Genomic DNA, 72089 nt, shown 5'->3' with positions numbered 1-72089 from the left:
TCAATGTAGTTATTAACAATGTAATATTTTAATATTCACTATTTTTATTTCGATCACCAAAATTAAAGTGCTCATTAATATATATTTAAATATTAAATTTGTTTTGATATCTTATTATTTTAGTATTTACCACATTTTATAAAAAGATTATATGTTTTTAAAGTTAAATGATGTTTAATAAAAAAAAAAAACTTTTACCACTGCACTCTGAAGCAAAGACCAAAACTTTGATTACGATAAAAGGTACAATTTTACTATCACGTGTACCTAATACTTCTATGACACATGTGGTGCGAGAATCATTACAAAATTGAATTTAAAAAAACTTTACTTCTTTTTCTTCTCTTTTTTTTTTTTTGTTTTTGTTTTTGTTTTGCGCCAGTACGAAAAAAAGCTAGATTATATTCATTCTTTAGGAGATAACATTACATCTTCAATCGGTTATGATAACCTGTTAGAGGAACCAGATATGACAAGGAAGCCAATAATGAGATATCACTAAGACGGAGCCCATAAAGAAAAAACAATACCTCATTTAATATGTTCATGATATAAGTATAGGCATTTTATGGAACAACAAAAATAATGAGGATGAGAATACTTCCAGTGCTATGCAGAAAAGACAAATAAACAGGGTACTTGATACATACCAGAAATAGCAATGAGATGAAAGTGGATTAAGTACCCAACAGTTTGAAATCCTGAATATGGTGCAAAACATCCCCCACTGATATGCTCATCTTCCAGAATTCATTTTGTGAAGAAAGACCTTTTTTTGACAGAGAATCAACTACTTTGTTTTTTGCTCTATCAATATGGTGAATAGAATAGTCCTTTCGAGATTTCCAGATAGAGTCTATTCTGTTCAGCCACCCCGAAAGATTGAGATTTTTTATGGAGTGAGTAGACTTTACATGATCAATTATGACCTTTGAATCACCGAATATTTGCAAATCTTGGATGTTTAGATAGTCACAAAACTTTAGGAGACCAGCCAATGCCATTGCCTCTGCTTTGTTGTTGGACCCTTTCCCTCCATGCCAAAAAATGTCAATATGTTGGTTCTCCATAGGGATAATAAAGACACCACATGCACAAAAACCATTTTGAGCCGCCCCATCAAAATAAGCACGAGGAACACCCGTGGGATCCAGGTTTTTTGCCTGCAGCTTTCCAACTCTCAAATGGGAAATGGAGAATTGGCAGGCATAGTACTGGGAGAGAATGTATTCAAAAACAGAGTTATAATTTTCCTTGTTGTTTTGGAAGAGGGCCCTATTCCTCCATTTCCATATAGCCCATAAGGTTAGTAGCGGAATAGGCCTCCAGTCCGATTTCAGATTGCTCCACCATTCAAAAGCTTCCTTAAGAGAGAGAAAAAAAATCCCACTGAAACCGAAATGGTCTGCTAGGTTCTTCCATATCCCCTGTGTATGAAGACAGTGTAGGAATATGTGAATGTTACTTTCTTCGTTTGATTTACAAATAGGACAGATAGCAGGCCCGCTCCAGTGCCTTTTTTGAAGGTTATCCCACGTCAAGTTCTTATTGTGGAATACAAGCCAAGCAAAGATGGTAATCTTGTGGGGGCAACCTGATTTCCAGAAAATAATAGGGAAAATGTGATCTTGTTGTAACAAATGAGCACTACAACAAAGAGATTGCAGTTGTTTAAGCATTTAAAAATTGTGATATATTAATGTAATTATATTGTAGCATATATTTTTTTTGGAATATTTTCATTGTTCAAAATCACTAAGATTGAGATAGAGTTGGATTTATATTAAGATTGGGATGGATTTGGATTTGCATTAGAGGTTATTTTAGAAGTGACAAATACCACATTTGTTTAAAGGATGGGAATTTATTTTTATTGATGTATATTTGTTTAAACAAATAATTAAATGAGGGTGTAGCTTCAAGGGTTAGTTTAATTAGTTGAATTTTACACTTTAGGCATGTTGCTAGTAAGAGTGCTATAAATTACAATTTTAAATTTAGTTGAATCTCTCAAGGTTATTGGTTGTTATTATCGTTGGCAATTGGGTTGCTTTCCATTCAAATATTCTTAAGAAAAGGGCACGTTGTTGCAAAGTTTTCTTTGGAAAAATAAAAACAAGAGCGGAGAACATTAAAATTATATGACAACCTCTTTTTAATTATTGATAGAATTTTTTGGATGAAGCATAGTAGTCAGAATGGTTGGGAGGTAGGTTTCATACTCTTCCCACCTAGATTTGATTCTCACCAAATCCATTTAACTATAGTTGTGATGAGGCTAGAATGGTAGGCATCCCCCAGGTTTGGAATCGTCAAGCATATGTCTTTGGATATCCTCGCCATTTCTAAATCATAAGTTCCCTAGCCAGTGCTAGCTTGCAAGTTGTTGACGTCAGGGGTTTATAGTGGGAGCCACTTAAGTGATTCACACTGCAAACCATTTTACTGTTAAAAATAATTATCGATAAAATTTTTGCAAGAAAATTGGTAAATTGTTTACAAAGGGTCATTAATAGTTATAATTTGTTTAACCATTGAGAGGATATAGAATCAAGAAAAAGATTCCTCTTGACTATTTCTTTCAATATTTTTTCTTTAACATTGCATATCGCCCTGCCTCCCCCGACACACACACACACATATTTCTATTTTTTCCCCTTTTTTAGTTTATTGGTATTATGGACACACACATGTGTCACATCTCTTATACTTGACTTCAAGGGCACCTTGCTTTTCTCACTGTAACAATCATCAAATTACAGGCAATTTTGATAATATTATTCTAAAACATCTATATAGTTTTATGCACTTATTATGCTTAATAGCCTCCCATTTGTGAAGCATTTCTAGTTTTGAAAGAGGACACACCACTGCCCTCTAATGTAGGTAAATGGATAGGTTTAAAGGAGTTCAAACCATATGTAGTTTAATACTTGTCATACAAGTAATTTATACTCAAAGTTGTGGTGACAAATTTATCATTATTTAGTTTGCATATATGTATGACGATTATGATTTGATGTACATGCATGCTTTTTCGTGACTAGGTTGAGCCTAAGTTGAGGCTAGACCATTTATTGGATGGAAGAAGACCGATCCACCCACGATGAGATACTCATCACTAGGATTGTGCAAGGCTCGGTCGAGCTTGGATGCCCTTGGGGAAGTTTAATTCCCCCAAAGTGGCTTCCATCCTCAACCCCTCCCCATGAGGTTTGAATCTATGACCCGGCGGGGACTAAATTCCATGTAAACCAACTGGTCTTCACCTCATGGGTTGATGTACATGCATGTTAAAGAAACCAACACATAGTTTTGTAATGCTTGTATCCCATCTTTTTAAATTAACATCAAAGATTGTAATCATTTAATAAGTAGTCGTTTCAAATTATGCATAACTTAATTGATGTGCTTTTATTATTTAAGCTTTCCTCGATTTAGGGGGATAACATTGTGGGTGGTTCCTTGGGCCATCACAACCATTATAAGGAAATCATAAGTAGATGAACTATAATGATTGAAAATTCACAGGTAATCATTTAAGACCTTTTGAGCTATGGTGAGAACATGATTGCTAATAAGCAAGAAAATACGTTGAACCTTGAAATTTGGGTGGTTAAAATTAAAATGGAACAACCATCTTGTGGTGTACTTAATATCCTCAGTGCATGATGCAATACTTGATTAAACTCAAATTATTCTAGGACTTGCAACTCATGAAAATATCATCAATAATCAAGTTAGATGTCATAACATAGTCTAACAACACTTACAAAAGCAAACCATATGCACAACTAATAACCTTATTGCATACATTGTGTAAAATTCAACATAAAAAACGTGCGATTCAAATGCTATCCTTCAATTAGGCCATGACATAACAAGGGTAACATTACCTACCAACTTACTCTTTAAAACAACTGAAAGTGCTGCCGTAAGGCCAAAGTTAGACATGGAAGTAAGTAAAATAACAAACGAAAACCTTCATCAACCTACAATGTTACATGTTTGAGTAAATCTTGATAATATAAATCTACACTATAGAAATAAAAACATGGCATAAGATTCCAACTTCTACTCAACAACATATCCCTTTGCTCTATATGTTTATATGATAGACAATGATGGAATGATGATTAACATCAAAAGTATGGTCAATTCTCCACAAAGGCAATACAATAAGTAGCCTAAGAAATAAATATTGAGCTAACCCAAACATGAGAATCTTCCTATTACATCAAAAGATATATATACACATGGAGTATGGTAAATAATGCATTTACAGAGGTGAAAAGAGGTGTTCATATATTCATTTTGGTTTTTACGTTAATTCCACTTTTACTAACTATGAGGATGAATTTAGCTACTTTCACAAGTTTTTAAGCTCTCTTTTACTTTTTTCACTTGCCACTAGTCATATTATAGTCTCTCTCTTGTACTCTAACAACAACTCTCTAGTTTTGTTAGTAGTTTATATTTGTGTTCACATCATAGTGCATTATATCGAATTGCCACCCGCCTAACCTAGCCCCTGCTCTCACTGCTACGTGGAAGTCCGCTGCTCTACGTATCATGCAGTATCCTGATCACCAACGCCTATTTATCTAGCTCTTCTCTGTTCTTACGGGTTTCGCTCCTCCAGTCCTGCGGGCTGGAGGGCCTCTTCCTCCTCCTCCTCGACTGTTTGGCTCACTCCTTGCTCCTGGCGCTGCGCGGTGAGGGTATCAGGTCAGTAACTCTTCACTCCCTATGCTCTCTCAGGGACTTACGGTTTAGTTTCTAATTACATGGGCGTCTTTATATCAGCTAGGATTTTTGTCCCTGGTTTTATGAGCATTTCTAGTACGCTGTATATTGTTTACATAAGGTAAATCACTCGTTCTGTTTGTCGCCAAAAGGGTGGTTCAATCTAAGTCCCCTCTGAGGACTGTGAATCATTGCAGTATGCTGGAAACATTACTCAACAGGATAAAATCTACATTTCTTGTTATCCGCCCCTGCCAGGACGTCCGTTTTCAGTTTGGTCCCTGGTGGTGCATCTTCTATTGTTTCTGTTGCTGTATTGATTGCAGCAATCCGGCTCCTTTGCATCCTTAGTGCTCAGGTGGTATGCTATCGAATCCTACAGAGGACTCCTGTTTCTTTTTCTGGCGATTGTTGTCCCGGAATGGTATTCAAATTTAGATTTTCCGGCGTCCTTATCGACCATTAATACACCATCCTTTCGTCTTTATCTCTTATTTCACCTCTACCACCTGCTTACATTTATATCTGGTCCTTTGTCTTCGACGGTTCATCTCCTTTGGCGGCAGGCTCCCGTCATCTGCATTCGTTGGAACACACTCTCCTCATCGTTTTTACCCCTTCTCTCTTCCAGAGAGCGTACTCTCCTGACGCTATCTTATGTGAAAGATCTTTTTGGTACCTCCTGTGCAGAATCCTTTATTCTCCAGGTGTTTTTCTCCATCAGGCCTGCCTATTGAGTTCTCCAAGAAGTTCCTGCTGTACTTGCTGATCCCTTTCAGGTCTCCCTCCTTCTGTTTAGATGGCTGATGAAAGTGACTCTTCTGGCACTAAGGCTTTATTTGCTGCCGCCATATTGGCCGATTCATCACATGACCCCGCCTCTCGGCTTCCCAGCTGGCACTCCACGGTGTCGGATATGATTCCTTGTCACCTCCGGGACCACGCTCAGGCCACGCACTCAACAAAAAAGGCCACGCACTCAACAAAAAAGGGTCTCTCGCCCCCTGTGCGGACACGCCTCAGGCAAAGGGCTCCTGTTAAGACGGTCGATCCCCCCAGAGCGGTCTCTGTCTCCGGTACTTCCCTCACGGACCGCCTTCAAAGCCTTCAAAAGTATGCCCTTGTAGGAAAATGGTATTTTCCTGAGCTGAAGGAGGACGACATGCGACGCTGGATCACATCTTCCTGGTCTCCTCTCATCGGATATACACCGATCATCTCTCGTTTAATGAAGGATTGGCTATCCTTTCACTTTCAGAAAGAATCAGACCTGGAGCTGATTATTAACAAGCCGTGGGTCTCCGGCCGAAGCTTCCTCTCTCTGACAAGATGGTATCTGGGTTTTGACCCGCTCAAGAACACTCCCTCACACAGCATGATCTGGGTCAAGCTCCCCAACCTGCCGTTGGAACTATGGACCCCTGAGTCACTGGCCATGATCGGAAATGCCATTGGAAAATTCATTTACGTGGATCCCTGGGTTCGAGGCGAAAGGGATAAAAGAATCGCCTGGATTCTTATCGAAAGAACTTACAAGGGCGGGTACCCTGAGCAGCTCCAAATCACTTGGGAGGGGACTGCTATTTCTCAGCGCCTTGACTATTGGGGCATCCCGTTTCGATGCTCCTCCTGTCATCGAACGGGTCACCTCTTTGAAAGCTGCAAGTTTCGACGGAACAAGCCGGTCTTTCATCCCCGGAGGGGTGGGCGCACAAGCTCTCAATCCGATGGAACCAGCTCAGATGGGAATCATGGCTCTGATTCCCCACACGTAGCCAGGAACACACAGGTTTATTCTCAAAACAGGCAGGGGTCTCCTCCCCCGACGGATTTCAAGAGCCCATGCTCTCCAAAGATGCTCAGCGGAACAGCCGCCCTTTCTCCTCCTCTCATGAACACACCGGACTTTTACTGCCCGCCCATCCCTGAACAGCTCGAGGATGTTTCTGTGCCACCTCCTCCTCCCTTAAACAAGTCTGACTTTGTTGTGGGATCCCTCCCCATACAGATCTCTTCATCATCTCCCTCCCCTGCAAATACAAAAGGCAAAGGGATCCTATCTACCCCGACCCCCTGCAATTCTCCCTCCGTCTCACCGATCAATAGGCTGGACAGTGATATCGATCATCTTCTCTTGCGTCATCCCCCCATTCTTGAACCCCTGACCATCCACAAGCCTTCCTTCCCCACCATCAGCCCTAACTTAGCCAAGAATATAACTGTCAGAAAGAAACAAAAGGGAGGCAGCCGACATTTCAGAGGCCGGACTCCTGTATCTGATTTGGAGATCACCAATCTGCCTCTGATTGACATTCCCATCCAGGAGCTTCCATCCCCACAGCCTCTTAGAGCATGCAAGGCTGGCCGTCCCACCAAATGACTTTTCTGATCTCTTTCAACATCAGGGGGATTGGTGCAGCTCCCAAATTTCTGGCACTAAAGGAGATTCTTGTTCCTGCAAATTCTCACATCATTTTTATTCAAGAAACCATGCATACAGCTTCAGCCTCCCTGGCTTTCTTCAGGAAAATGTTCCCATCCTGGCACATGGTGGCCACAGATGCTGAGGGTTTATCAGGTGGTTTGGTGTCTCTATGGGATCCGATAAGGGTCAAGGCAAAAGCCTACAGATGTTGTGCTGGCATCCTCATATCGGCCTCCATCAGAGGGCGGCCTCAAATCCTTAACTTGCTTAATATATATGCGCCATACAGGCAAAAAGCTCCTTTCTGGGACTCTTTGTTTGCTTCTGGTGTTCTTGATATCCAATCTCTATTAATTGCTGGTGACCTAAATATCACTCTCTCCTCAAAGGAATGCTGGGGTCTGTGTAGAAGGAGGGACAGTATGGCAGATAAAATGAGACAGGAGCTCCTAAACAGAGATTTAGTCGACATCACTCCTGGGAATCTATCCCCTACCTGGGATAATGGCAGGCTCGGCACAGCATATATCGCCAAAAGAATTGACAGATTTATTCTTAGCGCCTGCATCATCGAACTATGGGGGTTACCATCGGTGTCGACGGGGTCTGTCTCCCCTTCCGACCATAAACCCATTTTTCTGAAATGGTCGTCAACAGAGCGCTCAAAGGGCTATGCTTACAAGTTTAACAGAACTCACTTGCTGGACGACTCGTTCAACGTCTTTATAAATTTTTTTTGGACGGATCTTGCCCAAAACGAAGAGGCAAAGTGGCTCACGTTCCGCGAAAAGCTGCAGACTCTCAGAAGAGCTACCAAAGACTGGCAGAACAATAAAATAAAGCTAGATAAACGGGAGCTATGCTCTATTAACAAGGAGATAGGCATTCTCTCCTCCTCGCTCCCATACAGCGGCCTTAACATGGACAAAAAGATCCTCCTCTGGTCTCTTGAGAAAAAAAGACAAGAACTGCTGCAAAAAGAGGAACTCCATTGGCGGCTCAAAAGTCGTGCAACCTGGCTGAAGGAGGGCGATCATAATACGAGGTTCTTTCATAATGTGGCAAATGGGCGTCGACAGCAAAACTCAATCTGGCAGATAGATGATGGAAACGGGGGTTATCTGTTCTCCCAACAGGACATCTCGGCAGAGGCATACAGATTCTTCAAAGAGCAATATAAAAGACAGGGACGGGACGCCTCCAATATGATGTGGGCTGTCGAGGACTTGCCGACCATGTTCGACGGAAACAAAAATGCCGAATTCTTCAGGCCAGTCACGGATAGTGAATTATTTGACACCATAAAAAGTTTTAAGAGGGACAAAAGCCCTGGCCCCGATGGCTGGCCCATCGAGTTCTTTATACACTTCTATGACCTCTTCAAATCTGGTCTGCTAAGCATGGTGGAAGCATCCCGCACCTCGGGACACATCAACGGAGCCCTCTCCGCCACCTTCATCGCTCTTATACCGAAGAAAGCCAAATCGACTTCTTTTGGGGACTTCAGACCCATTGCATTATGTAACACCCTATACAAGATCACTTCCAAGATTGTAGCAGAGCGCATGAAGAAAGTACTAAATTCACACATCACCTCTGATCAACATGCCTCTCTAAAAGGCAGGCTCATTCTTGATGCTGTGGCCATGGCACAAGAATGCCTCTATTCCATTTCCTCCAAAAATACAAATGCTGCTGCGCTCAAGATTGACCTTCACAAGGCCTTCGACTGTGTGGACTGGGGCTTTCTCAGGGTCCTACTAGCAAGGATCGGTTTACATGCACAGGGAATCAGCTGGATTATGGCTTGCGTTGAGAGCGTCAATTTCTCGGTCATCATCAATGGAGAGCCCACGCCATTCTTCAAAGCTGAGAGGGGGCTCCGCCAGGGATGCCCCCTCTCCCCCCTTCTCTTCATACTGATTATGAACTGTCTTAGCACACGCATTAACTCAGCGGTCTCCGACGGTAGATGCAAGCCTATCAGGATGTGCAAGGATATCTTTCTCTCACATAATTTATTCGTAGACGATATTCTGATCTTTGCCATTCTCTGCAAATCAACGTGGGTGTGCCTCTTTGATATTTTTCAGAAATTTCACTTGGCTACGGGCCTGGCTATCAATAAAACAAAGACTGTCCTATATCATAATGACACCAACCTTCAGCTTGCTCAATGGATTGCTGACAGTTTCGGCATCAACCTAGCGCTGCTCAAGGAAGGCTTCACTTATCTTGGATTCCGGTTAAAACCCAAAGGTTACCGCATCTGTGACTGGATATGGATTGTTGACCGCTTCTACTGCAAAATTTCAAAATGGGAACACCGCTTCCTCTCTCTTGCTGGCAGGTACATATTGGTACAATCTGTGCTCAATCAACTTGCCGTCTTTTGGAGTCATCTATTCATGCTGCCTGCTACAGTCACAAATAGAATGAAGACTCTTGCTGCAAATTACTTGTGGGGAGGACGCTCATCACATTCCAAGCTTCACCTGGTCAATATGGACTCCATCACCAGGCCAAGGAATACTGGCGGTTGGGGCCTCCTGCACTTAAGATCCTTTGGAAGGGCGCTTCTCTGCAAGTCCCTACACCGAGGCATATATGGCAGCAATCCTTGGAGCTCCTACATCAGACAAAAATATCTAAAGGGGCGAAATATCTCTTTTTGGCACAGGCGCTCCTCCATTGGTATCAAAAATGGCTCCACCATTTGGTTAAATTTCAGGAAGATTCAATCTTTCTTTCTGCAGAATCTTAAATGGTCCATTGCCACCGGCATGAAGGTACTCATCTGTTTTGACCCCACTCAACATAGCCTTGAGTCCTTTATTCCCCCTGCTCTCCTTGCCTTCTTTCATTCCACTGGCCTTTTTACATGGAGCAGGCTTATAGATTCATGGCACTCCAACCAGCCCATCTGGAAAAATCATCACCAACTCGCCATTCCCCCTCCCCTCCATCCCCTATGGCAATCTGCTACAAACAGCTTCTCTCGCATAGCTTTCACACATTCAGGCACCATTGACGAGCTGGTCTGGTCCTTTCCGAAACCTTCCCTTCCTCTCACTGTCAAAAATATCTACTCCCTCATTTCTTCTACCCTCCCGCCTCCTCTCCCCATCTTCCCTATCAAGCTATGGAAAGCCCCCTGCCCCCTCAAGGCGATCCTCTTCTCCTGGCTCCTTTTCTCCAACAAGAACCTCACCTGGGAGGTTCTCCAGAGAAAAGGTTGGCATGGTCCGAGCAGGTGTTCTCTTTGCTCAGCTCATCCTGAATCAAACTTCCACATGTTTTTTGACTGTACAGTCTCCTCATCAATTTGGAATGAGCTCTCTCTCTCTCATGGTTTTACGCATCGCTCCTTTCCTTCTGTCCTGGACGCATTCCTCTGGTGGAGCACACAACGGCCCTCATGGCGCGCACTCTTCATTTTAACATGCTGGCACATCTGGACCTGGCGGAATCACCGTATTTTCCAGGAATCCAACACGCCTCTGCAATCAATCTTGGTCTCCATTACAGGATTTGTGCCCACCTCGGCGTAGCTCATACTTTTTATCAGGCTGTCTCTTATCGCCACTCTTACGGCTCATTTGCATTACTCCCAATATGTTTACAATCCGGCAAATACATCTCTCATTGGTATGATGTTGTAACAGCAGCAGGTATTCTGTTATGAGGGAACGGCCTTCAGTTTTATGTCTCCACGGAGATAACTGTATCTCGACAAATTATATCATCTTAATATAATTACATCATGCTTTTTTCTGTTGAAAAAAAAATTATATCTTCAAGATTAATTTGGGAAAAAATAAAAAGCTAAATACACTAATTATTCCATTAACAAGTTTTTGACCTTTGTTTTAATAACAATTAAGAATTTTTATTTATTTATTTATATATATTTATTATTATTATTTATTTTTGGAGTGGGCAAGTCTACATTTGATTTATTTCTTATCCTTTCCTTTCTCGCTTAGGTATAATAGAATGGGAACTACACTTTCAAGCATAGGAGTGACAATGACTTTTTAGCTACTATTTGGCCTTCATTGAAGTAGCAAGTCCATAGGTTTATAAAATCTTATTTGATTCTATTAAATGATGTTATGTCTAAGACTTTTGTGATTCATATTGTAGATAAATGTCTTTTGGATTAATAACATTATTAAGATGTGGTGACATTTCAAAACAACTAATGTGGTTTATCCTCACAACAAGGTAATTATTTATTTTTATTTCTTTTATGAAAAAAATGTTTTCATTTTTGTTTAATAAACATACAAAACATTATTTTTAAACAAACTATCACAACTCAAAAAAATATAATTATAAATAAATTTAATATCAATCTTAATTTTTTTCTTCCATTAAAACAATTTTTTTTCTTCCTCAACAACCCCTTATGAGGTGTTTATTACAACCCTTTTAACTTTGGGTAAAAATTAAAAGAATAACTTTGTAACCTCCTAAACTTAATAATCTTATCGTCTTTCTTTTAACGAAAGGGAAAAACTTTTTACTTAATAACAACTACACGCGTAATATTATTACCATTCTCCTTTTCGTTTTTTTAAAGGAGGACCTTTATTATTAACAACTCCATATACAAAAGTACAATATGATTTGTTTCAATACATTGTAGGACTTAAAACAGTAAATTGGAAAATGACGGCCATTAGCTCCAACCAATTTGAATACACTTCTTCCTTTCTAACTTCCCCCATAGTACCGCAGCCAGGGAGAAATTAAGAGGATAAGATACTAAATCTGGTACCTTATTATTAATCCCCGATCACCCAGGCCTATTTAGCCCAAAACGCCAAAGACCGCCACAGCTTTGGCGGCCCGATTAGCGATAACATAAAATATTAATCAGCGAAACATCGCGAGGGAGGGTTCCAACCTTTCACATCTCTTGTTATCTCCCTCTCACTCCCCGGACCTGTTAAGTAGGAGCGTATCACCTCCCTTTGTCGATTACTTTTAATTTCAGCGACTTACTCCCGATCTCTCTGTGTGCACGGACTTGATACCCTGCCTTGTATGCCCCGTACTCGATTTGCATTTGCCCTCGCTGCCGCTGCTCAATCTACAGCAAATCCCTCTTATAGCCTCGCCTTCCCTCTTTTCCGAACCATGGTTTCATTCGTTCTGCAAACTCACATGGTTTAATTTTGCATCTCGCCGCATGTTCTTTGGTAATTTCTTGGTGCACATTCGATTTTCAGGGTAGAATCTGCAAGTGTAGCGAACCCGAGGAAGTCGTTAAATACCCCTTTCGATTGGGATTTTGCTCGACGTGAAGGAATGGCTGAAAGGAAACTTGATCTTCCGCAGCATTCTGAGACGCAGGATCATCCGAATATCAAAGGTATTTATTTACCATTAGTGGGTTTTTAAAATTTGTTTTTATTTAATTTTAATTATTTCTCTATTTTTTTTGAATTTTACCTCAATCGTTCAATTTCTGTTCGTAGTCGTGGATTAATTTTTTTTTTATTGCTGAAATGGACTGAAAATTTACCGATCTGGTTGTGGCGAAGCAGTCCATAAGCTTTTAGGGTGATCTTGTTCATAGTTTTTTGTGCATAAATATTTCCTCCTGAAAACCCTATCTCGTTTCTTCTGTAAATCTCCTGAACATTTTAATTTTTTTGCACATTTAATTGCAATCGTCGTGCTTGATTTCTGCTACATGTAAAATTAGAAGATGAGCGTGCTGTCAATCGTTCATTTTGATTGTTAGGTTTTATTTAAAGATTTTTCCAGGGTTAGTTAAACGATCTTTCTTTTTTGGTCCTACCGCAATTATGCGTGTATGGTTGTTTATACTGTTTTTTAGTTCCTGCCTCTTTATGTTGTTAAGAGAAATTCACATTCTGCAAAACATTTTTATGATGCTGTTGCATTAATCTGAACTTGTTTTGAAAATGCATTGCATTGACATTTTAAGGTTTTTATTTTCGGGTATATGCTACACTAATTGTGAATAAAATGTAGTGTTGTGCTTAGATGGAGACAGCTCGGGATTGTTGCCTGGCAACCCTGATGCGGAACTAAAAGGTAGGTATATGTGGTGGTCTTTTTTGGGTTTGTACATCCATTACATAGTAGATACACTTGTTTGATGAGATGGTTCTTGACACTTGTTGCAGATGTCAACGGGCCTGAAAATGTTATCCCGCTTTCCCCTCAGTGGCTACACTCCAGGGTTGTTGAGAGCAAGGTATATGCAACAGTTTTCAGTAGGGCTTTGTAAGATTCGATTTATCGTGTCTCCATATTTTAGTAAATAGATACATAATGATTATCCACTACATCGCTGCCATATTTTATGCTTTGTAGTTAGTTATTACCATTATTTTTCCATGTCTAGCAACATATGCCAAACATAATAATCTGACAGTGTCTTTGATTGATTGGTATACCCTTGTTTTAACCTTCTGTATGGTTGTTGCTGCTATACGTCTCTATTTTGGTTTAGGAACCACGAACTCCGAACAGTTTTAGTCAGAGTGGAAGTACTGACACCAATCTCAAAGAGCAATGGAGAGGAGAGGGCTCCCTTGACAAGAAAGATTGGCGGAGAACTGCTCCCGAAACCGATGGGGGTCGGCGCTGGCGTGAAGAAGAAAGGGAAAATACTGCAGTTGCCAGAAGAGATCGTAGAAAAGAAGGGGAAAGAGAAATTGAAACCCGGAAGGCTGATCGTAGATCAGAGAATACTTTGCAAAGAGAAGTAGCAGACAATAAGCATCCGAATTCAACAGACCGTTGGCAAGATACTACCAGCCGCGATCCAGGACATGAAGCACGTCGTGACAGAAAATGGTCCCCAGCATGGGGACCTGAAAACAATGAAAAGGATGTACGTCGAGAGAAACGTAGTGAGGTGGACAAGGAGGATGGTGGTCTTGATAGGCAACCTTCTTTTTCAAACAGTCGTCTAGCTGCTGACCGTGATTCAGAAAAATCGTCAACTGATAAGTGGAGACCATCCCGACTCCGGGAGAAACTTAGAGTACAAAAGGATGGTGTTGGATTCCTTGCAGGTCGAGGTCGTGGAAGTGGTTTAACAAATAATGTTTCCATGAGAACCCCTATTGGTGCTTCCAATATTACGAATGCTTTTCGCTACCCACGGGCTAAGCTTCTTGACATTTATAGGGATTGTGGATCCTTCTCATCTTTACGTGGTGTTGCTGATGGATTTGTGGAAGTTTCTGGGGTTACTTGTTCCGAGCATGTTGAGCCATTGGCATTTGTCTCACCAAGCCCAGAAGAGCAGGTATGGTTGTAATCTTCTGTTTTTCTATGGGATTATCTTTATGTTGACTAAACAGTTGCACTATAATTGCATTTCAATGTCCAGATTGTTGTTTTGAATTTGAAGATTTAAGATGGGAAACATGCAGGCAGCAGTTTTTAAATAAATTTGTGACTATTGTCTATATCTGTCTCATATTGCTATTTGATAAAAGAACAATTGTGATCCATGCTTTCCTTTGCTGACATGCTTTTCAGGCTGTATTAGAGGACATTTCTAAGGGCAAAGTTGCAGGAAGTGAAGCAGTTCGCAAGACATTTACTAATATACCTGGTAGGGTCTATATTGAGGGCCTTGTTATGCCAACGCTTCTTGTTTGTATGTTTCTTTATGTGCCATTGCTATATATCTTATATTTATTTAACAACTGATTGTCTATTCAGGAATCAGTGAAGAGATATTGCCCAAAAGCAATAAGAAAAGTGCTTGTGATGAATCTGTGAGCTCTGTGATGGATGATTCTCAATTAAAGCCGCCCGAAGATGTGCTTCCTGATTTAGACGAGTCCGAACTTATAGATTTATTTTCCAAGGAGATTGCAATAGATAGCAAAGGTAAGAGTAGTTCCCTCCCCTGCCTGCTGATATATCCATTGATTACAAGATTCAGTTCTGGCCTATATGTTTTGGATTTTATGTATATGTGATATTTCTCTTTTAGATTATTGCGCCCATTAACTTTTACTGACACCGAGTGTTCTATTTAACAGAAAGGTATTCAGTTTCTAGTTTGTACGATTTCAAGGATGAGATATTCATCCCAAAGGCTTCTTCTGATATAAAGGGGCCCGCAAAATCCTTAAAAGGAACATCTGAGTATCCTCTTGTTGAAGGGAGTGTGGGTGAAGAGGTTTGTTATGAAAATGAAAATGTAAATTCATCAGGACTAGGTAATCATTATGATTTATCCACGAAAGGAATAGCATCAGTGGTAAGTAGGGAGAGGAAGACTACTAAAGATGTTGAAGTGACTTCTTCTGAGCTGCCTATCAGGCTACCATCTGATGCAAGTGTGCTTTTTGATGACAAATCCTTTGAAGGGACTCCTGAAGGGTGTGATTTTGAGGATGGAGAATTGGAAAATAAATGTGGTGTCAAGTTAGGAGATCAGGTTACCCTGCTTGAGGAACTAACTCTTTTTTATAAGGATCCTCAAGGGGATATTCAGGGGCCTTTTCTAGGCATTGATATAATTCAATGGTTTGAACAAGGTTTTTTTTGGTACAGACTTACTTGTGTGCCTTTCTGATGCTCCTGAGGGAACACCATTTCAGCCACTTGGGGAGTTTATGCTACACTTGAGACAAAAACCTCATTCATCTCATGGTTTTGTCTTTGAGGATTCAGAAGAATCCAAAGGAAGAAGTTCAAGAAGTGGTCATGATATTTCATCAAAAAAAATTGGCATCGAATATGAACATCAGAGCTCAATACATAATCCTGAACAAGACAAAATATTGTCTGACTTTTCAGAGCAGACTAGAGCAGGTTTAACTGACAGAGGATTATCTTTTCCTGATATGCTCAAAGGTACTAGGAGGAATACACTTGATCATGAAGAACAACACTTCTTGGAATCAGCTACAGATAAAAGTGCAGGTAGGTTCCTTAACTCTCCCCTTTTAGGAAATGATCTAAAAGTAAGTTTTAACATATTATTTTTATATGTCACAGCTCTATTAATATAGTATTCCTTACTATGTAGAAATTCTCGCAAGAATAATTCAACATGGCAGAGGAATCCCACCAGGAGAATCTATTGGAAGTCTCGAGAGGCACAGAATGTCCTCCTTATCTCAGTTTGATTCGGATGATAGCATTCTTCCTTGGCAATCTGAAGCAAATGCCTTTGGTTCTGTCTGGCCTCAGCAGGAAGGGGATCAGTTCATTGACATAAGATCTGGTCTGCTGGATGCTACAGTTAGCAGTTCCATTTCTAGTGATATGCTTTCTATGATGTCGAGGATGCAATCCCATCCTAACAATCAGCGGCAAGACTTATTTCATTCATCTCTGACATCACTGAATGGTGCTAGCTCTTCTCCTCCAATTGATAGGGCTTGGCCTGAAACATTTCAGAGGGATGCACATTCTAGTAACAAAATTTTCAATGTTGCATTGGATCCTCATCTTATGACACATCCTGAACAGAATTTGCAAAGAATAGAGCAAGCTGACCTTTTCTTTCAGCACCAGTTGGAACAACAGAAGCAGAAACAGCAACAGCAACAGAAACAACAACAAATGCTGATGCAACGGCAATTGCAGTCTGGAGCTACATTGCTGGATCAAGGGACAATTTCAGGTATGGGTCATAACTTTGATAATTCACTGTTGCAACACCACCAACCTCTACAACCACGTCAGCAACTACCTGGTCCCCCAATGCCTCCATCTGCACTTGTTCTTGATCCAATTTCAAGGCTTCAGTTGCAGCATCACCACCACCAACAGCAACACCATTTACAACTACAACCACATCAGCAGCAACCCCAGCATCATATGCAGTTGGAGCACCAACGTCAATCACATCAAACAGGCCTAGATCAGTTACTCCCTCAGATGTATGATCCTAGCTTTGCTCAGAGTCACATTCCTTCTGGTGGAAGTGGCATTGATCAACTTATGTTAAGGCAAGAAGGTATTAGGCATGATTCACAGCCACATCATCAGGCTGTACGTAGGCAAGGAAATTCAATGGACTTGAACCTATCATTGGAACAACTTTTGCATCAGAGAAGACATGAGCTATCCGCTAACCAGTTTCCCTTGCCATCCCAACGACAATTTATTGATGAAAGACGTGTGAGTGGAGTTTGGGCTATTGATGAGTCTGGTGAGTTTGTACAAACACAAGCACCTACTCTGCATCCATTTGATTTATACCAGCAGCATCAGCAGATACTGAATACACAACCACAACACTCACAATTATTGAACTTTCAATCTTCAAGCACCCTAGCATCTAATGCAGAAATAAATTATCCTCACCTATTTGAGCGGGCTGAGCTTCATGATCATAATATTGAAGGTCGATCATTGCATGGTATGCATGATCCCAACTTGTCAAGACTTACTGATTTGCCTTCGATGAACATGGACTTCACACATTCTCTTAAACAAGCTCAGGAACACAGGGTGCAGGAAAGGTATAATGCTAGACGTTTGGCTGGACAGGATGAACAATTCCCATCAGAAATTATGTACAATTCTCGACCTCTTCCAATGGCCTTCCATGGTATACAATCTGAGGTTACGAATGGGATTTGGGAGAAACCCTCCAGCACACAATCTTCTGATCTTCATATTCAGGGTCCTGGCTTTTTCATGCAGCAAGGACAACCTTTTGATTTTATTACAGAAAGTCAAGGTCAGAAGTTGCACCGAGCTGGGATAAATTGGCAGTCAAATGTTGGTTCCTCAGAGCATGTTTCTTCTGAAGAATTGCACCGTAGATCTTTAATTTCGACACATACTGCTGATTTAGAGACGAGACAGTCACATGGCGACACGCTTCATCAAAAGTTCGCTCTTCGCTCTGGTTCGGCAGCTGTAATGCCTGGTAATGTGCTTGCTACTTCTTCTGAACAAAGCCAGTGTATGTGGACTGCTGTGAACTCAAGCGAGTCTATTTCTGGTTGTACTTATGATTCTTCTGATTTGATTTCAAGCCAGCTATTCAGAAATCGTAGAAATGAAGATCTTTCAGAGGTTCTAGAAGATTTGGCTGTGAATGGTGTTGGATCGACTTACATGGCCCATAACTCAGCATCTGAGATAAAGATGCGGACTGGTATATCTGTAGATGGTGGTTATGATGGTATGCACTCAGAAGCATTTATTGAGGAGCCATTTTATTCATCAAAGAACAATGAGCTACAACTGTCTCTCCAAGTCTCTGATTCACTTGTGCAATCCTCACGAGACGATATTGACAGTTTGGAATTCAAAGAAGCCAAAAAAAACAAAAAAAGGAGTTCTAAAGGTAGAGGGGCAGTTAAAGGGACTGTTGTTTCTTCTTCAGATGCTTCATCAGTGTCAAACTTATCCACAGGAGATTCAGAATTGAGTCAAAATCAACAGATACTGAAGCATGAAAGTTCCAATGTGCAAGAGTTGTCATCATGGAGTACAGATTTTAGTCGAGGGGTATCAGTGCATACTGTGATGGACACTAAAAAATCCATACAGAAAACTGGGCAGTCGGTGGTTGAAAGCAACACAGATGGGAGAATGAGGCGCGACAATGGCGATCAGTTGTCAACAGTTGAACGGTAACTTATGTTTTTCTTTAAGTGCTGAGTAATGACATTAGAATCTTTGTATGCACTGTACAGAAATAAAGATAAACTTTGATGATTTGGTTAGTTTCACATCAAGATGGTTGTTTTGACTTCTACCTATTATGATGTTGATGAATGTTAAGCTTTTATTTGATGCTGATTAGAGTGGAATTATAACTATTGTATTCAAGTAGTAGTCTTTCAGTTTTTCCCAATTTAGATGCATAATATAATTTTGTTGACATTTGAGATATTAATAAAGCAGTGCCTACAACCCTTTTCTGCCAAAAGCTCAGGGTGTGCATGCAGCTGCCACAAACACTAATTAGCCATTAGATACAGCAGCTGTTTCCAAACTAGGATAATTACACGCATAAATCCAAAGCAACAATAGGGTCCAAAGCCTGAGCATGAAGAAAAATTTACACAGCATTAGGCATATAATGTAATTTATTTCAATCAAGTACTATTCTAGGTATATCAGGCTCCAAAAACTAACAAGACTCAACTTGGCTACCTTTTTGCCAAAATACCAATTACATACAGCAACTGTAATCCAAAGAGGCATAACTGAACATAAATCCAAGAAAGAATTGGGCTTGTTGCCTGAGCATAAGATATATCTGGTACGTCAGGTACTAATATGTAGTTTATATCAATTAAGCACGATTAACTTGGAGTCACTTTTGTTCCAACACCAGCAGGTATATCAGGCTCCAAAAACTAACAAGACTCAACTTGGCTACCTTTTTGCCAAAATACCAATTACATACAGCAACTGCAATCCAAAGAGGCATAACTGAACATAAATCCAAGAAAGAATTGGGCTTGTTGCCTGAGCATAAGATATATCTGGTACGTCAGGTACTAATATGTAGTTTATATCAATTAAGCACGATTAACTTGGAGTCACTTTTGTTCCAACACCAGCAGGTATTAATATCAAGTTTATTTCAATTAAGTACTATTCTAAATATATCTGGTAATTTTCCTGTAGTCACTTATGTTCTAGCACATTTTCTGATGTTTCTTCTAATGGCCTTAGTAAATAATCTGTGAAATAATTTTTTTTTATCCTTGATTTTTTCTTTTTTGATTATTTTGCTTTTCAGTTAGAGTTATTTCTTAATTTTTATTTCTTTTTCACCATGTAAACTGTAATACCATGTTCTATGAGAAAGAGAAGGGAAAGAGTAATGTGATAATTTATTGCACTATTATTCCCTAGAGCCCATTAGGGTCTTTGACTATAACATTGTGAATTAGACATTCATGGGAGTTGAAATAGCTTCTATCCAATTATTAATCATTAACCGCATATTGATAATTATAATGAAAGTTTCCTCTCGCTGATCTTGTCATTTTTCCCTAGTGTGGGGGAGTAAGTTACATATAAATGTAAATCATTTTTGGGTCATATGGGTAAAAGCAATGAAACTTACATTTTGTTTAGTTAAATGACAACCTCTGCATGAAGGGTGGATTCAAATTGTAATTTTTAAGATTAGAGAAGCATTGCTGTTTCCAATTTCCAAGTTATGGTATTTGCCAGAAGTGTGTGAAGTACTCTAACAGTTTCGAGTATATATCTGTTTGATGATGTCAAAGTCAGTCTTTGAACGTTTTTTAATATATGTCAATCTAAGTCACCTGACACGAGGATTCGGGACACGTAGGATTCGGGATTCGTGGTGTCGGATTCGGGAAACGCTGACCCCGGAACAAGACATGGTTAGGACACGTTATATATTATTTTATTAAAAAATATATATATATATATATATATATATATATTTAAAATATATATATATATATATCTTAAAAATTAGTTATTAGCATATTTCTTACACAAATTTTAATTAATGATACAAATTTATTGATTTCAAACATAGATCTTCATCTATAGCTATTAGCATGCATAGTACATACAAAATTCAAATAAATGTCAGTGGTACTGGTCACATAAATGAGTTACTAATGAAATTTCCCTGTGCCAAGTGTGCCAAATAATTAGAAAATTTTCAGTACTTTCTGAGCTGTACTGGCACTTTGAAACAAACAGTGAAAATTATAATAAGGTTATGCCACTGTCATATTAGATTTATGCACATTGCAGATGTGAGGGGTTTTTATGTTGATTTAAGTTTGATTTTCTCACTGTTATGAGACTAATAGGACAGCTGTAGCAAAATGATGAAGTAGGAAACATTAGGAGATCAAACCCTGGAGGCTCAACCACTAGAAGTCTAGAACCCACTTGCACGAGAACCTAACTTCAATGCTTCTGCAAACCCACCAGGGATCAGCTCAAGAAACAAACATTTGCTGAAGCCTGACAGTGACTGATATGAAAGAAAAGGAAGAAGATAAAGCAAAACAGTCATTGCCAGAGAGCTTTTGCACAACTCCCAGTCTCAGAGTCATTGATGTATATCAGTATTAGCTTCCAATTTGGAAACAGTGGTCTTGTTGGTCTATACAGAAGCAGTGAATGCGAATGAAAACAGCGAACTTAAACCCCTAAAAACGAATCCGAAACCAAAAATCGTGACACGTTCCAAATTTTTCTGACACGCTCATGACACGACGTACCCGGATATGACACGACGAGTCATGGAAATATGACACGTGTCAGGACAGAATCGTGTCCGATTCGTCCGATTCGGGATTCGTCCAGGGGTTAGGACGAATCCGGTTTCATAGATGTCAATTGATTGGACTAATCGGAAGTTTCAATGGACAAAAATCCCCGGAAGAGAAGGAAACCCAAAAGGTTAGAAGCCCCTGCGATGTGATCAAGATGCCTGCCATTTATTGAGGTAAAGGAATGGGAAGAACAATGAATTTGCAGGCAAGACTATCAGAAGCTGATATTACTCGTTGTGCCATTTCCAACGCTAGGCGGCTCGTCACGTAGTTCTTCACGGCTGAGGAGATATGCCATCTTAAAGTTGCAGCCTTGAAGTTATGGTCATGGTGCCTCAAAATGAATATCTTGGTTTGAAATATGGCATAATAAAATTAAATGAAAATTTGTTCGACTTTGAAAATGTTACGGGTCTTGGCAGTTGCAAAAGGAGACTCCCTCTCACCCTTTTTTGTTGACCAAGTGAGATTTTAAAAGAAGGGATTTCATTTGTGAAAGCGGTTTCAAACAAGTTTTAAGGCTGGCCTAATTTCTTAGGGGGGTTAATTGACATATGGTTTAGCTTATTGAAAAAATGGTTTTAAAAGCAAATTAAAAGTTTTTTTTTAATGTATATTGTGTAAAGTCAACCCAGCTCTAGCCCTAGCCATGTGCTATAAATAAGAGGCTATGCTATCTTTTGAATCAATAAATTGGAGCAAATCACATTATTGTTTGTCATCAAAGGTCATTCTTCTATGGATCAATCTTTTTTTTGTGTGTTTTGGTATAGGGTTTGTTAGCTCTGCTATATTCTTCAACATTCGATGGATGAAAACAAGTCGGGCAGTGCTAGTTATGCTCGCAAGGGGGCTCGCAGCAGTTTGTTTCTTCTTCTCCTTCATTTTCCTTATAACTCCATAACCCCCGCTATCCCTGTTTTACTCCAACATTTAGCATAAACCTTTATTTCTTTAGCTCTCGGGCGTCGATTTTATACTGCCATATAGCCGTGATCCCATAACCGAGCGCCTTTCGCAAGCCTTTTTCACGTCACATCAGTCATAAACATGTGCTTTTAATCCCCGCCGTCGATCGCATCCACCGCGAGATCCAACGGTATTCGCTTCCCCCGATGTTGTAACTTAACCGAACGTTAGCTTGCGGGGAAAGCGGTATTGACCCGGTCACATCTGCCACGTGTCGGGCGTTGATTGTGATCGCGCCCCCGCGTACAAATACCGCCCGACCCCTGTAGGCGGTGCGATAAATACTGCCCGCCGCGCAAAACCATTCCCCTGCTCGTTATCTCCCGTGCAACTTCCGCCCCCGATCACCGTCGGATCTACCTGTATAAGATCCGACGGCCCTTGTTTATCTTGATCCCACATCTTTTGATTCCTCTTATAAAATAGATCTCCGCTGTTTGTTTGTTTGATCAAACGCCTGATGTTTATTCTCGTCCCGCCCATGCATCCGCCATGTAATCTTCGTGTCTCCGACCTATACCATGTTCTCGAAGGAAGGAGGAGGCCAGAATCCAGTACCCTGCGGTATTACTCCTCAGCAACTGCGTTCAAAGAGCAGCATGGCCAAGAGAGAAAGGACAATCCTCGAGCAGTCAAACGCCTTCAGCAGTTATGGAAATTTATTCATACAACACTCCACCTGCTCGAGGAGTACAACAAAGTACTAGAGAATGTCAAATTCATTCATTGAAGCAGCAGATCGTAGCAGAGGCCCATTTTAGACAGTTAATGTGGTTGGTGGTCCATTATGACCCCTCCACGCATAGAATAGCAGAGTATTTTTGTAATCGACCTCTATATATATCCACAAGACAGAATGTAAGAAGGTTGATGGTTGTTGTATTGATGTAAGGTTCAACTTCTGGACACTGTAACCACTGTGATACCTGCAACGTCTGGTCTTCATTTACAGCTAATACAAGCTTCTTTTGCTGTTAATTGCTCACTTTCCACTTCTTCTCTGTTCTAGGCTGTGCCTGTTATGCATTTTTCATGTGCTCTTGATGTTTAGCATTAGAGGGGCTGTCATCCCACCTCTGTGTTAGAATCTAGTATGTATCATTGAATTTGTTATGCATGTTTCTATTATTTTAGTGCTAGAGAGCTGTCATCTTGTCTGTGCATTAAGAAATAGATTTGCAGACTTCTTTACTGGTTGCAGTCGGCCATCACATGGTCTTGTGCATCTACTGGTGTGGTCAGTGTTCTCCATGTCCACTTAATCCTCAAACTGTGAGTAATTGGTGGTCTAAAGCATTGTAGTCTGGGGTGTTCACCCATGTCTGGGGTTAAGCATAGTGCAAATGGTTATCTGGCTTGAATATGCATTATTCCTTCCACTCATCTCCTTGTATTTGGAGGGATCCATCTGGAGTGCTTTTGAGGTGTCTGGACAAAGAACAGTCAATAGAAGTGATGCAGCAGTTTCATTCTAGCATGTGTGGAGGGCACCATTATTGGAAAACTACAACCCATAAAATTATCAGAGCTGGATATTACTGGCCCTCATCATTTTCTGATGTGTTTTCATTTGTTAAATCTTGTGACAGGTGCCAAAGATTTGAAGGGAAACAATAGTTGAAGTCCCCGCCTTTAAAACCAATACATGCAAAAGGACCTTTTCAGCAGTGGGGCTTAGACTTCATTGGAGAAATCAATCCACATTCCAGTGGCCAGCATAGATGGATATTAGTAGCCACTGATTATTTTACTAAGTGGATTGAAGCAATCCCTACTAGGAAGGCTGATCATAATGTGGTCATGAAGTTTTTGATTGAAAATATCTTTACCAGATTTGGTTGTCCCCATAAATTAGTCATAGATAATGCAGCAGCTTTCAGGGCAAAAGAATTGGTGGAAATGTGTGATTCAATGGGGTATTAAATTGGTCCATTCCACCTCATACTATCCTTAAGGCAATGGTCTAGCAGAATCCTCTAATAAAATCCTAATAAGGATAATTAAGAAGCTGTTAGAGGACAACAAAAAGAATTGGGATTCTAAGCTCAAGCATGCATTGTGGGCTGACAGAGTGACCATTAAGAAATCCACAGGGAATTCTCCATTCAGGTTGGTATATGGCACTGAGGCAAAATTCAGTTAACTCTCCCTGTGGCAAAATTCCTTCAAGAAGAGCAGAATGAGGAAGAAGACATGGCAAAGAGGATCATTGATTTAGTAGAGGTACATCAGATTAGAGAACAGTTAGTTGAAAAGGCTGCAACACATCAGAAAAAGATCAAGGATGCTTTTGACAGAGGGACAAAGGCAGATAATTTTCAGGTTGGAGACTTGGTTCTGAAGTGGGATGCACTAAAAGAAAAGAAAGGCAATCATGGAAAGTTTGATGCTTTCTGGATAGGGCCTTTTGTCATTTCTCAGATTCAAGGGAACAACACCTTCATACTGAAAAGTATGGGAGGAGAGACAGTTTTTGATGGCCCAGTTAATGGGCGTTTTCTGAAAATTTATGTGATTTAAGGTCTTGTGGCCTTAAAGTTGTAAATATTTTATTTTATCAGACTTAGTGTAGGTTCAGTCAGACTCCATGCCCAATGGAACACTAGGAAATTTTGCAAATTTGTTTTCATCGGAAAGGCATTGATCTGCAGGTTCTTGAGACCTCACAGGGAGGATCTCATCCCCAGAAGGAGCCAGTGTTAGCTCTGCTATATTCTTTAACATTCGATGGATGAAAACAGGTCGGGCAGTGCTAGTTATGCTCGCAAGGAGGCTCGCATCAGTTTGTTTCTTCTTCTCCTTCATTTTCCTTATAACTCCATAACCCCCGCTATCCCTGTTTTACTCCAACATTTAGCATAAACCTTTATTTTTTAGCTCCCGGGCGCTGAGTTTATACTGCCATATAGCCGTGATCCCATAACCGAGCGCCTTTCGCAAGCCTTTTTCACGTCACATTAGTGATAAACGTGGGCTTTTAATCCTCGTCGTCGATCACATCCACCGCGAGATCCAACAATATTCGCTTCCCCTGATGCCGTAACTTAACCGAACGTTAGCTCGCGGGGAAAGTAGTATTGACCCGGTCACATCCGCCATGTGTCGGGCGCTGATTGTGATCACGCCCCCGCGTACGAATACCGCCCGACCCCCATAGGCGGTGCGATAAATACCGCCTGCCGCGCAAAACCATTCCCCCGCTCGTTATCTCCCGCGCAACTTCCGCCCCAATCACCGTCGGATCTGCCCGTATAAGATCCGACAGCCCTCGTTTATCCTGATCCCACATCTCCCGATTCCTCTTACAAAATAGATCTCCGCCGTTTGTTTGTTTGATCTAACAGCTGATGTTTATTCTCGTCTCGCCCATGCATCCGCCATGCAATCTTCGTGTCCCCGACCTATACCATGTTCTCGATGGAAGGAGGAGGCCAGAATCCAATACCCTGTGCCATTACTCCTCAGCAACTGCGTTCAAAGAGCAGCATGGCCAAGAGAGAAAGGACAATCCTGGAGCAACCAAACGCTTTTAGCAGTTAAGGAAATTTATTCATACAACACTCCATCTGCTTGAAGAGTACAACAAAGTACTAGAGAATGTCAAATTCATTCATTGAAGCAACAGATCGTAGTAGAGGCCCATTTTAGACAGTTAATGTGGTTGGTGGTCCATTATGACCCCTCCACGCATAGAATAGCAGAGTATTTTTGTAATCAACCTCTATATATATCCACAAGACATAATGTAAGAAGGTTGATGGTTGTTGTATTGATGTAAGGTTCAACTTCTGGAGACTGTAACTACTGTGATACTTGCAGTGTTTGGTCTTCATTTTCAGCTAATACAAGCTTCTTTTGCTGTTAATTGCTCACTTTTCACTCTTCTCTGTTCTAGGCTGTGCCTGTTATGCATTTTTCATGTGCTCTTGATGTTTAGCATTAGAGGGGTTGTCATCCCACCTCTGTGTTAGAATCTAGTATGTATCATTGAATTTGTTATGCAGGTTTTTGTTATTTTAGTGCCAGAGAGCTGTCATCCTGTCTGTGCATTAAGAAATAGATTTGTAGACCTCTTTACTAGTTGTAGCCGGCCATCACATGGTCTTGTGCATCTGTTGGTGTGGTCAGTATTCTCCATGTCCACTTAATCCTCAAACTGTGAGTAATTGGTGGTCTAAAGCCTTGTAGTCTGGGGGTGTTCACCCATGTCTGGGGTTAAGCTTAGTAGAAGTGGTTATCTGGCTTGAATATGCATCATTCCTTCCACTCATCCATTTCCAACAGTTTGTTGTGTTTGTAATGTTCCCGAGCATCTCTGAGATACAACCCAGGAGAGTTTCTTGGGGTGATAACAGGGTTACATTTGATGCATGCAACCACTATAATTGAAGTGTTCATGATTTGTCTTTGTTTTTGGAATATTCATGGCAGTTTGCGAATCAAAAGTATTCTAATTCACTGATCTCTTTGACTATTAGATCTATTTGGCAATCTTACCTACCATCACTTCAATTGATTTGGCTCATTAGGACTTTGATTTGGTCAATCAATGTAATGGCGTGATGATGGGAGTTTGGTCACATTTGAAATTTACTAGAGTGATCTCTGTAATACGAGCGATTGCTTGACAAGTGTGGAGTTATGAATTGATTAATTTTGCTATTTGTTGTTATGTGACCAAATGTAAACATATTTATTACTTATTCAGGTGCATGTAGCATGTCTTGAAATGATGTGATGTGTGAATTGACTCTATATATGCGTGATGAGGTATTTTCCCTTATGCAATATAGATCTAGTGTGTTAATACAAATAACATGGAGAGCGATTGCTTGTTTGCGTGGTTGACCTTGGTGGTATGCGATTTGGAGAATAGTAGAGAGAGGCTTTTGGCGATTTTTTTTTTTTTGCGATTTTGTTTGCCTCATTGGGGAGGCTCTAATTTTGCAGAGACTTGTGGCAAGCTTATAGGCTTAGAGTCTTTAAGATGCACCACAACTTTTGGAGAGAATCTTGAACAAAAAATTGCGGCCTTCTCATAACACATTCATAAATTTTCAAAATTGTGGCCTTTAGTCTATCTCATGAGTCATAACATATTCATAAATTTTCAAAATTGGACTATGCATTGACTAAAGAGAAAATTCAAATTGAAGAGGGCTTTAGAACAACGACGGTTGTGAAAATAGTTTCAAATATGATATAGTTAAAAGGACAAAATGGTTGAATTTGGGAAGAAGTTGAAGGAACGACAATATCCATAATGGTAGTGGTATTGAGGAGAACAAAGTTTCATTGTTAGGCATATGTAAAGGGTTAGACATATTTGGTTAGAGTATTGGAGGGAATTGGGTAGGTTCTCAATCCCCTTCAACAAAGAATAAATTCTCCCATGAATCTCATAATAAATGGGGCAACGAACGATGTAATGATGCTTAATCTCAAACTCTTGGAAATGGCACAACTGTCAAGTCCTATATAATCATTCAATCTAGTGGTCAATGTTGATTTGCAATCTATGAGAGCCAACTATGAACTGACCCATTGGGATTCAAAGGGCATGCACCTAATGGAAAAGTGTCTAATGGAGTTGAATAATGAGCTCATCATTCATCATCGTGAAGTGCTTAGCATAGAAAGCCATCTTTTGATGAAACCCATCTTGAGGGTTTATTCAAGTGACCTAAACATATTTCCAGTAGATATCCTCTAAGATGATTTTATTCATCTCTTGTTTGTTTGGTGAGAAGTGGCTTGGTGCACACATGGAGCATTTGAGTGGAGTATGCTAGTCCATTATATTACGAATTGGAGCAAGGAGATTTGAGACTTTAGTGTAACGACATTGAGATCAAGCTAAAGGACTAGTTGTTGCAATGGTCTCAAATGAATGATAGGTACAATATGGATAACGGTCATGCTCTTTTTGTTGCGTATGCAAAGCTCTAAACATGGTGTAGAAGAAAGACAAGACCAAATATTTTCTCAAGGTGGAAGGGGGGAGCTCCAAACTTTGTGAGAATGATGGGAAAAGGAACTATTTTTTTGCACTAAATGATGTGTTGAAGGATGGATTGTACTCTTTTTGTTGAAGACTAATCAGACTCTAGTAAACCAAGTCCCCAAATCTCAAAACTATATAAGATTGTGGGTTAGAAAAGAGTGTCCATGAGTGACATCTTGGTCGATCTCTTGAGAATGATTCTAGAAACACTCTCTTAAAAAGGGCCAAGGACCCATAGCCTTTAATGAGTCGACGTTGAAGTGCATGTTGCAAATTAAAGCTGAGTCCTATGAGTTACATTCATAGATAAGCATATGAGTTGGTGACCTATTTCTCCTCTCCTTTGAAAAAGAAATGGTGATCAAAGAGTATTTTCTTTTGTGTTGAATATCACAATCTTGGTTTTGTGTAGGTTGGCCATCAACTAATGAAGATCATAGAAAAGGGCCAAAACATCTAGTTGTCTCTGTAGTATGTTAGGGGATGAAGCTAGAATGTCCACATCTTCCATAAATATCAAGATAACAATCAAGACATGGAGTAAAAGGCAATCATCACCATCTTGGTTGTGCTTATCCAAGGAGGACTACAAATTGTCAATGTAGATCCCAAATATTGTTGGGGACAAGGCAAAACCTTGTTTTACCCCAATAGTACTTTGGATAAAGTTCGATAGTTTGTGTGCGAGCATAGATGACCCTTTCCACAATGGTCATGCAAAGGGTCTTGGAGTCATTAGAATACAACCCTTAGGGCATAGATTCAAAGGCTTTATGAAAGTCTACAAAACAACATTAAACTTTGAAGAGCAATGTTTGGATTTGTTAATGATGGCCTTGAGAGGAACATATTTGAGTGCACAGTCATGTGATGACTAAAATGCTATTTTTCCTCATTGCGTTGTGTAAAATACGAATTGAAAATTTTAGGGTACAAAATATGTGAAGAGCACCAACTACAGTGGCTATACTTGTAGGTAGAAAAGATGCCAAAAATGATACAAATACATCTATTTTTTTGTCTTTCTATTCTTAAAATTTTAAACAGTTAGCTTAGATATAGGGGTGACATCTATTTTTTTGAGAAATACTTCTTGTAGACTCTCTTTGGCTAAAAATGCCACACTATGAGGCATGCCCTATGTTGTACTTGTCAAAGTTGAGATTCCAATAATGATACAAATAAATCTATTTTTTTGTCTTTCTATTCTTAAAATTTTGAACAGAGTTAGAATAAATATAGGGGTGGCATCTATTTTTTTGAGAAAGTCTTCTTGTAGACTCTCTTTGGCTAAAGATGCCATAGTATGAGGCATGCCTCTATGTTGTCAAAGTTGACTAAGACTTTTGGGTCTTTGTGTTAATACAAGCTCAATCACCTTGTTGTTTGTTGCTAGATCACATCCATGTGGGCATATGATGGCATCTTTTTAAAGTATAATAGTTGATATCTTATGAAAACATAGAATTGCTTGGAAAGTCCATACAAATCAAGTTCAAAGGATTTGGAAACCTTTGCATTTTGAAGTTAGGGGCCTTAGAGGGTTGTAGGGAGGGACGTTGCAGATTACTTTATTTTTTATATCAGCCATGTCCTCATCAATGATGGTGTCAATGGTATGCAACTTTCTAGAGGAGACTTGTACCTGGAAAATGCTCAATATTAATTTCTTCTAAATATTTTTTGATGTATGTATTTAGTGCCACTTCATCATTATAGAGCTTGGGATGGTTTTGAATTTGACTATGTTTTTGCATAATGAATTAAATTCTCTACTAAGTTTAGTCTAGTGATGTACATTTTCATTGTGTGCCTTACGATATCAAGTAATATCTTGAAATGTATATTGAAAGGGTTGTAGGAAGGTTACATTGGACTTTGTTTTTATGGGCCATGTCAGTGTTGCTGTCAATACAATAAAACAAAGTGTTTTGTTTGGTGATCTAGCCTTTTTCTAAGGCAAGAATAAATAGAGGTAAAATTACCAACTACTATTCAATCAATGAAAAAATACAAGATTTTGAAATTCGTGCTGATCGAAACATGTTCTCAATGTCCCAAGCATATATATTTCACAAGATATGGCAGATAAGGGCAATGGACAGGTCCTGTGTGTGCCCTAGGTTCAAGACTATGTAAAGCTAGTGTTTTATTATTATGTTCGTACCATGGTGGGGTCATTTCAAGGAATGGGATTTTGACTTGATTCCCTTGGACCTGAAATTTTGCCCATGATGATGATTTGAAGTGAAGGGTGTGAGACAAATGGAGGGTGTGGACCTAATTTAATAACCAAGGGAAGCATCTAGGGCTCACTTTAGAGTTGTTGTTGTAAGGCATGGACCACAAAAAGTGGTCATTTAAGACCTCAAGATGGCTCCTGAAGTTTTTTTCCCTGAATTTTCCTACCTAATACTGTCTGTAAAAATGGTCCCGTGAGCTGAATCCTCCAATTTTTCCACTTTGAAAGCATCAAGATGGGTGGCAAATAATATAATGATCCAATCCATATCAGACATGGATAGGAGAGTTGTTGATGCAAGCCATATCTGCAGTATTGTAAAAAACCCACCATACAGATGCCCTCACAATATATAAAGAGTACACAGATCTATGATTGTTGAAGAATGCAAATATTTGGTTTACTGCTGCATTCATCAGGTGTAAGAGGGAGGAGGGTTGTGCTCCTTTACATTCTTGATTTACTCATTGAATACTGAGTTCTATGGTGAGGAGTGGCTCAAATTTCAATGCTTGGCCACACCTAGTTTCCCTCTCACATAGATGGGGAGATTTCATTGGGGAGGAAGATTTATTCAAAATGGATCTGAAACAAAAGCTGAATGATGGTAACAATGCGTACAAACAAGCAGACTAGCAGTCAAATGAAAATTGAGGTTTGTGAAAAAAGAAAGGACAATGCAAGCATTAAAAGGTCAAACAAAAGAAAAAGAAAAATAATTTTTTTCTGAGAAAAAGATGAAATAGATGAATACTGGGAATGGGAAGTGAAAAAATAAGGATGCTTGGCCTTCCATTTACCCCAGTGATGTTTATATCTTTTACCAATTCAACTCAACAATGGTCTTTTGACGGAGAAGAGAGGATCTAGAAGAGAAAGTTGGCTGTGTAAATTACTGAATGGATGAGAGCCATGAGACTGCATTGTAACCCTGCAATTGGTGATAATAAACACAGAGCAAGCCATTGGAATGCTTGTTTTCCTGTTTGTTTTTTTAGGGTAAAATTTGCGTCTTATGGTGTGTTTAAATTGCTGTGTGAATTCACTTTGTGTGCTCTAGTGATGTGGATTGATTCCATTCTGAGATAATGTGTGGTTCCCATTAAATTGAACGCAAGCAATGCTTTTTTATTTATTGGTTGAATTGCTAGGTGCGAGTAATGGTTCTTGATGCTGTGCATAGTAAGATACAGCCATCCGATGAATGTCCAGTGTGAATAAATTTGTTTGCAATATGCTCTGTTGATGTCAACTGCTGCCCACAGCTCTATCCATCCTTTAACCAACTTGTTGGGTTAATTTCCTGTGTATCAACATTTAATGTAGTTAGTTTGATGGACAGAATGGATGGTCTACTCGAGATCTCTCTTCTATGGGCCAAAAGAAATTGTTGGTGTCAAAATTATAGCTCATGGTCAATTGTCGCCATTGCCTGAGTGGGTTTCTAAATTCCCTGCTCTAAATTAGTGTTGCTGTTTCCTTGGCCATTGGCTCTGCTGGTAAGAGAATGTATGCTTTTTACACCATAGCTCATGGTCAATTGTTGCCATTGCCTGAGTGGGTTTCTAAATTCGCTACTCTAAATAAGTGTTGCTGTTTCCTTAGCCATTGGCTCTGCTGGTAAGAGAATGTATGCTCTGTTCAAACATTTCAACCAAACTGTGTAACCCCATCCACAGCGTCAAGATGTGGAGCTTCAGCCTTGAGCCATCCATTTTTGTTTTGATACAATTCTGAGATGGTATTGCTGTCATCTTATTGTCCTGTAAACTCATACTCTTCACTCTTACATCACTGTTCCTTATAAATAATTACCAATTGAAGCTGTATTATATATTGTGAAAAACAATTCACAGTTTGTAAGACTGCTCTAAGAAACTTTGGGAATAAATTGCATGAGATTACATGCTGTTACTGTCCTCATTAAGGACATTTAATCTGCTGCTGTGTGTTTGAAGATACACATATTTTAATGCAGGTATACTGTGACATCGTGAAAATTGTTTCTGTTCTTCATTTCTGCTGAAGTGATACATTTCTTACACTGTTGGATTGACAATGATGGGCAATTGGAACATTCTTCCTTGTACAACTGAAGAGAAATAAGCCTTTTTCTGTTGGAGTGTTGGGAAAAAGGTGCTGTCTCAAATGTGGGTGTAAACAGCATTGGTCATTGGATTGCGGGGATAGTTAATTGATGGTAACGTTCATTCTACATTGTTGTATTGATTCCTATCTAATTAAACTTCTGATCGTTTACCCACAATGTTTTAAGCTCCATTAATATGGTGTTGAAAATGTGAATGAAGTGACCAGCTTCTCATTAATTGTTTGATTTATGAATGGTCGTTATGGCTGGCAGGCATAACACTTGAGGAGTTATCCATATATTACATGTGGGTGGTTGAATTATAGTGCTTGACAGATTCTGCACAAACAAATTTGGAGTGTGTGCCATTCAGTTGGCAATTGAGATCAAAGCACAATTGGAAATTGTTCGTTTCATATCCAAAGGCCAATGTGTAGTGATATGTGAGATAGCTGTAGTGTGAAGCTACAGGCGTGTCCATACATATTGGATATTTGTGAATGCACTCTACTCGAAAGCACATTGGCCTTGGCATTATAAACAAAGTCACTAGAATCAGAATTGAATGTGTTAAGAACCATGTTGATGATTTCGCCTTGGCCTTCTGCATAGCACCTATGTGGACGAGTTGAATTTAATAACAACATATAAACTTGAACATGGAATCTTGAGTGTTATTTCATTGTTGGCTACTAAGTCACATGGTTTGTGTTCGAGTTTGGGTTTGGCAATGATTAGGTTTGGTTTGAGTTTGAATTTTTTGATGAGATTTGCCATTAGGTTTATATATATATACATTTTCTATGTATATAAAAATATTAACTTTAAAATGAAATATGACGTAAAATAATAAGAAATAACATCAATAAACATAGAAATGCTCTCATGGATTTGCAAACTACAAGGATAGATTACAAACTTGAGCTATGACATGAGGTTACAAGCTTGAGCTATGGATATTGTCAATGGGCAATGGCCGTGAGGTTTAATGAGGTTCACTGAACCTCAATTTTTTTTAGGTTTGCCAAGTTTCAAACCTCAAGGTTGAAGTTGGACGAATCTAGTGACATAGGTTAGATGATTGTTTTGTGTGCAGAGTACATTGAGAAGAGAAGACTTGGAGTCAATTTTAAAGGACATATCTTTCCATATCTTTGAGAGTGGAGATCTAATTTCTAAGTCACATGGGTAAGGTTCGAGTTCGACAATAATTAGGTTTGGTTCGAGTTTAAATTTTTTGATGAGGTTTCGGATGCAGTTTGCTATTATTTCTGTCTCTGTCTCTGTCTCTCTCTCTCTCTATATATATATATATATTACCCTTAAAATGAAATACAATACAGAATAATAAGAAATCAATGCCAATAGACATAAAATAATGCTATCACAGACTTGGAAACCACAATGATAGATTACAAGTTTGAATTGTGACATGAAGTTATCAGTTTTGAGCTATATGGACTTGGTCAATGGCTGAGACAGTTAAATGAGGTTTGCCAAACCTCAATTTTTTTTCAGGTTCACCAAATTTTGAACCTTAAGGATGACGTTCAAGGAACCTTGTGACATAGCCTAATTTCATTTTTTGCAAATTATTTGTGTTAGTGAGGCGTGTGGGATACAGGACCTGTGTTTATGGATCAATGATCTCATTGAGTATAGGATATATTGAGATAAAGTCATATTTGATGTGTTGGAGGTGAGATTGATAGAGTTTTCCATTTGCATTGGGAGATATGGAGGCTATGATGTGATCAGACAAGGGGTATAAAAACCCCTATAATTTGTTGGGCAAGGAGGCTATGATGTGATCAGACATGGGGCATAAAAACCCCTATAATTTGTTGGGCAAGGAGGCTATGATGAGATCAGACATGGGGTATAAAAACCCCTATAATTTGTTGGGCAACATAGGGCACTATGTACTATCTTACAATCGATGGCCATGGGGCTATTCTCTCGAGTCTCAAGTTAAAACATCCTGTTGTAACAAGAAGAATTGGAGCACATACAGAAATGTGTAGACTTTGAGAAGGACAAAGCTGAGCAGTCTTAGAGCAGGGGCATTGGTGTATGCCTAGGTTATTAGGTTTCAGATCTGAACATGGATCCACTAGAATATATATACTACATGGAGGCTGAAACCTATTCCGATTTGGACAACTATGTAAGAACCATTGGAATAATACATAGTTGCAAGCAACATGACTGAAATTGATACAATGGGTTGAAGACAAAGAATCATGGGCTGCCCAAAAATCGACAGGGTAGCTTGCACTTACATTGAGGGAAGTGATTGTTCTCACCAGGTCAAAATTAGTGGGTTGTACATAATTAGATTAGGGATAACGGATGTCTGCATTGTCATGGACGGATCATCCAAATTTGTATCTGATCCGGGAATATGTGGATCTAGCCTTGGTGGACGTCTGCATTGTCATTGATGGATCATCCAAATTTGTTTCTGATCTGGGGATCTGTTGATCTAGCCGTGGGCCTGACTGATCCAGCAACATAGATGTATCTGCACACCAACCTATGTCCCATAACATAGGTTGGTAATGTGACTATAAAACAATGAGCAACATAGTTGTGAGAACATCAAATAGGAAGTTTCCAAAAAATCGTGAGTGAGGTAGTTTCTTTAATGAAAAAATCGGTGATTTTATTGAAAAAATCAGGGATAAAATCAAGAATTTTCCCAAAAAATCACGAGTGAGGTAGTTTCTTTAACATTTTATTTATTTATTTTTCTTTATTAATTGTTTGTTTGTTTCCTTGTTATCTGTTTTTAAAATTTGCCAACTTTTTGTTGACTTTTTCAAAACCTATGGACTTCAACGACTTTTTCAATTTCTAGACCCATGTTGATTTAATTTTGAGTTTGACTTTTTCCACATTGGTTTGAGGACCTCTCAAGGACACACCATCGCAGTTCTAGACCAAATTTCACCAATTTTGGATGGCTACAATTGATTTGGTGTGATGCCTTAGGAGACACTAAGGTTAGGGCTTAGAAAAGGAGAAAGGGAGGTGAAAATGATTTTTGTTTTGGTGATCACCTAGGACTAGACTAGTGCCTAGTCTATTGGGAGAATGGAGTCAACGAGATTTCAATATTTAGATTTTCTTTTACCAAGACGAAGATAAGATTTTCCAAACATCAAAATGCATAAAAAATATCCAATTCCTCCTTCAATAGCTATAGCGAAATTCTCAAGAAGAGATAAAGATCCAAATCTAAGTGATATATACATATACATATACATATACATATACATATACATATACATATATATATATATATATATATATATATATATATATATATATATATATCATCCTCTAAGGGGTTTGATTTGCCTAATTAGGCCTAATGATGCCCCAACTAATAAAATAATGTGCAAAAATAACATTTCTTGGTGACAAGCCCACCAAGATAGCTCCATAATACAACAATAAGCCTCTTAAGAGGGAAAAATGATAGATATAATAGGTCGAAGGGCCATTGAAGAGGCTTAATGGAGTCCAATATGTGCCAAAGTGAATGGATGGGCTCCAAACATAGTGATAAAGGGGGTGGCCTCTTGATATCCAAGCAGATGACCTGTGGTGCCTACAAGTGGTTGCGGGGGCACACAACAACCTCATGGGTCTCCAAATGGATCGAACAAGCTTGTATCCCATCTATAAGGGCTAGAAGAATGATGCAAACCCCCCCTGTCTCCCATGGTGAGAAACATACTCATCTGGGCCCTGGATCAACTACCAAGTGTGTGGTGTGACTTGTGAGAGTGTAGTCATTTGGGCAAGGTGGTCTAGGTGCATCATTATCGTCAAAAAATTGGAACATGAGCAATCAATTAGTGGAATTGAAGGACCCCATGATGTGGCAATATGCTCTCTGCTATGATGAAGGCCCATGGCTCCCTCCGCTCAAGCTACAAATGCCAATATGACCCTCTGGAGGGCTTGGACCCCGTATAGGGAGACCAAGCCCACGATGAAGACCCACCTGCAATCCTGTATAAGATCCAATGCGTCCCCTCACCTTCCAGTACAACAAATCATTAGTGCAATTGAGTAAATAAGCTTACAAATCATGGAACCAAGTGGACATTTCACAGTGGCATGCCCTTCCATAATGGGCTTTAGAACGTACAAGTGTCTCAAAGTTTAAGTAGAAGGTTAACCAAGGACCTTATTAGGTGGTTTCAACCTCCAAGGGGAGTGACATGTCCATGGTACATCCATCAAATGGCAGGTGGCATGTGATATAATGATGGAACAGAGTGGGGCATCAGGGGAATGCTCCAAGCCATATGCGATCGTACAAGGGTAGCTGTAATTAGGGAAGCCCACACTTGGGTAGGAGGGAGCAATCGTGGTACATGAGTTACATCGACCTTTGTTTTTCGACCCTTCTTCATACACCTTTTGCTTTTTTATTGATTTTTTTTTCTTTTTGTAACTGCTTGGGGCTTCAGGGAGAGCATGATGTGTGAGATATAGCAGTGAATACCCCCTTAAAGGGTGGCTCATCACCCACCGGGGGTTGGGACAATCATGAGTTCTTTAATGATATAAGGGGCCCTAGGAACCAGGGTGATGGCGATAAGGATAGGGGTAGAGCTCATGTTTGGCTATTGCCCACGTGATAAATTTGTATGTCTCGGCCAATTTTTGCATTTTGTGGTACATTTCTTGTTGAGAGGCCAAATTATGCTTTGTCGTTTCTTTTTAGTTGCATCAACCTTTGGGTCCTCATCCCAAGCCTGATTTTAAGTGTGGACAAGGGAGGGGTTGTAACTCCTTGTGGACCCAATGGACAAATGTGGACCTAGATGGGAAATATGGTGAAAGGGGTGATAAGGAGTGAAATGGAATGATGTATATGGTGATGTGAAGCGGGACCACGAAACCAAAATCGGGGTTTTCCATGTAGTGTGATCCCTAAAGCTAGTAGCCGACAAATGAGATCCCATAGGGATAGGACACAAGATTAACCATCAAATTGGACCGAGGAGACAAGAGTACAAACCACGCCCACTCTTTCAGCAAAATTCTCCGACTAATCCATGCCCAAAGTTTCCATGATAAGTAAGCGAAAATACCCAACTACACAATGAAAAGCCATACCTTCAGGATTGGAAGGCCCACCTTCAACCATACGATCATACAGATGGGCGAGGGATCATATGGCTGGCTCAGGTGGCGGAGATAGTGGCACATTGAGCTATTTGCTGGTTGGCTGCAAGGGGCTGCCCGCTGAGGAGCATCTAGGAGAAAAATTCTCCTATGGGTGTCACCCATGGGTGGTGGGTGTCACAAGCAGTTATTAAATATGCATTTTGCTGATGACTCTATTATTATTCTGAAATTATTTCCTGATATCAAAAGTACAATGCATTGCATCGGAATTTTTTCAACAGCTGCAGGAGCTGTCATGAGTGAGGAGGAGGACCTCATCATAGGTCAAGGAGTTTGCCTGTTTGGCTTAATAGGAATTGAACATTCACTGTGCTAGGACTGATTGTGCAGTATATAGTAATCCCTTTTGGCTTTGACATGCCTATCAAAACCCTTTAGACCACTTAAGGCATCTGTCTTGCAGACTGATTCACCATCACAAATATAATTCTGATTGTAAGTATTGTTTTCCACTTAACTTTTTTCTTCTTGTATCTGGTAACTGTAGCTAGAAGTGCCCTTTTAGTGCTTTCTTTGGGGGAAGTGGGACCTGTGCAAAGGGCCTGTTGTGTGGATCTAGGAACTTTGCTAAAAAAAGGATAAGGACTTGGCATGGCTGTTACATGTGCCAGGTTACTGTTCTTGCAGCCAAATGGATTGTGAGGACTATTTGTAATAGATTGAATCTCAATAGCTCATATGTATGGTGTGAAGAACCTAGATGTGCTATATGTATTGCATTGATGGAAGACTTTAGGTTCTGTTTCTGTCTTTTTCACATTTCCAGGAAATATATTAAAAGAAAATAAAAAAATACTACTATGCACTTTACTATGTATGCATTTACCATGTAAATAAAAAAATATTACTCTGTAATAAAACAAGTATTACTATGTATACATTTTATGATGCACTTTTGTTTCTTTATGTATAAAATTTTCCTGCCATTTATACTTGTGGGAATTCTATTTAAACTATTTCACAATGATCAGAAACAAACAATTAAACAGAAATCGTGGAAAAGTTCTTTCCGGAAATAGATTACTAGTTCTGATTCTGAATTAACAAGCAATAAAATGTATTTCATAACAATGTGAAATATTTAATAGAATCTCATAATTTTGTTTTCTATTCAACCCTTTTAAGGAAAGTTGGTTGCGGTCTTACTTGGCAAGGATTGCTACTTCTCTGTCTTACTGTAGAAGGCTTGGTCATGCTTTATTTTACCTGAGCTTGATTTGTCTTGTCTGTGGTGTTCCTGATTCATCGTGAAAGGTCAACTCTTTGTTCAGAGCAGGCATTAGAAGAAGACAGCCAGCGACTGAACGGCAAGGTGAAGTTTTAGTGTAGAGTGTCTGACTCCCTTGTTCTCCCTGAAAGTAAAGGGACTGGATTGTGAATGATCCTAGAAGGAGAAATCCAGGACCACCAATGAAAACCTTAATTCTTTATCTGTTTTCAATGCTCTGGAACCATGAATCATGATATTGCTACTGTCTTCATAGTTATTTCTTGTCATCTTTAAAGTAATTGTATACCATATGTAAAGTTTTGCTATATATGAGGATGGTGGGGGATAGTTTTTTTCTTTATTTCATCTAGAAATCTTTCGCAAATGACAGTGCGCTGTTGTTATTATGTAACTTCAATTACTCAGACAATCCTTAAATGCTGAACTGCGTATAAGTGCAAAGATTATTTGTTTTGCTTTTGAAAAGAAATCTGATTTTCTTCTCTTGTTGCCAGGGAAAACTCTAAATTTTCTGCAAAAGCTTTTGACTTGTCAGATTTGGCTGCTTCTCCGTTGTCTACAGTACAAGGAAAGTTACAGAACAACAGAAGAACCTCTCATGGTAAGTTCATTGCCTCACAAGATTGATATTAGAAATGAGGACTGTGCAGTCTAAGAAAAACTGCCTCTAATTAACAAGTTGTCTATATTGTCCATCCAGAAGCTGGAGAATGCATTGCAGAAAATGCTAGTGGCAATCTTGCAGTGAAGCCATCAGAAAGTGCTTTCCAACGTAAAGAAAATTTACCCATTTCAAATGTTAGTAAGACTTCTGCTTTCAGTGATGCTGACACAAGGAATGATGGAGCAAAATCCTTTCTAAATACATTAAAGAATTCAAAGAAACCAGAAGCAGAAAAAGAGAAGAGTAAAGTTGATTCATCTGCGTATTTAGATTCTGATAGTCAAGGATCAAAAAGTACAAAAAAGAAGGGCAAGAAAGGAAGGCAGATAGACCCTTCTTTGCTTGGATTTAAGGTTACAAGTAATCGCATCAATATGGGGGAGATTCAACACCCTGATGATTAAATTCCTATAGTTGATTTGTATTTTTAGAGTGGTTATTATAATCCAAGGTAAATATGCCATCATTGATTTTGTTTTTAAATGGGTCTTTTTTAAAATCTTTGTATGGGTTCTTTTGCAGTGTTTCCCTCTTTTTTTTCTTCACTTATGATGAAAGTTGAGTGATTAGAGTTGTTATCGAATGAATTTTCATTTGTTGTATCCAGTAATTGTTTCATGTCATTTTACATTGTTTTAGTGGAGACTAGAATGTCTACCTTTTGTTTGAGGTGCAATTCTATTGTCTGTTGGTCTGTTGCTCTACTAACAAATTAAAGGCATTTATGCTCTCACAATACCTCTTTGTGCATGACCATGTTAAAGTTTGCCACTGTGATCATGTTTTTAAGTAGGATTTGATTTCTGTAAGTGGTTGAGTTGGTACTACTGGAAAAATGTTATAAATTAATTAGAGTCTCGTCCCATGGCTTTTGTTAATCTTAGTACCTTTTGTTGTCAATTTATGGGACCTGTCTATCTGTTTAATGGAAGAAAGTTTTCTGATGCACCATTCTTGTTTACGTGTTAGTGGTCGATAATTGGTTGATGATGACTGTCTAGAGAAAATGATGAGTCTCATTATGCAGTGATTCCATCAGTTTCTGTTTAGATGTTGTGATGGAATATCTAACATCAATGCCACCCACCCTGGAATTTTTACCTGGCCACATCTTCATCTAGTTCAATGTGCAATTTTCTGGTTACTTACCTAATGTGTTGAGATAATGGGAAAAGTAAAATAATACGTCCACATGGGCTTTACACTAGAAACCTACATATTGCCTAGGCATACTTTACAGAGTAAGAGACAACAAGATCTATGACATTGAAATTACAGACATCCCCAAAGAGGACCAAGTCAACATACTTTGAGCAATTCTGCACCCAAAACTTCGATCCTGAACTGCAATACTGCAAGAAGTGAAACAGAGATTGCCTGGCTTGGCTTAGAGTCCTGTCTTATTGGAATGATTTAAACACGAGGGTGGCTATCAAAACTTGTTCTGCTTAAGACTTCAGGAAATGCTAGATTGTTGAACAAGGAATAAAATGCTATGCAAATCGCAACTGCAAAACTGTGGAGTGCCATTTTCTTCAACCTATCTCACACCTTAGCACAGGGGGAGTGGAGAATGCCTCAAAAGAAAAACGTCCATGACAAAGCAGGCTGGAAGGAAATGTATGATTCTCACAGGGAACATCTGTTGGAGGAACCAGGCAGCTTCTGACTGCCAAAAACACGCCTTAATGAAACATAACTGCCCAAAGCTTCTTTGCAAGTATTGGCTTGACTGACATTGTCATCGAAAGAGGACATCAACAATACTCTTTATATGCAAAATCTGCAAGGCAACCAAATAGTCACAGGGACATACAAGGTGTTAGCTGCATACTCATATCTGCCATTTTGTCTGAAACCCTGATAATCAGAGGTGTATATCAGTGCAACCTGTTGCTAGCTTGCCATCTCCAGGGGGTATCCCCCTCTGCCTTTGAAGCCCGCAACTAGTGCTTAACTTGCCTACAGATAATTATAGGTCGTTATTGATTGAATTGAATACAAATTTAAACTAAGGTCTAAAGATTAGAGACCTAATGATTTGAATTAAGGTCTAAACATTAGATGGCCACTGATTTGTGTAGTTATAATATTAGGAATGGATATTTGCCCTCCCTTTTTTCCTTTTCTAATAGACTCGTACTTTAAGTCGTTTATTCCAGTGTTCGCAAATAAGATTTGCCCAGGTCATTTGTCAACCTTGAGTTAGAATTAGAAGGGTTGGTGAGTAAGCTCTCAACTTTGAATTATAAGTGTTTGTTCTGATCTTTTGCAAATTAGCTTTGCCCGGGTCATCTGTCAAACTTGAGTTAGAATTAGAAGGTTTGGTCTTGGTTTTACCTAAATCTTTGTGAAGATTATGAAAAGTTTATCTGAGCTATATGAAATTGAGGTTATCTCAACCCCAATAATGAAGAGAAGTGCCTACCCACCCTTTAACGAAGGTCATGGAAGGTCTTACCCAAAGGCTACGAAGGATATTTTTGTAAGTGTTACTTCACTTGTGAGCAGCCATAACTACTGTATTGCACTTTATTTATTTTTATTTGTGTAGTTAATAGAAGAATGATGATTAAAGTTCACAGAAGCAATTGAATGAGCAATTGACTTTAGATCAACAATTGAGATTCATCTAATTTATTAATGCAGTTAACCTTTGCATTACATTACATTAATTCTATCTTACAGAAGTCAATTACTAATTGCGCAGAGAGGTGCTCTCCAGCCTAGTATGGTAGAGATTTTGTAATGTAATGTATTGTCTTGTAAGCATTTTGACTTGGTCAAAATAAAATAAAATAAATAATAATTATAATTATCAATAGCACATATTGATTCCGTCAAATTACATAAATCTAAAACTATTATTAAAATAAAATAGAAAACATAAAATTAATCATTATATTTAGAATTAGAATTAGAATTAGAATTAATAATTAAACCAATCTAGATCCATCTTAACTCCAAATCTACCCAGTGCCTAGAGGTATCGAATCTCTTGATATTCAAACCTATTTCAGGGTGAAAAGAGATTTGATCCATCTCAGCACTTGGTAGATTCAGAGTTAAAATGGATCTAGGTTGGTTAAAGTAATTGCCAAGGTTTTAGTAGTAATTGATGTGTTGTGAGTTGTGAGTTGTGAGTTGAGGGTTTTAACTAAACTTTGATGTTCCAGGAAAGAACTGATGTCAATACCATTTCTTTTTATGAAAATATAGACAAATTGAATGAAGACAGAAAATTCCAAATTTCAGAAGGATAATGAAGGACTAAAAGAATGGATTAAGAAGTCATTTTTTAATTGTGAACTGATGAAGTTAGTTGATAAACTAAAATAGGAAAATATTAGCATAGTCAAAAGGGACAAGTCGAGTGAAGAATTAGAAAATTAGATGAAAATTTCAGATGTTGTGTAAGCAAAATGAAGAACAACTCAATGATGTTAGGAGTATGAAAAGTGTTTGGAACAGTTTGATTAAGGAGTAAGGATTAAAATATTATTATAAGGGTTGAGGAGAATACTACCAAAGACTTGAAGAGGAAATTTGCAAGAAAGTTGAAGCTCTAAATATTGATGAGGTAAAATTAGAAATGCAAGTTAGGATTAAATGGTGTTAGACTTTGTTGGATGGCTGCTTGCATCAAATTACAAGTTCAAAAAGAAGGAAGACAAGATTTAAGGTCACCATAAAATAATAGAAGTTGATCTCTAGATTCAGTTTGTACATGTCAAATATGATAGTATTATCTCAATGGCCAAAGTAATCAAGGACCAAGCATAAAGTATAGAGCATGCCATTGCCTTTGAAAAGAAGACCAATCATAAGGGGTATGCAAAAAGAGAATAAATCATCAAAGTTGAAATCATATTGACACCCTCATTACTAAGTTTTGAAGACAAGAAGATTAATATTGAAGGAAGAAGATGTAATAATTGACAATATTCTCGCACCAGGGTATAAACAACTATGAGAAAGTTGAGTAGTTGCAACAAAAGCACATGGAATCATAGGAAATAAACTTATGTAAGAACCCACTATCAAAGATTAGGACCAAAAAGAATTGAATTTGGGTGGATGGATCATGATCAATGGTAGCAAGAGAGTAGGAATATAACGAACTTCTATTACCTGGTTTATCACATGTAAAGCCCGTAATTGCATGGCTTTAAGGACATTTTTTGAAGGATGATAATATGATTTCATTGTAAGGGTTGCGTCTATGGGGTTAGACCTATATGTAATAAGGGTTGGCCTAAGAAAGGTTTGACATGTGCAATGAGTGAGAAAAGGTATATATAAAGGTTCATGTAGTCATCATTATTATTATTATTTTAATTTTAATTTTGTGTATTGCATTTCTTTGGAAATCCATTGGGGACTTCTCATTTCATGGATGATACTTGGGGTAATCCAAATTTTGTAGATGCTTGGAGGTTTATCATGTTAGTTACGGGAATAGAACTTGGGTTGCTGGGGTGACACTCATCACACAACCACTCAAGCTAGACTCAATTGACTTAATGTAGTAATTATTGAGATAAGAACCTATCATTGGATATATGGATGTGTTGGGTTAACTATTTGGTCAGTGGCATAGTATCGTAGTTGTTTATTGAAAGATAGCCTTTTTATGAGTTAAGTTACCTTTTTAATTGAGTTTGGGTTCGATGGCTTCACAAGCGTTCCAACTACTCTTAGTAACAAAAATGCCTTAACATTTATGGGTTAGTAGTAAGCAATGTTTAAAGATTTCAGGGCTTTCTAGACATATTTGCTCGAAAAGGGATTTAGATGAGATGTGATGCGATTTTTGAGCAAGACTTTGAAGCCTTGTTTCCATGAACAATGTGTTTGTAGAAATCACAATGATAGAGTGAAAATCAAATTCTATTTATGAATGTAGTAGAAAAGGAATGTATAATTCAAAGCAATACAAACTAGCTAGATTGGTGGTAGCTTATTTTGGAAGAGAGATGGGTGGGCTACACCATTCAACAAAAGGCATTAGAAGAGGCTAGAACTATCTTTTAACATAAGGATGAAGCTCTAGGATGCGGAAAATCCCTATCTACAAAACCCTAGCCCTAGGAAATTATGTGGAAAAATGAATGAGGGTCTTGAGGAAGTAGATTAATATGTCAACTTGTGACCAAAGTTTTTGCATACAAACTTTGTTTAGGGCATTTGTTGGACCCTTACAAAGATTAGCCAATACTCTATGTATTTAGTAGGTAAGGCAATTCAAGATTTTCGATTGCATGTCTTATGTCTTTTGCAAAAAATGTAAGCGAAATGTTTTCCATTGGAAGTTTGAGACATCAAAAATTGTTGTAGAATTTTCCAGATGTGGAACCATTGGAATCAATAGAATAGGTGGGTGCCACTTTGTCGAACTTGGGTTGGTTGCCCTCCATTAGAAAGTATTGGTCCACATGGGAAAATTTTGTTGAATCTGACTCTTGGTGAGCCACTTGCAATGTGTTAATGACCAGATAGAGTTGGATGGTCTGTTGATAGGTGCTCTTCATCTTGGTGTCCATGATTTGGTCCACTATTACTTTCTTGGTGTAGTTAGGATTGATTATTGTAGGGGCTAAGTGCTCGACCACCTCTAAGGTGTCTAAGAGAGGTGGAAAGTATGGTTGAAGTAGGTTGCATTAAATACATGGTGCAACTCAAGGAAAGTGGGGAAAATTAATTCAAAAGCATCATTCCCACTCTCTTAGTGATGGTGTAAGGCCACTATCAAATTTGGCGAAGCTTTTAAAGGGTTTTTATCGAGTGCTACTTTTGCACATGCAACCATACCTAATCACCCATTTTAAACTTGTGTGAAATTCGATGTCGATCAATAAGTTGCTTGTATTGCTTTTGGGTTTCTACAAAATATCATGAACTTGTTGTTGGATGTGTTGAATTCATTTAACAAATTTCATTACTTTATTACTGTTGGTTTGACCATGGGAGGATTCTTCCTAGAATCCAAAGTAGACCAAAAAAATGGCTATGGCAAATAGAGATATGTAGGAATAAGTTGTAGCTATGTTGAACACAAGGATGGCTCTTATCCCATGTGCATGGGTGTTTGCATTTTTACATTCTCATACCCATAATCTTCTTTTTGACTACCTCTATTTGTCCATCAGTGTGGGGGTGGAAGGTAGTTGTTATGATTAGCATGGTGTCCATCAATGACCGTAGGTTGGACCATAGAGTACATAGGAATTTGTTGTCTCAATTTGAGATAATGGTCCACGGCAGCTCAAAACGAGCCCAATTATGCTTAAAGAAGTGGTTAAGAATGGCCTTTGCTATGATGCTCTTCTTGTAGGGTGTCATAGTGGCTATCTTAGAGAGTTGATCAACAACCACAAACACACATCTGTTACCATGCTTGGTTGAAGACAGATTGAATGTGTAGTCCATGGAGATGGAATACGAGGGTTTGTCTAAGAGAGGTAAAGGAGTGTACAACCCTTGCTTCTGTTGGCAGGTTTGGCGATGGCACAAGTGTGCACAATCTAATATACTTGTTAATGTCCTGTTGGAGCTCTGGTTAGTGAAGGAATGTTTGAAGCACTGCCACTCACTTCTCCACGTTGAAGTGACTTGCTGCTCCACTATAGTGTGCCTCCCAAATCAGTCTCTCATGCTATGCTCACTTGAAGGAAGACAAAAATGGCCTAGATGTCATAAAAGTTCATCTTGGAGGTGGTGAAATTTTGAGACTAGTTTACTTGCGCCCCGTGCCCAATATGTAACGTCAAAGTTAATATCATTATCATATAATGGGGGCCGCTTAAAGGTCTTGTGTCTACAAGAGTTAAGCTTTGTGGTCAATGCTGCAATTAGATGTTGGCTAAGGTAGTGGGCAATGCAATTTGTGCTATTGTTCTTGTACTTGATGTTTAATTGGAATCATTGTAGGTATGTGGACCACTTTTGATGGTGGTTGTTCTATAACTTTCCCAATGTCTTAATGAGTTGTAGCAGGGGCTTGTGATTAGTGTGGATGATCGACTCCTTGTGTAGAATGTGATGCTTTCATTCTAAACATGTCTACATAAAAGAATACATCTACTTCTCATAGGTGGGGTGCCTATCAACTACATCGAAAGGTGAACTACATCGAAAGGTGTCTTGTTATGAAAGGCCATCGAATGTCCTTGTTTAGTAAGGAATGCATTGAAAACGTAATCCAAAGCTCTCTCAATCTTGAGGGGTTGTTGCAAGTTTGGTATAGTGAGTACTGGTGATGAAGAAAGGTGATGTTTTAAATCCTTGAATGCTTTCTATCATTACTCCCAAATATACTTGGTTTTGGCCCCACCATTGGTCGGCTTAAGGCCCAAGCCGTATGAGAGAGCAATAACATGAACATGCAATAGAAGTTGGCATTGGCCAAGAAACTGTAGAGCTTTGTTAGAGTCATCAAGGCTGGCCAATTGTGAATGACCTAGATTTTGGTTAGATCCACATGCACATCATATATTTTAGATCCTCCAATGCTTTTAAAGAAAGTTGATGTTTTAGATCCTTGAATGCTTTCTATCATTACTCACAAATGAACTTTGTTTTGGCCCAATCATTGGTCGACTTATGGCCCAATCATTGGTCGACTTATGGCCCAAGTGATATGAGAGCAATAACATGAACATGCGAAAGAAGTGGCATTGCCCAAGAAACTATAGAGCTTTGTTAGAGTCATGAGGGTTGACCAATTGTGAATGACCTGGATTTTGGTTGGATCCACATGCACACCTTATATTTTAGATCCTCCTATGCTTTTTGCTGTGACTCGACCCAATTGAACCTGGTTTTGGCCCCATCCTTGGTCCCTTGGCTCTTGGACCAGGCAATATGAGAGAACCCTAACACTAATGTGTGATAGATACACATGCACACAATGATCATCAGTGATGTATCATAGATATTGAATTCTTTGTGTGTTTAATGGGCATTTCTCTATATTGGCATATAACTTGGGCTGTTGCAAGGCACATAGGGTTTGTTGAATGTGCTAGAAATGTTCTAGCCAATTTTTGTCGAATATCTAGATATCATCCAAATACATGACCGCAAAAGAATTTGTGAATGACTGCAAGATATAGTTCATCATTCTCATGAATGTTGTTGGAGTCTTAGTCAAATCAAAAGGCATGACCAACCACTTGAAAATGCACTTCTTCAGACTTGAAGTTTGTTTGCCATACATCAATTTGCTTAATTGGAACTTGGTGGTAGCTTGACTTCAATTTAGTGTTACTAAAAACTTGGTGCACTTGAGTTGATCTATAAGGTTGTCAATTCAATCGATTGGATATCGGTTCCTGATTGTGATTTTGTTCAAAGCTTTGTAATCAATACAAAATCACCATTCTTGATGCTTCTTTTGCACCAACACAATTGGTCTCCCATATGTTGAGGAGGTTGGTGGAATGCCATTTTTTTTGTATATCCTCTTGAATATGATGTTTGATTTCTTCATTCCTTGAAAGATATCATTCACATATTGGGTCATTAGGTAAAGGACTAGTAGCCATCAAATTAGTTTAATGCTTGACTCAACCATGCAAAGGAACCTTTGTGGGCAAAAGGAACGATATCTTTGTATTCTTCCACTATCTTGTCCACTTGCATTTGTTGCGCGGAGGGACCATTTCTAGAGGCTGTGTTGGTCATAACGATCTTTCATTCACCTTTTGATCAAATCATGAAGAGGACAAATCCCCTAATTTAAAAGATTACTTCCTTGCATTGCTTCGGCGAGATCAAGGAAACTATGGTAGTTGGAAGTACCATTGGAGTTGTCAACAAACTTCAACCTTTTGATGGCCTCAACAAAGATTAGGTTCTTTTGGCTATCATTCTATACGATGAAATATAGTGGATGACCCTTCACCCACATCCATGATTGTAAGAGGCACTCACCTTCCTTGTTTTGTTTTGACTCTTTTGGTTAGGTTATGGTGGTATCCTTGGGTTTCCTATCGATGATCCATTTCCCCTTATATTGCTTTGAGTTAGAGTTTGAGCTAGAGTTAGCTTTTGAGGATTTGAGTTGGGCCAATGATGACTGCTTTGAGTAACATTTGTTAGTGTTGTACCAGTGGCTTTTGTTGAAATCATTGCTTTTTAGTGTCTTTCTTTGACTTCTTGTTAACCTTGTTTGCATGCAACTTGGATTGGCTGTCTTGAGGTTGGCTATCCTTAGTCTATCATTTGTTTTGTGAGTTATGACCACTTCTACGATGCTTTTGCTATGGTGGATTTGCAAGCCCAAAATTTGAGTTATTCATTTGCTTGATTTTGACAACTTATTGATGATCTAGGAGGATCCTAAAAGGCCAAATTTATGAAGTCCTCAAAAATCAACAAAACCTATCTCAAATTGAAGAGCTCATCCTTCTGAATCCAACAACACAACCGCCACTTCAATCTGACACCGTATGTGAAAGTTATAGCCCCCTAAAGTTGTCACCAAACAATAAATTTTTTGAAGGTGTACTTGCCACAAGGCACTACTACTGGCTGCCATGTGGTAGCACAAACAACGTCAAAGGGAATATTTTGGGCCAACTCAGAGGTGACATGTGGTGGGATTAGATTGGCCGACAAGGCCCAATTGAGGGACACCACTTGGCCCAATCATAGTGCACCATGTGTCAGCCTGTGATTGGCCAGTGGAGCCTAGACTTGGCCATCTTTTGTAGGCAAGTTAGTAGGGAATTTGGCGAAGGTTACTTTGGCGGTTCCGTTGGTTTTGGCGGACGAGATGGCGAACAAGTGGCAAACATAGCTATATTTAACAATGGATAACTATTGGGTTAGCGGGTCGCCAACTTGGTGGACTCGCCAAACCCTACTCAATGGCCACATCAATTTTGAATGGGTTGGCGGGAGTCAAACCCACTAGCACAGAGTACTGGCCGATTGATGGCCCAAATAAAACAACGAACAATAGTAACCAACAACCAAACTAGGGGAGGCTTGCAGGTTTGACCTCATGACCTCCAACCACCAAACAGAGTGTCCAACCAACGCGCTAGTTGGCGCACATTGTAAACAACGTCGGGCGAAATATATATAAACTATTTCACTGGGCACCAGGGTATGGTTGGACAAGCAGAACCCAGTGAGTGGAATGTTGCACTGAAACCTTTATCGTGTGCGTTTTTTGACAGAATCTCAAAGGAATATTTTGCTGGGGAATCTATGGGTAATATAAAAGATTCCCTAGAGGCTCAGAGGTCACAATGACAAAAAGTGGTTGAGTTTATGCTCAAATTTCACGATTTTTCGCTAGGAATCTGATGATGTAATTAGTGTTCCAATTTGAGCAGCCCATTTTCAGGCCATCCCTAGATTTGGAGGTATAAGATGTATTTTGCCATGTATTCATTTGATCTTTGCTAAGATTAATGAAGAGTCCTCCCCACTATTGAAGCAGGGCTTAGAGACGTTGTCCACATTGGAAGAGCTCCATTATAAATCTCTGTGTTCTTTGTCTCTATGGTTGCCTTTATTTTTCCTCTTATTTAAGGTATGCATATGTGGTTTTTCATGCAATTTGAATACATCACCGAGGAAGTGATCTTGGATAATGAGGGGTGCTTGAGTATCCCGGATCAAGTTTGGTATCAGAGCGGTCTTCTTGCTGTTGTGAATTGCGAGTGTGAATGATAACCATGAACAAGCTCCAAAAGGGTGAAGGTTAAGTCCTTTGATCGAGAGGTGCGGTGTGCAACAGGAAGAAGGAAAATGGAAGATGATGAGGTTGATACTGAGAATGAGCAAACTTTCTGTAAAGATTTTTACACCATGGCAAATAAGGTAGACAAATTTTTTGTAGATTACGAGAGGAAAATGATCAAGAAGGAAAAGAAGGAAGGGAAAGTAAAGGATCATGCTTCGGTAAACCAAGAAAATGGAGGAGAACCTCCTAAACCTCTGTCTCCTTCTTCTAGCGAAAGCTCTTTTTCTTTGTCATCACATTCCCATCATTCTAACAAGCAACATAGAAATGCTTCAAAAAAGCCTTTTTTAAAGTTGGATGTAAAATTTGATTCTCCTATGATTAACAGAGTGTCTAATGCAGAAAAGCTCAATAATTGGATCAAATAGATTGAAGTGTATTGCCAGATTCAGTAGATTGAAGAAGACCAGGCCAAGATTCAGTTAACATCTCTTCGATTGGGAGGCACTGCTCTCATATGGTGGGAAAGCAAACTTTAGAAAGGTAGCAAGCATGTGGGTAATCTCGTTTCTTCTTGTTTTGAACTTGTTTATGCTTTAAAAGGACAATTTTATCCATTAGCATATTGGCAGAAAGTTATGGTAGAATGACAACATTTGAAACAAGGCAAAGGTCAAGATGTTTAAAGTTTCACAGAGGAATTTAGGAAACAAGCTTTGGGATTGGGCATTCCTTTAGATTCACTTGATACTTTGATGAAGTATATTGTTTCTTTACATGATTATCCCTGAAATACTTTGTTATTGTTTGAACCCACTACTCTTGATTCGGCTAGTGTGAAAGCCATTCACCTTGAAAGCAGGGGAAAGTATGAACAAGACAATCGTGCGAAGAATATAGCGACAATAAGGAAAAAGGAAGCAAAACCCTTTTGCACTCATTGTGAGAAAGAGAGGCATGATGAGGAGCATTTCTGGATGGTTGCTATCGTGCAACAAGACCATGAATTCGATTCACAAGATGAGGTGAAGGTCGTAGTTGTTGGATTTGCAGGTATTGGACCAATTGACCTGGGTTTTGATTCAGGCAATGAGATGAAGATCACAACCCTTGGGATTGCAGGTGATGGACCAATTGACTCGGGTTTTGATTCTGGCAATAAGACAAAAATTGCAGCAAGTGTTGTGCCAAAGATGAGAAGAGCACCAAAGACTGCATGGCTCCAAGAACTTGAGGAGATCGACGAAAGCATTCAAGCAAAGAATGCTGAATTGAGAAGAATTCTACGAGAAGCAAAAGAGGAGAAGCAGGGATTGCAATTTCAACTACAATCCGCAAAAGAGGCCTTGGAAAAGTTGAAGCACAACGAAGGCTTATCGAAGCCATCATCACATGCTTCAAAGGTAAACAATGATTCTTCGGTTTCATGTTCTCTTTATGATGATGATTTTGGTTCTCTTGAAAGACATGCCACAGGGATTGGTTCGAAGCTCATGAAGAAAATGTGATATGAAGGCAAGGACCTAGGAGTTAAGGGCCAAGGCATTATAAATCCCATCCAAGCGGTGGAATTATCTCGATATGTAGGACTAGGCTATGTCAAGGAAGATGGGACATTCTCCAAGACAAAGACAGGAGAGTTTTCAAGTGACAAGTCCGAGATAGCGACAGATGTTGAGAGCACATCACAATATTCTAGTGATAGTGAGAATTCCAAAGGAAGAGCTAAGTCAAGCTCTCTGCGTCAAAGTTGCACTAGAGATAACCTGGTCGGGTAAGATATGACGAACATTTTTAAGTAGTTGAGCATGGCCACATTTGTAAATCACATGTTGTGAAAATGTTTGTAAAAGCGGTGAAGTGTTTGCCATCACTTATGAATGCAACATGGTGATATTTTGGCCTTTTATTTGGATAACGAAGGGTTTGGTTTCTAATGTAAAGGAAGAGCTAAGGCAAGCTCTCCTCGTCAGAGCCGCACTAGAGACAGTCGTTCAAAGAAGGTCAAGAAAGTCTGGAGGAGGAAGAACAATTGCAGCCATTGCAACAAGAGTGGACATCATAGAGCTACATGTTGGGAGCTCCATCTAGAGTTGTGTCTCAAGAGGGACCAAAAAGCACCTGCAAAGGAACCAACTGGTGAAGTTGTTCAACAAGAGAATCAACTACAGGAAGAAGACCCATTAACCTGGTTGGGTAAGAGATGGGGAACATTTTTAAGTAGTTGAGCATGGCCACATTTGTAAATCACATGTTGCGAAAATGTTTGTAAAAGTGGTGAAGTGTTTTCCATTACTTATGAATGCAACATGGTGATATTTTGGCCTTTTAGTTGGATAACGAAGGGTTTGGTTTCTAATGTAAACTTGACCATGAGTGTGTTATAAACTCTTGGCAAGTATGGGTTGTGTTTGAGTCTTGCAAAATGGACTTGTATTGGTAACTACAGGTTTGCATATGGATGCAAGTGTCGGTTTCATTACTTCAGAATCCGAAGTACAAAGGGGAAGGAGAAGAAAGTATGGCATTTCAAAGACATTTGTTATGCAGGGCAAGATGGTAATACTGTTCATGCTTTTGGGGGACCAAAAGCTTTTTAGTGGGGAGGAATGGTCTAGGAGGATCTTAAAAGGCCAAATTTTTGAAGTCCTCAAAACTAAGAAAATCCTATCTCAAATCGAATAGCTCGTCATTTTGAATCCAATGATGTGAACGCCACCTTAACCCGACATTGTATGTGAAAGTTATAACTTGTTGAAGATTTTACCAAATAGTAAAAAGTTTTGCAGGTGTACCTGCCACATGGCACCCCACAAGCTACCACGTGGCAATATGAAAAACATTAGAGGGAATATTTTGGGCCAACACGAAGGTGACATGTGACAGGCTTAGATTGGCTGTATGAGTCCCAATTGAGAGACATCACTTGGCCCAATCGCAGGGGGCCATGTGGCACCTCGTGATTGGCTAGTTAGGCTTCGACTGGGCCAAGTGTGGTAGGCAAGTTAGCAAACAATTTGGCAAAGGTTAGTTTGGTGATTTCGTTGGTTTTGGCAGACCAGATGGTGGACATAGCTATATTTAACGACGGATAACTACTGGTTTGGCAGGTCGCCAACTAGGTGGACCCGCCAAACCCCACTCAATGGCCACACCAATTTTGAATGCACTGGTGGGAGTCGATCTCTATCTCGCTAACGAGGAGTACCCTTTGAGTGACGACCCAAATAAAACAATGAACAATCCTAACCAACAACCAAACATGGGGAGGCCCGCGGGTTTGACCCCGAAACCTCAACCGAACAAATAGAGCGTCCAAACAACTCGCCAAGTGGCGCACGTTGTAAACAATCCCGGGTGAAATATATACAAACCATTTCACTGTCGGTGCTGGCGTATGGTCAGACAAGCAAAACCTAGTGAGTGGAATGTTGCATTGAAACCTTGATCAGGCGCATTTTTGAAAGAATCTTAGAGGAATATTTTGCAGGGGAATCTACGGGGAATATAAAAGATTCCCTAAAGGCTAATAGGTCACAATGACAAAAAGTGGTCAAGTTTATACTCAAATTTCATTACTTTTCGCTAGGAATCTGATGGTGCAGTCGGTTTTTTGATTTGAACAACCTATTTTCAAGCCATCCCCAAATTTGGAGGTATAAGATGTGTTTTGCCATGTATTCATTTGATTTTATCTGAGATTAATGAAGAGGCCTCCCCACTATTGAAGCAAGGCCCGGAGACGTAGTCCACATTGGAGAAACTCTATTATCAAGCTCTTTATATTCTTTGTCTCTATGGTTGCCTTTATTTTTCCTCTTCTTTAAGGGTATGTATATGTGTTTTTTCATGCAATTCTGAATACATCACGGAAGAAACGATCTTGGATAATGAGGGGTGCTTGAGTATCTTGGATCAATTGATAAGCGACTTATAGTGATGAAATGTCAATGAACTCCATCGTTGTTTGGATGTACTTGTGCAGACCACTGCAGTACTTCAGAGTAAATTGCTGCACAAACTGTTTGATATGCAACTTAAAGTGCAAGGTATGGAAGATATTGACCTCTCTGTTTGGCCTCTCTCCTAGCACCGAGTTGTTCGTATTGTGTCATTAGAGGAAATTTGAGGTCAAAATGGGCATCAAACAAAAATGTGCTATTAACATCAACTTCAACATTAACTTGAGAAGAATCGATAGGATTCAAGATGATGATGTCAACCATAAGGGTAGATAGTTTGTAGGGAAATAAAGAAAACTATTTTAGATTATATTTTTGACTTATCTCCTTATAAGTTACACAAATTTCATGTTTTGACACTTGTTTGTTTCACATCCAACAAATTTGAAATTTGAGTTAACTTTAAGGAGATAAATCAAGAATATGATTGATAAAAAAATGCATCCAATGAGGGCTTACATCAAAAATTTAATTAAACCTGTGAGGAGATAAATCGAAAATATAATTAGAAAAAGTAGTTCTGTCTATCCCTTTGATAATTCACAAATCTTATTTAATTATTTAAATTATTGTTTTATTAGTTTCTTTAGGAGGCACATTTTAGACCTTAGAATTTCTCTATTGATTGGTAATTATAGTTTCCAACACAATAGAATTCCTCTTGGAGGGCATGAAGAAATGTTGTCGTAGTAGGTTTTGTCCTAAATGTTCAAGTGTCATATTTGACATGCCTTTCATAGTAATTATCCCACCAACCTTTGACGTGGGAAAGGGATGTAAGGAGTGTGAAGGTGATCTTTCTATTGTCAGGAAATTTTTGAATTGAGTAATAGCTTTCTGGTTGATTCAACCATTTCTCCAAAGAAGTGTTGATAAATTTTCGATCACTATTTTTTCCTTTGGCGATATTTCCTGATTTTTTTCCTGATTTTCTCGGTTTTTGTCGATTTTTCCCAAATTTTTCTGATTTTTCCTGATTTTGAAAAAAATGAATATAGTTTGTATTTTCAATGTTTGCCAATTTTGTCTGATTTTTTCACCAATGTTTCCGAAATATGTTTTATGGACCCTTATTGATTTTTGGTTGATGTTGATTTCTTTTTAACATTGCTCCAAAGCATTTGTTGTATTTATCTTAGCCAAAGTTTAATTATAACTTGAATGGTGTCAGCAAATTTTAATTATACCTTGAATGATGTCATACCTTCGAAATAGTTGCTTGAAGGTTTCTCTTACTGTTGGTAGATGTCAAAGGATCTAGGCAAAATTTTTCGTTATCTCATTTCTTTTATGTGTAAGGGGCTTCCTTGAGTAACAACTTGATATGGTCTCTTGCTTCATCATTTCTCTTTTCTTCCGCCATGGGAGGTGCACTGTCCAATACATGTAATATATAAAGATCAGAACAAAAACACATAACCAAGGAGAAAAATTCAATTCTCTTGAATACAGGTTGCAACAGCAGAAAGCTCCTAGTGAATTTAAACATCAACAACAGATTAACCTTCTCAAACAACAACAGGAAGAGCAAGAATATCTTGAGAGACGATTGAAACAAGAAAATGCATGGCTACAAGAGACATCTGCAAAGACAGTTGCAGATATCATAGTTGAAAAGGATAATAAAATGAATCAATTGTTCATTCAGATCAGAGAATTACAGGACAAACAGTCAGGGCTAGAATTCCTGAAGAAAGAAGCTTTGAAATCAAATGAACAGTTAAAGGAGTCTCAAGAGGAATTCTACCAAAAGTTAAGCCAGCTTCAGAAATACCATATCGCTCTTAGTGAATTCTCCAATATAGTCAAAGACAAATTGTCTCAACAGAAAATTGCACAAGATGCATTTGAAAAATTAAAGAGTTGGCAGGTGAAACATATATTGGTTCCGGCTAGCATTAAGAGGATTCAGATTTCCAAAGAGGATAAACTCAAAACACAGATTGCTCTAGATAATTGGTTGTGCAACTTGAACTTTGAAGTTTGCGCAGAACCTAATCACAAATTCAACCAAATATTGTTCAAATATTTGGGATAGTGCAATGGACATCATTATTGATTTCAACATGCCAAATGTAAAACAGTTTTAAGTGAATTGTGTATTACTGATTTACAGCAAAAAAGGAAAGAGTCTGACAATTTATACAGGGAATAGATAGATGGACTATGCAATCTATTTTTCAGTTTCCAGGCCGGCTGGTTTAAGACGGGCTCGGCCGATATTTTTTGACCGACCTGGCCCGGGCAGGGGTTTGGCTCGGTCTACCAGGCCGAATCCAAGTTGGACCGGCCTGGTCTTACAACTATGATAGTGTGCCCTTCAGAGGTCGTGGCATTTGTCTAAAGTTTATAGGAGGAGGCTTTCCTCCATTTTGTCACCTAAGCTTGCAGATGTTGTTGATAAAGTTCAAAGTCTTGCCATGACATAGAAAAGAAACTATCAAATGCAAATCTATACAAAGTAGCTAGATTGGTGGTAACTTATCTCTAATGGGAGATGTGTCAGCTATGTTCATTTGCTAGAAGGCATTACTAGAGTCCAAAACTGCGTTTTAACCTAAGTTACCTGATCCGTCAGGCCTGGGTGCTGGATCTGCGGATCCCTGGATCGGATACAGATTTGGATCCGGATCCGTTGGGATCCGCCCAGGATTCATATGGATGACAGGTCAACAACACCGTGTTACCTGCATCAACTCGTTGACTGTAGGATAGACAAGACAATGAATTTTTTTGGGTTTCACGCTGGTAAATGGATTACTCGGCCAGCGAAGGCTTTTTCAACGGTTAGGGTTAATGTAAAATTGAAAATCGAATTCCCATCATCTCGCTGTTGCAGGCAGATGGATCAGCGTTTTGGGCTTTACCTTCCCGCCAATATCTGCATTTCGGCATTTCCTCGTGATGAGTCGTGTCCTCACATAAGTATATTTCCTTCCAGTCAACATGTCCTTAGATAAACTTTACGACATGTCCTCACATAAACTTTACAGGAGACTAAACCTTACGGGAGAGTTCGATGATTTAACTCTTGTGGTTTTGTTTTGTAGAGTTAAAAAATGAGGCTTCAGCATAGATTTTTAAATATATAAAAATTAATGTTGGTAAACAATGACCATTTGGCATGGTTATAAGTGAACTTTATACACCATTCAAAAGGTAAAAGGTAAGGTTATATCGAGAAATATTAAAGTAACCTATTAAACACGTAACGTGTTAAACTAACATGGTATTTTAAATATATAAAAAGTAATGTTTATAAACTGCCATAGTTATATTAAATGTGAACTTTATCAACCATTCAAAACTTAAAAAGTAAAGTTTAATTAGAAGTAAAGTTTATTAAAGTGACATGGTTTATAAAGTAACTTACTAATAAGAAATTATTAATTTAAACTTGTCTAAATAATTACGGTTAAATAATTATAAATGATACATTAATTATAAGACTATTAATTTAAAATATTAATTATATATATAATAATTATATTCATGATAATAAATATTGAATATACATTAATAGTAACATATTTCATATATATAATAATAAATTATATTATTTTTATATAAATAGTTTGTTTTTAAAATTATAAAACTATATTTATATTGTTTGTACTTGCGGTTTTCCTGCCGTATCCAGATCCGATTCCTGGTAACTTAGGTTTTAACTTAAAAGTATGGTGCCCTAAGTTTTGAAAACCCTAAAGAATTAAAACACTTACCTTTGCAAATGGTGTGGCAAAAGTGATCTTGCGTTGAGGAGGTTAGTTGATTTGTCAAATTCTTTTGTCCATAACATATGCAAATTCTGTTTTGTGCATTTCTTGGACTGTTACAAAGCTTAATCCATGCTATATGTGTTTGGCAGGGCAATCAAAGATTGTTTAGGCTATGCTGCCAAAGATGCAAATGAAATTCTTGGAAAGCATGCCATAAGTTTGCAACAAACAGCTATAGTAGAACTGCCAAGATGTTTGGCCATTTAGAATCAGTGGAACAGGTGGGTCTCTACTAGTATCCACTTGGATCATTCTATGATTTGGCTTGGATGATGGAAAGGCAAGTTGAGGCATCAATAAAATAAGCTTCATTTCCTTTAAAAATGGCCAAACTATAGTGGAATTTCCAAGGTATGAAGTCATTTAGAATCAATGGAACAAGTGGTTGCCTTCTAGCATCCAATTGGATCATTCTATGATTTGCTTGGATGATAGAAAGGCAAGTTGAAGCATCAACAAAGTAAGCTTCAAGTCCTTTAAGAATGGCCAAACATAGGTGTGTGAGCATGAATAGGAGAAAGTGCCATTCAAGTTTGTCATAGGCCTTTTCAATGAATCTTAATAAACAAGGTCCGTTGTGTTCCTTCCCACATGACAACATGATGAAGGATGCACTGACTTTGTAGCTAATGATTGATTGGTGATGAGCTTCGGTTCTCCAGGGTTGGGGCTTTTCTGTTATATTCTCCCAATGATTGCTTTTGAATATTTTATATATATCTTGGTAGTAAGTCAGGTTACACAAGATCCCACATTGCTTTATAGTATTCACAACCAATTCCATTAAGGTTATTGTCAGGGCATCTATGGTTCATTCTTGATCACATCATATCTTAGGCTTTGGGGAAATGCAAGGTGGATTGATATGAAGGGTATCTATGCATGACCGCCCTGCTTTCCTCAATAAATCTCTAGGATTGGAAAAGAAGCTTAAGTGGTTTGTGAATTCTTTCTTTAAAATCTTTTTGCTTAGTGGTACAACCATCACAGCTGCTTTCAGGGAAACTATCTTATTCTTTGCATCTTTAGGTATTAGGGCTTTTAAAAAGGATTTGGTGCGCCTATCCCCTGACTTTAATCCATCTATTTTGGTTTGCAATTGGGCTTTCTGCACCTTCTACATTTCATCCACTTGTAAATCATGTTTGAGATTGGCATCCTGACACTGAATTTTGTTGTCATAGGGTTTGAGTTGAAGCCTCTGAGGAAGCAGTTCTAGCTCATCTTTAACAGCTTTGTGATGCTTTCATTGATGGTGGCGATCTGTCTCACATAGTCATGCAGGAAGGTTGATAACATCTCCCTGTCAGGTAATCCATCCTTTAATCTCCCCTTTCTGATGGCAATAAATTCCAGATTCTTTTGTTAGACTGAACACAAGCGGGATGTGAGTGTGAGACATAAGTAATAACCACAATTTCTAAATGTACATTTTCTCAGCGTCCCATGAGATGGAAAAAACAATAGGTTGATGGTTGGATTGGCGATTTTCCCCATTAGTACTTAAAAATGCCTACCCACATGATTTCAGAAAAAATAATTTTCTCTAATAGCAGGGTCCTGTCAGGTCTGTACAGCACTCTAGTTGCATTTTTTAAAAGTTGACACGTGAACCGTAACTCAGAGGAGACATGGATTCTAAATTTATTGGGATTGCAGAGGTCCAGTCTAACGTTGAGGTCTTTTCAGATAGCACATTCCCACTAGGAGATTTGAATGACTAGTAGTTCCTTGTTGTCATGGGTTTCAATCATGTTAAAGTCACTACATTACTAGCTAGTGGGCATCTGGCAACTCATTATCCGTTCAGTGTCCAAAGGCTGTGCTCTGCAACATCATTTCAAATGTAAATGTTAGCTGGACAAAGAATCCAGCTTTCAAGATTCACCAACATCCAGCTTTCCATATTCGGCAACATCTAGCTATCTAGATTCAGCAACATCCAAAGTTTTCCCAAACCAGCAAGTTGTACGGTTAGGACCCATTCTATATAATACAACTGATGCTGACTTTGGCAATATAAGAGTGACAGCACCACCCTTGTCATCTGCATGGTTGGAAACAAACACAACATTTCCTCAAATATAGGCACGTCCATTTTCAACCAAAAAAACAGAGTATGCTGCTTTTAACTTGTAGGCAAGGAGGAACCAAAATAGATATCAAATTGCAGGTCCTCTTAGCCATTGATTTACAGGGGTTGTAAACCCCTTAACATGGATTCTAGAGGTAAACAAATAGTGAGGTATTTCATCTCATTTTCTTCAGTCAAAACTGACTGACTTATGGAATGACTTTCTCATTATCAGGTCTCTTATACTAGTGTCTTGAATCCATTCATCTATGGTACAAACTCAAGCAGTGCCTTGGCCTTCAAGTTCAGCTGGGCAATCAATACCAGAGGAGACTGTGCCCTATCCCCCAGAGGAAGTGGCTTGAGAAGGGCCGGCGGTGTCTTTTCCCATATTCGAGGCTGCAGGTTTATTTTTGGTTGGTCCTAAACTCAATGGGATTTTAGCAAGGCTGTAATTTGGGAGATGCGGTTGCTTTATTATTTTTTTCTCACCTCTTGAACTGAAACCATTTGCTATCCGGCAAGGACTTTCAGCCTGAGGTTGTGGAGCAGTGATTTAGGTTTAGTTATTAGCAGGCAATCCTTAATCCAATTATAGGGATAAAATTTTATATTTATCAAAGGTTGTCTTAAAACCCTATTTCCAACCTGAATTTAAACAAACTCGTTCATGTCTTAGGACAGATTCACCTGGAGACAGACCTGCAATAGTCTAGCATTTAATAATTCGGAAGTATGCCGTCTCTCATATCAGCTCACACTTTCTATGATTTAAGCTGTTGTGGTAACCTTATCAATAGCATTATTGGTTGGTTTGTGTTTGACATTTGTTCCTTTGGATGACCTGGTTGTTCCTCTGTTGGTTTCTAACTTTAAAAGGTTGAACAGTGCTGTAGTGCCATTTATCATGTTGATTAGTTTTTAAACCTCATATCTAACAGTATGAGCATAAATTCTCAAGTAAACCTTTTGATATCTTTGTGTGACAACACTAATTATATTAAAAGCTCACGGGGCTTCCTTAGAATCAGTCTTGCATGAGAAGAAAGAAGCAGACTTACGTAAATAACCAAATGATAAGTAATGTTCTTATTGCATTTATATTATGTGTTCCTTTTCGAGGCTTTATAACATGCTTTCTTGGCATTAATGCAAAGCTTGTTTCATCCCTGCATATTCTGCGGTGCCTTTATTTGGTTGACCGGGAAGACGAATTCCTTCTCCCCATCAGCCTTTAAGCTATAATATACATCATGGATTGCAAATGGGTTAAGGCCAGCTTCAGTTTCATCTGAGTTTGATGGTGGTGCAGCGTTTTCCAGTTGTCGAAAGGCTTTATGTTCTTGGGTCATGTAATATGTTCAATCTAAGCCTTTGTTTAAATTTCTTTTGCATATAACCATCATGGTAATTCAGGAGTCGATTTTTTGCGTTCATACTTTGCCACTGATATGCAACTGCACTGGCACACCTGCAAAATTTGTAGGAAATTGCATATCACAATTTGGTATCTTTTGGGAGATTGCATCTAATTGACAGACAGGCTAAATAGAGGACGGGCACTTTTATACATGTGGTATACCTATTTATAATATATTTATGTAAAGACAAATAAAAACAAATGTTTTCTGTGATGCCTTGAATAAAATGTGCAACCGTAATTAAAATTCGATGTCGCCAGACACAAATGCTCAGTTCAATATATTTTGCTATTGCAAAGAATGACACACAATGGATTATCAAGAAGCAGAAGGAACCGTTATGTTTAGTAGTGCAAAATTCTATAACTTTGTTAGCTCTGTGTCTGATAAAAACTAGATGTTGGGATATTTTCTCTACACTTGTATCACTTCGCTACTTCGAGGATTTGTTGGCTGTGATTGAAGAGTTAGTGTAGGGGGTTTAAAATTGTAAGAAGGTTTAAGGCAGCGCTCAAGGTTGCCTAAGTTGTGCACCCCCACATTGTAGTGAAGTAAATGTTTTACTATCCAATTCATGATCAGTGGAACAATTGCAGCAGCTGGGAAGCCATTGTTTCCATCGTTTTATGATAGTATGTAGGGGGTTTAAAAATGTTAAGAAAGTTGATGGAGGTTGAAGGCAACACTCAAGGTTGCCGAATGTGTGCCTCTATAGTGTAGTGAAGTATATGCTTTGTTATCCATTTCTTATTTTAGGATCAGTGGAACAATAGCAGCCAGCTGGGAAGCCATTGTTTCCATTGTTTTATGACGGATATTTACATCACTCTTTAGTCACAAAAGATTTTTCCCATGGAGCTTGGAGTGGTATTTAACTTGCAGCATATAATAGTCTTTCTTTGCTGGGTTTCGACGTAAATCTACTCATCGTGTATTTACCTGTAGGCTTCCTTGTGAAACTTTCCTTTCACGAGAAAGATTCCCCTTACATGTGATGTTCAATTTTACAAATGTCCAGTTATTGCATGTTGCATATTCAAAAGCTGAAATTCTTCCTTTTCAGTGGTTGGACGCAGGTGGTTAAATAAACTATTTTACCTGTATTAATTACATAACAACGATCTAACAATCATGATTTGCAGTTGTGAAAGAACCTCATACCTTAAGTTGAGAGGTCTGTACACACCATCACGAGTAAACTGACTAAATTCTAGTAGGTGAAGTCACGGGGTTAACATTTGGAAAATAGAACATTTTGGTACCAACCGGTGGATTTGTTAATGTATATATTATAAACATTTGGAATATATTTTTATTGTGAAACGTGGTTAAAGTTTGTATTAGGATTTTTAGCATCCTACAGAATGTGATCTTAACTACATTGTGGACTGTTTCAATTGTTTGATGGCATTGAACTTTGAATGTTGTAAAGATCTCTAAAAGAATGAAGAGTGCATTTCGCGATGAACTTATCCTTTATACCTCAGAAAATTGAATTTGTTTTCTGGTAGTATTCTGGTTGATAGCCAGAGGCTGCTGTGACTGTTAGGACTGTAACCAATAATTTGAGTGGCAATAAAACAAAGTGATCCACATTTATAATGAAATGCAGGTATTTTGATGATGACTAGGATAATTTGAGTGACATTAAACTTTAGTGGTATAAAGTTTATGAAGAATTCTAATGATGAGATGGAGTTAGTCCGAACTATAAGCTGGATCACTAAATGTTTTGTTGTTGCACTACGTCATTTTTTTATATTAAAAAAAGATACAAGTTATGTTACGAATTTCCTTTCTTGTCTATAATGCTTATAGATAATATATTGTAAGCTTACAAGCGGGCCAATGGAAATGTCAAATTTTGGCGAGTACCTTTAACATACGGAAATTGGTTCCATGGAAGAGAAGGGAGACCAAGGGTAAAAGCGAAATCTCCTAAAACATTTTTTGGACTCCAGTAAATAAAGATACTGAAATCAACGAAATGTTTTCTATAAGACGATCTCCACTCCACGAGTCCAACAAGTCATGAAGAGGTTGCCTATCAAGTTCCTTTTTAGTGTTCAAAACACTGATTTCTTAAACATGTCACTGATTCCGAGCCAAGCCAGACATTTTGATGATGAATGGATCCCTTTGCTTTCAAATAGTCTGTTAAATCCATTTTGAAAAAACATAATTAGTTCTTTTCTTCATAAAAGTAAATGTCAGATTAGTAATGGTCAATCCGATGTTATATTCTTAATAAATATTGTGTTTTAATGTATATCTTGGTTTATTCCACATTCATAAAGTAGATTGAATCAGCTAGTATTGAAGTGTTTCACTCATTTGATCAATGTTCAATGAGAGTTTAGTAATGGTCATTCTGATAATAGATTCTTAATAAATAGTGTTTTAATGTATATTTTGGTGTATTCCGCATTCATAAGTCGATCGTTTCAAGTATTGTGTTTAATGTATATCTTGGTCTATCCCACACTCATAAAGTGGATCAGTTCAACTAGCATTTAAGGGTTTCACTCATTTGATCAATGCAATATGAAAACTCTTTTTAATAACCTTGGTATTTATTTTTTTGTTCAACTTCTGTGTTATTGTGAGATGGTATCAAAGCTTGGTTAGAGCTATGGATATTGTAAGAGTAGATATTAAAGTCAAATAGAGGGCTTGATGTTATGGCACAACAAAAAAGTCAAATTGACTTTGAGATTAGGTGAAGCAAGCGTTTGATTTGATTTAAGGTCAGAGGCATGGAGTTTGTGAGAGCGGGAAGACCTAGGGACTGCTGTTAATAGAGTCAAATTTGAAGGGTTGCTATTGGAACACACAAAGAGTCAAAATGACTTTTGGATTAGTTGAAAAAGTAATCAATTTGATTTTTGTCCGATTTTTATTTTTTGAATAAAAACATGGTATGGACTAATTCTTATGGTGATACAATTGCCAAACAGAGTGACCAAGTTGTATGGACAAGTTGTCAAAGGAGAAATTCATTTGCATGTGATGATTGTATTGTTGAATGGTATTTGGAAATTGAGTCCCCGTTGAAAATTCAAGCTACCACCTTACATGTGAGGACACATACAACTGTATGGTGATGTAATTCAAGTCACTAAAGTAGAAATTGGAGCACAAACATTATTGGAGGGGTTTTTTTTTTAATCTCGCAACGGATCTGCACTTGTTTCAACAATCAATCATTGTAATTTCTATGTTATCTTGACAGTGAAGATGAATTTCAAACACTTTGAAGATGATCCTATCTATATTGTTTAATAGATTTGTACATTTGGAAATTTATACTTTTATTTTGGTGCTTTCAACAAATTCAAGGGGAAACCAAGAGAAATATCTGTGGTTTGTTGTGGTTTTGGACAAATTAAAATTGTGTTTTGGTGGTGTTTTAGGGTAAATTTGAGAAAGTAGGTTTGTTTTTCAACAATGTGGTTGGTATGGGTATTTATAAGCGTTATATAGGTTTCATTTTGCATGGTTGCTTATTTCGGGAAGGGAGATCATGAATTTTTGGCATTTTATTATGTTTTCAATATATATTTTAACTTTTTTGGGTGGTTCTAATGACATCTCTACCAGACCTTTTTTTTTTGTTATGTTCAATTGGAAAAATCGTAATCTTTCATTAACTTTGAAAAATTACATATTGTAGATGTGATTGCATATGCTATATCTGTCTAGCCCCAGAGGGCTCAGTCAAAATTGTGAGGGTTCGTCAAAAACTATATACTGTTTAGATTCACCACCTAGGGTGTTCATTCAAATAAATAGAAGCCTGATTATAGGTCTGTACATATGCCATGCAGGGTCATAAATATATCCTGTATAATATATACAAAGTTATCAATATAAACAATGCTCAAAAATAGACAAAAACCAGTGATCAGGGGCTCTCTGCCCTGTGGTGATGTTGATCTATGTATGGGCGGTGATAGTAACGGAATTCATTGTTCCCCCGCTGTTCTTGGATCATCCACTCTCCTCTGGGAAGTACTGTGGCCTCCTTGGATAGCCCATTAACACAGCTGTTATATTCTCTGTAAATATGATTGCATGTAATGTTATTAAATTGAGCCTTGAAAATGTTAACTTCATCCAAAATATTGTAGAGTGTGGGAATGTGACAAGCAGTAATATTATTGAACCAATCTATAATGATCTTTGAGTCTCCAAAAATATTTATGCTCATGCAATTATGTCCCAAAGAAAAATGCAAGAGGTGACAGAGGGTGATGAGTTCTGCCGAATTGTTTGTTCCAGCTCCTAGTCCCATCTTGACTTTGTAGAAATGTTGTTCACTTATGTTCATGATGAAGCCACCACCGCATCCTTGCTGTTGTGTTGCGCCATCGAAATACACCCAAGGTGTATTTTTATCAATATGAGGAGGGGCATGAGGCCTTCGGGCTCGAGATTGTTGGGGTTCCGGCATCTCGTTATATGCAGATACAATACAGGCTGCAATGTGTGGCCAACACACAGGTTTGTTGTCAAATATAGAGCAGTTCCGAGCAAGCGAGATATGCCCGCTGATAATCAGAGGAAGACTTTGAAGTTTGGAACCCTTACGTTGATTGGACCAACATTCCCATGCACTGTTGAGGTCAACACCATCTCAATGCCCTGTATAATGTATGTAGGTGGAAATATTATGCCAAAGAGTAGTTAGGGCTGAGCATTTCAGAAAAAGGCGTAGGGTCGATTCAGATGAATTTTTGCACAGGGTACACCAATTTGGCCCATGAAAGGATCAATGTGTGAGATTCTCGCCCGTGGGTACTTTGTCTCTAAGAATACACCAAAAAAATAGTCTGGTCCGAGGAGGCGCTGCAAGTTTCCAAATACTCTTCCATTAGAAAGTAATCTGCTCTGGTATTTTGTGGGATAGCTATATAGTCTTTGGGGAGTAGATACCATTTTTCGTATGACACCAGGTAAGTTCATAAGGGCCCTCTTTAATCCTGATATGAGATTCAGATAGTCCAGAGATATATTCATCCCATTCTTGGTACCAACATTGTGGTAAATCAAGCTGCAAGGCGGTTTTCCATCCTTGAAAGAAGATGCTGGAATTTTGATGGTCTGTAATATTTGCAATCACCTTGAGCTCATGAGAATGTAGGTGCTGTATGAGGTCTCTAGACAGTTGATATCTTCCACCACCTCCAGTCCATGGGTCCAAGCCAATGCGGGCCTTTGTTCCATCGTTGATTCTCCAGGCCAGATTATCCTTGATGTGTGGTAGAGGATGAAGGAGTGCCTTCCAGACAGATGAGATGCTAGTTTTAGGCCAACTTGGCAATCGAATCCAATCCATGATTTGTTGAGGCCAAATATACTTATGATATGTGATGGCAGTCCAAAGGTTTTGTCTGATCAATAAAGTCTAGGGCATTTTTGTAGCAAGGGCTTGTGCAAATAAAGGAAGGTCTTTTAGACCCCAGCCTCCCCATTTAAGCCAATGCGAGCCTTTGTTCCATCGTTGATTCTCTAGGCCATATTATCCCTGATGTGTGGTAGGGATGAAGGAGTGCCTTCCAGACAGATGAGATGCTAGTTTTAGGCAGCGTGGCAATCGAACACAATCCATGATTCGCTGAGGCCAAATATACTTATGATATGTGATGGTAGTCCAAAGGTTATGTCCGATCAACAAAGTCCAGCCCATTTTTGCAGCGAGGGCTTATGCAAATAAATGAAGGTCTTTTAGACCCCAGCCTCCCCATTTCTTAGGCATTGCGATCTTATTCCAGCGTACCCAGGAAAAAATCTTTTTGTCTTGGTTTCCATTCCAAAGGTATCTGTTGCGGATTTGTTGTAAACGAGCCAAGATGCTCCTGGGAATCCGTGCAAGTGCCATCCAAAACACTGGTGTGGCCTCAAGAACCGATTTAATAAGTACAAGTCTGCCAGCTCTGGACAAATATCTGAGACTCCATATGGAAAGCCTTTTCTCAAGTTTGCTAACGAGCCACACCCAATCTGCAATTTTCTGGCTGATAGGCTTCATCCAGAAACCGAGGTATTTGAGACCCTGGTCCAGAGGATTGATGCAATAAGGAAAAAGCTGATGAGCAAGATGAGAATCTTGGATGGAGGTTTGGGCAAAAGTAATGGTGGATTTTGATTGATTGGCTAACATCCCAGTAGCTGATGAGAAGAGTGAGAATTTTGGAGAAAGATCGGGAGTCCCGAGTACTTCCATCAAGAAAAATGAGAACATCATCCACAAATAAAAGGTGAGTGAGAAAACATGCATCAGATATCTTAAGACCACAAAGATGACCATCCCGCTTAGCCAATGCAATCAAGCGACTAAGTCCATCCATGACAATCAAAAATAGGAGAGGTGAGAAGAGGGCAGCGTTGTCTTAGCCCCCTCGAAGTGAAAGAAATGAGATGCAGAACCATTGATGAGGACACTGAAGGTAGGGGAGGTAATGCAGGTCATAATCCAAGTGATGAAGTTGAGTGGAAAGCCCAAATGGATAAGGAGCATATTAATGTAAATCCAACTGACACGGTCAAAAGCTTTTGCCAGATCTATCTTAAGAATAATGGCCTTTTGGTGTCTGGTCCAGATAGAATGAATAGCTTCATGGGCCGAGTCAATGGCTTCATGAATTTGACGGTGTTCAAGAAAGGCAAATTGCTGGGGAGCAATAAGACGAGAGAGGATAGGGCGAAGACGATTTGCAATGATCTTGGAGATAATTTTGTACAGACAATTGCATAAAGAAATGGGCCTGTAGTCATTAAAGGAGGATGGGGTGTCAGCTTTAGGGATGAGGGCAATAAAAGTCGAATTGATGGCATTGTACAACGATCCAGACAATGTGCACTCCACAACTTTCAACAGATCTTGTCCCAGGAGGTCATAGAATGCAAGGTAAAATTATATGGTCCAGCCATCTGGTGCCGAGCTCTTGTCCTTCTTGAACCATTTAAGCATGACTTAAAGTTCTCTAGTAGTCACAGGGGCGAAACGTTCCTCTGCCTCATCTCATTTACAAATCTGGGGAAATGTCTGGCCACATTAATGATATCAGCAAGATTTGATCTAGGTGGGCTTTTGTATAGATTTTTGAAATGAGTAGAGCCAAGATGGGAGAGTTTATTGAAAGAATCCGCCACTCCTCCCTCAGGCAGAGGTAGATTCCAGATGGTGTTTGATACCTTTCTACCTTTCGCATAATTCTGAAAGAACCTTGTATTGTCATCCCCTGCTTTCAACCTTCAACCATATGGCCCTACTTCTAAGTCGAAGGGATTCCTCTCTCTCCTTCAGGATCTGAACCTTTTGATTCTCAAGCTCAATCAGATGTGATTTGTCTTCTGCAGTGATAAACCCCAGAGTTCGCTCATCAAGCAAAGAACTCAACTCGGATTCAATGTGTGATAGAATCGAAATCTCCCTCTGATGCTTCTCTCTTGCCCAATTAATAGAAAGATGCTTTTGCTTGGACAAGTTGTTGTAGAAGCCTTTTGCCAAGGAATCATATCTATCAATCGAGTTGGCAGCCCAGAAATCCGAAACCATACTAATATAAGCAGGGTCCTGTAACTAGACATGGTTATATTTAAAAGGGGCTTTTGGTTTAGGATGAGGCCCCAAAATCTCTAGATAAATGGGGGAGTGATCCGAAATACCCCCAGAACCGACCCATTGTTTATAGAGATGTACTTGCTGCAAGAGGGGACCCTTCATAAGGAATCTATCTAGTCTTCGAGCAAGTGCAGCCTCACCCACCTGTCTATTCTTCCATGTAGGGAGAGGTTTATTCATAGGGACATCCACAAAGTTGTACTGCTCCAGGAGGTTTGTCATAAACCCAGAGATAGCATCCACTTGTAACATTGAGCCCCAAGATTCACTAAAACCCAAGAGAAATTGAGATGGACTCCTAGGATGATGTGATCCGAAGAGAGAATGGAGAGGCGAAGCAAATGCTGCCATAAATTCTCCCTTTGTTGACAAGGACCATAGATGTTAAACAACCCGAAGGTTGGTGCCAAGCTCTGCCGAGAAAAAGTCTAATCCCATGAAACCATGGCCTCCCCATGATGCAGTAGCTCTGATGGGGTATTGTATCCAATGGCAAGGCCTCCAGATCTCCCCACAACATCCATTGCCAAGTAAGTCCAACTCGGGAAAATAGAGTTCAGAGAGCTGGTAATATGATCAGCCGCACCTAGGGTTTCTTGGAGCAAGATAATGTCGATAGGTTCTATCTCAAAGAGTCTGTGAAGGGCTAGTTTCTTGGAGGAACTAGCCATGCCTCTGCAGTTGAAAGATAGACACTTTATGGGGGAACTCTACCCGGGGTATTCAGTGCTCTTAGAACCCCATCAAGAGTGGATTGACGGCCAGAGGCCACTTCAGCCCCAACATGTTTGATGGCTTTGGAAAGATCAGATTTTCTCCCCCGAGAAGTTAGAGAGGTCGAACCGGGTAGAGTGAGGCCCAATTTGGCAAGATGAACTGGAGTATCGCTGGAAAGAGTACGGGGGTGGAGATTTTGGGATGGGATGTTGAAACCTAGGAAGAAGATGGAGAGGAGGAAGATGTGGATGTCGAAAGCAATGAGGGAGCAGTGGTGGCAATAGCGGGAGGAGTCGGCATAGTGCAATGTGCCACAGAAGTAATAATGGATGGTGCAGCGAATGAAGTGCAATAAGCAATAGTAGAAAAATGAGAGGTTAGAGGAGTACCCGAAGCTTTAGCGGCTTCAGCTGCTGCTCGAGACCTGGTGAGAGGCGGCGAGATCGATCTGTGCGCGTATTTGGAAGAGGATTGCTGACCGGAGGAATAGGGCCCGGAGCAGGAGAGCGCTGGATGGCCAGCGAGTCAATCCTGGTAGGAGCAGGTGACGCTTTTGGGGTGTCCTCTGATTTGTTGTTGAGGGGACAATTTTTGAATATATGTCCCACCTTATGACACCGTCGACAGCGAAAGGGAACCCCTTCATAACCCAGTATCTGAACCCTGGTGAATTTCCCCAATTGTAGAGTAATTTTCTCCTGCAAACCCTCGCGAGTGTCCAAATGGACCAGTATGCGAGCGAGGGTTCTATTCCTTAATTGCACAAATGTTCGGTCATGGTCTAGATAGGTGCCGAGGGCATTCCCGATTCTGATGAAGACCTCCTCGCACGAATACTGTAAAGGGAACCCAGGCAAGCGCACCCAAAGGGGTCCAGTCCCAATTTGCTCTCTCTCAGGGTCAAATAGGGGACTCCATCTCTTGAGGAGAACCAGGGTCATCTCAATGTGCCAATACCTAGCAAGGGCCAAATCCGTATATTTTTTTTTTTTTTTTGCAAAGTGAAGAGCAAACCAACCCCTGGGAAGAACCTGCACCTCAGGCAGTTCCTTAAGTAAAACACCCCAAATCTCCCTGACCCATGAGGTAAGCCTGGTTGTCGAATAAACCCTGCCACGAACATGCCCGACAAGTACTCTGCTAGCCATATATGTCGCTTCCCTGATTGCAGAGGTCTCGCCGAACCGAATCATGATATCCTTGGAAGTCGCCTTCACACTTTGTCTTTCTCTTCCCTGAGTGAGGTGTAGATGGGTGATCCGCCAAAGGGTCAGGGGAACCTTCCAGGGGGATGTTTTTTTTCAGACTTTACCTTGATCGCAGGGGTCTTGAAGCAGCCTAATGGTGAGTGCGCAGAAGGAGGGTTTGGAGCCACGGAGGTATGGATGTCTTCAGGTGGTGTGCTGAAGAAAGTCGAAATGGACGGATGGGGGTCGAAAGAGGGCGATGGAGGCATGTTCATGGTCAGAATGTGCAAAGTGCCTGGAGATAATGGAGAATAGTCCAATGCAGGGGATTCAATAGAGAGCGAGCCAATGAAAAGGGGAGCAGAACAGTGCCCCGACAAGGTAACCACCGGCGACGAAATAGGTGGAACAGGGTCAGACGGGAGACTAGGGCCAGCTGCTGGCATAGTGAAGCTAGGGTTTCCAAAAATGACACCATCCCGCTGGGGATCCTCGGAAAAATCGAGCTCCTCAACTTCCATTGAATCCCCCATGATGCAAGCAGAAACAGACATTAGAAAGTGACGGACGAGGCTGCAACGGAAGCGGCGGACAATACTGGCGGTCGATGGGTACACTGCTCTAGTTGTCTGCAAAGAGCTGTAGTAAAAACCTAGGGTTTTACCCTAAATCCTTACAGAAAACTCCTGTAATCAACATCTCTCTCCCGACCCTCAATTATTCTAAAACCTTACCGGACATTATATTGGAATGCAGACAAGAATTCTGGATTCGTTGT

General features: G+C 39.2%; 1 protein-coding gene across 1 annotated transcript; it reads left to right on the top strand.

The window, feature by feature from the left end:
• The first annotated feature begins 12062 nt into the window (after positions 1–12062).
• LOC149203819 (uncharacterized) lies at positions 12063–61993 on the top strand. The gene is given in 12 exon segments (XM_089403574.1): positions 12063–12551; positions 13181–13243; positions 13336–13406; positions 13665–14468; positions 14705–14780; positions 14891–15061; positions 15217–15719; positions 15721–16105; positions 16212–18780; positions 39676–39782; positions 39882–40296; positions 59470–61993. Coding segments are annotated over 11 exon segments (5181 nt in total). The 5' UTR covers positions 12063–12487; the 3' UTR covers positions 40250–40296; positions 59470–61993.
• The last annotated feature ends 10096 nt before the right edge of the window (positions 61994–72089 follow it).

The sequence above is a fragment of the Pinus tabuliformis genome, chromosome 2_1 (assembly GCF_031772625.1).
Source record: "Pinus tabuliformis cultivar Carrire ecotype Pingquan chromosome 2_1, CPIR1, whole genome shotgun sequence".
Classification (NCBI taxonomy): domain Eukaryota; kingdom Viridiplantae; phylum Streptophyta; class Pinopsida; order Pinales; family Pinaceae; genus Pinus; species Pinus tabuliformis.
This window is presented reverse-complemented; position numbering and strand designations above follow the sequence as displayed.